The sequence below is a fragment of the Arachis hypogaea genome, chromosome 13 (genome assembly GCF_003086295.3).
Source record: "Arachis hypogaea cultivar Tifrunner chromosome 13, arahy.Tifrunner.gnm2.J5K5, whole genome shotgun sequence".
Classification (NCBI taxonomy): Eukaryota; Viridiplantae; Streptophyta; class Magnoliopsida; order Fabales; family Fabaceae; genus Arachis; species Arachis hypogaea.
The window spans coordinates 115,778,278-115,850,366 of record NC_092048.1 but is presented as its reverse complement, the minus strand read 5'-3'; the positions used below and the strand labels follow the sequence as shown (position 1 = coordinate 115,850,366).

Below are 72,089 nucleotides of genomic sequence, written 5' to 3'. Positions count from 1 at the left end.
GTGTTTAACCTCGGTCTCCGAGAATCGCCTAAGATGTTCCAAGGTTTTGTCCAAATACCTCTTCATATTGGGGTCTTTAGCCTGATACTCCCCATTGATTTGATAGGTCACCACCTGAGAGTCGCTGAACACGACTACTTTGGTCCCACCGACTTCCTCTGCTAACTTCGGTCCGGTGATCAAGGCTTCATACTCTGCCTAATTATTTGGAGGCCGGGAATTCAAATTTGAGGGAGACCTCTATTTGGGTTCCCTTTCAATTTACCAGTATTATGCCTGCACCGCTTTCGATCTTGTTGGAAGAGCCATCCACATATAGTTTCCAAGCTGTGGAGGCCTCCTCTTGATCTCCTGCATATTCTGCCATGAAGTCGGTGAGGCATTGAGCTTTAATTGCCGTCCGAGTTTCATACCTGAGGTCGAAATCGGACAGCTCTATGGCCCATTGAACCATTCTACCCGCAATGTCTGTTTTTTGAAGTATTTGCTTCATGGCTGATTCGTTTGAACTCTTATTGTGTGAGCTAGAAAATAAGGCCGTAGCCTTCGAGAAGCCATGATTAAGGCATACACAAACTTCTCAAGTTTTTAATACCTTAACTCGGGGCCTTGTAGAACCTTGCTGGTGAAATATACTAGATGCTGCCTGACCTGGTCTTCCCGTATTAGAGCTGATGCTACAGCTTTGTCAGCTACGGATAAATACAGGATAAGTTCTTCCCCGACTTTGGGTCGAGTCAGAATGGGAGGTTGGCTTAAAAACCTTTTAAACTCCTGGAAAGCTTCTTTGCATTCTGGAGTCCATTCGAACTGGCATCCTTTTCTTAGTAGAGAGAAAAGTGGTAGGGATCTTAATGCTGATCCTGCCAAGAACCTGGAGAGAGCTGCAAGTCGGCCATTTAGCTGTTGGACCTCCCTTAAACAAGTCGGACTTTCCATTTTTAGGATAGCTCTACACTTATCGGGGTTGGCTTCAATCCCGCTTTGTGTTAAAACCCCAAAAAATTTCCAGCCTCCACCGCGAAGGTGCACTTTGCAGGATTCAATCTCATCCCGTGCGTCCTTATGGTGTTGAAGACTTGCGAGAGGTCGGTCAAGAGGTCGGCCTTATCCTTGGTTTTTACTAACATGTCATCTACATATACTTCCATTAGATTCCCAAGGTGAGGTGCAAACACCTTGTTCATCAACCTTTGATATGTGGCTCCTGCATTTTTTATCCCAAATAGCAATAATTTGCTCTAGACGTGATAAAAGATGTTTTTTCTTGATCCGGCTTGTACATCGGAATTTGGTTATATCCCGAGTATGCATCTATGAACGACAAATATTGATATCCCGAGCTGGAGTCTACTAGGGTATTGTTCCGAGGGTTACATGAAACTGTAGGTCAATCTCGGACGAGATCGTCTGTGTTGGTTGGTGCTGACGTGTTCGGCTGGTGAGTAGTGGCTGCACTGCTGATCCTTCGTCACCGGAGGGTGGGGGGTACCTGCAAGGGACTCTGATGCTTAAATTAGCAAGGGTATTAAGCAAGTTTTTAGTAGAATCAGAGTATGAGTTATACATGGGTGCCCCAGTGTATTTATAATAGCGGGGGCTGACCTTTTTAGATAAGATAAGTTAGTTATCTTTATCTTATCTTATCTTATCTTTGGGTGAGGTTAGCTTCTCTTCAAGGGAACCGCCTTTATCTCTATAGGCTTGGACTGGCTTTGGATTTGGGTCGTGTTCCTCTATTTGGGCCCTTTACTGGCTTTCTTGGCAGTTTGGTCGAGTTCTTTGAGAAGAGGTCGGATAGTCGGATCGGTCGAGGTCAGTTGCCTTGTCGCTAAACATCCCGGGTCGGGTAGCTCGACCCAGGATATGAATAGTGCCCCTGCTCGAGCTCGGTCTTTCTTTTTTGAGGTGCAGTCTCAGTCTTTAGAACTTCGATCCTTTCTATGGTGAAGCCGAACTCGAGCATTTGTCGACTTCTTTCTTTGTAGAGTCTTCCTTTTTTGAATGTAGAACGTTTTCTTCTAAAAGCGCGCGCTTTTGTATTAGCGCTCTGTTCTTGGGAACGTGCGAGGGTTTAATACCTTCATTAATTGTTTTTAATGCTCCGTTTCCCTTGGCCCATTTATTTTGAATTTCACACACACAAACGGTTTTTCTTCTTCGTTTTTCTTTGTAACTTCCCCTTTACTCTCTCGCTTTCTGTTTTTGCCTAAATTTTGCATTTCTTGCGTTGCGGCGTCATTCAGCGATTTTTTGGGTGATTCCGTCTTTCCATATTCAATCTCTTTCGAAGCTTCTTCCTTCGTTCAGGTTGGTTTTTCTTTCTTTGTGCTTCTTTCGTCGTTTTGCTTTCGGCTTTTGATAGGGTTTCGATTTTTCTCTTGAAGTCCGAGTCTTTTTGTATCACTGTGCGCCTACTTGTTTACTGTTTGAGGGTTTTCTCTTGCTTTTGAAATGGTCCCTTTGCTCACATTGCTTGTTTTCTCGAAAGATTGTTCCTTCTTGTCATGTTGATAGCTTTTGCTGATGAATTCTGTGAAAGATAACGATTATTTCTTCGTGTTATTTTGCTTATTCTGGGGGTTTTTTATTTCTCTGAAAAAGGTGGCGTCTTTGATGACTTCTTCTTGATATGTTTTGCTATTTTGCTTACTGATAAGCTAAGACTGCGAATTTGGAAGGTAGCTATTTCAGTTTTGTCTGATTTATAGCTTTCTGGGATGCTGCTTTCTTTTTCACTTTAGAAAGGGTTTCACTCTGCGTTAGTTTTGTAGGTTTTCCTGAATCCTTGTTCCCTGACTGCCTCCAAAGGATGCCCCTGGACCTTCTGTGTGGGTCCTGGGGTTTTCCTTTTGTTGTTTGTGCCGTCTGAATCATACTAGCCGAGTTGTTTTGTCCTTCGTTCGAGATGTTTTTTAGTAATCCGATCTTCTTTTCTTGTTGTAGGATTAGTTGGCCTCATGTCTTCTCGCAAAAATATTGTTGAGACGTCTTCCCAAGTCCCTGAGGACATGGCTGATTGGGTGGATTCTATGGTTCTTCTGTGTGTTTCGTTGGTTGACTCTAAGTTCTGTCAGCAACTTAGGCAATTTCATAAGATATGTGGTAATGTTGGTGATGAAAAGAACTATGAGCTTGTATTTCCGAGTTCTGAGGAGAGGGTCTGTTTCTCTACCCGAATTGTTGGAGAGCGCCCTTTTTTCTATGCCTACGACTTCTTTTTTAGTCAAATGAATATCACTCTTTCTTTTACCGATTTTGAGACCAACCTGTTATGGTCCTGTAATGTTTCTCCGTCCTAACTTCACCCAAATTCCTGGGGTTTCATAAAAATCTTTCAATTGTTGTGTCATGGATTTGGTATTCCTGCTTCACAATCCTTTTTCTTTTATCTCTTTGTTTTGACAAAGCCTGGGGTAGTTAAGAAGAAAGCCGCTTGGGTTTCTTTCGGAGCTTCCCAGGGAAAAAAGGTTTTCTCCAAGTTTGATGAATCTTTCCGTGACTTTAAAAATTACTTTTTTAAGGTCCGAGCTGTTGAAGGAGCTCGACCCTTTTTTCTGGATGAAAATGACGAGCCCACCTTTCCCTTGGAATGGCAAAAGGATGTAAGGGTATCTGGGAATACATGGGAAATTTTGGATGAGGCTGAGCAAGCTTTCCTGACTGTTCTGGAAGAAAACTGGGGGCAGCCTCCCCATCTCGACACAAAGAAATTTTTAACCAACCCCTCTCTCCTCCGAACTGAGCTGGGTAGTGGTCAATTTTTTTATTCTCCTCTTTTGTCTGCTCCCATATTTTTCTTTTTTGCAAGCTCTTTTCTGATTTGTGACTTGGTTCCTTACTGTTGTGTTTTGCTTACAGAGATGATTAAAAATAATAAATCTATGAAGGCCTTCAAAAGGGCAAGGAAGGCTTCTGCAGCCCAAAATGTCTCGGCCAAGGCGGCCGGGGAGGGGTCGTCCCAGGTTCAGTCGAAACCGGCCGTACCGAGCTCACCAGGGGCGAGAAAGGTAATCCCTACTCCCCGGGTTCGTTTGGTCGATCCTCTACAAGCTTCTGTGGCTACTTCTGGTGCTCCTCCAAACAAAAAACAGAAGACAACTGAGCCTTTTAACCTCGACGCCCCTGATTTTGATGCGGTTGAGTTTGTTGATCAGCAGATTGGTCCTTATGGTACCATCCCTACTGACGACGTCTCTCTTCTTCGCCATTTAGACTTCATAACTCGGAGCAGCATAAAAATGGCACATATGGGAGCTGCTATGTACCGTACTATCCAAGATCTTCCCCTTCATGCTACTAAGGCCTTTATGGAAGAGACTAAGCAGGAGTTCGATAGAATGACAGGTTTGAAGGAGGAGCTTCAAGTGAAGGTGGCCAAGCTGGAGAAGGAGTTGGAGGGCGAGAAGGCAAGTTCTGTTGCTTTGGCGGCTTCTGTGAGGTTGGCTGAAGACACAGCATTGAGGCACAAGGACAGCTATGTCACATCCTACCGTGAGGTAATGCGTCTCAGGGAAGAGTTGGAGTCTGCCCGGGTTGACTATGCCGAGCTCCAGGGTCACCTTGTGGGCAGCGTAAATGCTGCTTATGAGAACCTGAAGGAGCAAGTTCGAGTTCTTGCTCCCGAGGTCGACCTTACTCTCTTTAGTCTGGATAATGTCGTAAAGGAGGGCAAGATTGTCCCTGACGACCTTGATGACGATGATGTTGAACCTTTGCCTGTGCCGGTTGCCAAAGCCACTGTTGTGCCGACTTCTTCAGCTCCTCTTGTTGGGGTTAGTCATCCCGAGCCTGAGCCTGATTGTCAGATATTAAATCAAGACGACGGGACGGTGGATGCTGTGCCCCTCCAGACTCGTCCTCTTTCACCTCATGTTGATGCAGCTTCTGGGAAACCTCTGGATCCTCTTTAGTTATTCTTGGTATATTTGTTTATGGCCCTGTCTGTGGGCTTTTGAACTGTTTATTTTTTATAAATAGTATTTTGCTGACTGTTGACACTCCTTGGTTGCTTGTTTAGCAACTTTATTTTGAAAAACAAAGCAGTTTCCAAGCTTTTGGGGCGGATTTTGGTGGCCTATGAAACTTGCCATTTATTATAGCTAGATGTTTTTATATCATGTCCGTCTGCACTCGTCTTGGCACATTTCTAGTTTTTTAGGAGTGTTGGAACTTTTCGTTGTCTGACCTCTTTGGGTTGGCTTGGTTCTTTTGCCTAATGTCATTTCCATCAATTCGTTTTGTTTGGACTTTGTTCAGGTCTTTGTTAGGAATTTTCGCTGAGGTCAACGATTTCATTATGTCGGTTTTGTCCGAGCTGTTGTTGATAATCCTCTTTTTTGGACCCCTTTTTAGGTCTCTTTCAGGGATTATTTTTGTAGCTTTATGTTTTGGACCGACTTCTTCGCGTTGGGTCCTTCTAAGTTATTTTGTAATCCTCTTTCTTGGACCTTATTCAGGTCTCTTTCAGGGATTACTTTTATAACTTTTATGTTTTGGGCCGACTTCGTCATGTCGAGCCCTTCTAAGTTAAAGTAATCCTCTTTTATAGGATTGGCCAGATCTCTTTCCAGGGTTTACTTATAACTTTGTTTGACTTGGTCCGACTTCTCAACGTCGGCCAGTCTTTAAGTTATTATTTAGCAATCCATTAAGACCTCGTCAGGTCTTTTCTCCAGATCACTTTCGATAACTTCTTGCATTATTCTGTTTTCATCTTTGCCGATTTGTAGAAGGTGAGTTCAATCTTTGTTTAGTCGACCTTGAGATGAATTTGGTTTTCATCTCTGCTGGTCTTTATCGTGATCGTGCAGTGAATTTTATTTTCACTTTCTACCGATCTGTTGCTTTATAATCGTGCGATGAATGTTTCAGATTTAATGCGTCTTGAAAACTTGTAGAACATCTAACATATTTTATTTAAAAGAAAATGCAAATATGTACATGTGGAGTTTTTATCCTTTTAAGTCGGATAATTTGTGGATCTCAACTTGGTGCCTCGTTAAAAAATGTGTTCAGGAAAAAGAGTACACCTTATGCTGAGATCCCTTACCATTCCTAGCTATAGTACTTTCTTAGGTTGCAGGCGTGCCATGACCTGGGAAGCTCTCGCCCCTCGAGTTCGGACAGTCTGTAGTAGCCCTTCCCAAGTACTTCTATGACTCGGTAGGGTCCTTTCCAGTTTGCTGCCAGCTTTTCTTCTCCGGGTCAAGTTGTTCCGATATCATTTCATATTAGGATAAGATCATTCTCAGCGAAACCTCTTGGCACTACCTTTTAATTATATCTGGAAGCCATTTGACGTTTTAGTGCTTCTTCCCTGATCCGAGCTCTTTCTTGGATTTCAGGAAGTAGGTCGAGCTCTTCCATTTGAACTTGGGAGTTGGCTTCTTCACTGTAATGGACCACTCTAGGCGATCCTTCCTCGATTTCTACTGGGATCATTGCCTCCGTTCCGTATGCTAATTGGAAGGGTGATTCCTTTGTGGTGGAATGTGGCGTTGTTCGATATGCCCATAGGACTTGTGGGAGTTCTTCGGCCCAAGCTCCCTTTGTGTCTTGCAATCTCCGTTTTAGCCCAGCCAATATGACTTTGTTGGCAGCTTCGGCTTGTCCATTGGCTTGGGGATGTTCGACGGAAGTGAACTGGTGCTTTATGTTCAAGTCGGCTACTAATTTTCTGAAGTCTGCATCTGTGAATTGGGTGCCATTGTCTGTAGTGATGGAGTATGGAACTCCGAACCTTGTGACAATATTCCTATATAGGAATTTTCAACTTCTTTGAGCGGTGGTGTTAGCTAGGGGTTCTGCCTCGATCCACTTTGTGAAATAGTCTACCCCTACTATGAGGAATTTAACTTGTCCCGATCCCTGAGGAAAGGGTCCGAGAAGGTCGAGTCCCCATTTTGTAAATGGCCAATGTGAGGTTACGCTGATGAGCTCCTTGGGCGGGGTGATGTAAAAGTTGGCATGTTTTTGACATGGTGGATATGTCTTTACGAACTCTGTGGCCTCCTTTTGTAGAGTTGGCCAATAAAATTCTGCCCGAAGTACTTTTTAGTGAGCGCTTGTGCTCTGAGATGATTGCCACAGATGCCACTGTGTATTTCTTCTAGAACTTCCCTCGTGTTGGAAGTCGGTACACATTTTAACAATGGTATTGAAATTCCTCTTTTGTATAGAGCATTATTTATAATAGTGTAGTATTGTGCCTCCCGTTTTAACCTTTTTGCCTCCTTCTCGTCTGTAGGAAGTGTTTCTGTTTTGAGGTAGTTAATTATAGGAGTCATCCATCCTTGATCTAAACCTGTTATGGCTAGGACTTTTTCCTCTTTCGAGATTGATGGGTTCTGTAATATTTCCTGGATGAGGCTTCTATTGTTGCCTCCTGGTTTGGTGCTGGCTAGTTTTGAGAGTGCGTCAGCTCGGGCATTCTGTTCACGGGGTATGTGGTGGATCTCATATTCCCGGAGTTTTCCGAGCTGTTCCCTGGTTTTACCCAGGTACTTTTTCATAGTGGGGTCCCTGGCTTGGTAGCTCCCCGTTATTTGTGAAGTGATCACCTGTGAGTCGCTGAAGATAATGAGTCTTTGAGCTTCGACCTCTTTAGCCAGCTTTAAACCAGCTAGTAGTGCCTCATATTCCGCCTGGTTGTTTGAGGCAGGGAACCCGAATTTGAGAGAGAGTTCGATTTGGGTTCCTTGATTACTTTTAATTATCACACCTACGCCACTTCCAGTCTTATTCGAGAAACCGTCCACGTAGAGATTCCATTCCGTGGGGGTTTCCGGGGTGTTTGTAAATTCTGCAATGAAGTTGGCTAAGTATTGTGATTTGATGGCTGTCCGAGCTTCGTATTGAAGGTCGAACTCGGACAACTCGACTGCCCATTGTAAGATTCTACCCGCTAGATCTGTTTTCTGCAATATCCCTTTTATGGGCTGGTTGGTCCGAACCTTAATGGTGTGAGCTTGGAAGTACGGGTGAAGTCGTCGAGATGTTAGTATGAGAGCATAGGCAAATTTTTCTATTTTTTGGTAGTTTAGCTCGGATCCTTGTAATGCTTTACTGATGAAATATACGGGTTGTTGCCCACTATCGTCTTCTCGAACTAGTGCTCAGGCTACTGCCCGACTCCCTACCGCGAGGTATAATATGAGTGGTTCTCCTTCTCGTGGCCGAGATAGGATAGGTGGCTATCCTAGGAATCTTTTGAAATCTTGGAAGGCTTGTTCGCACTCCGTTGTCCATTCGAACCTCTTTCCTTTCCTTAGAGTAGCATAGAAGGGAAGAGATCTTATCGCTGATCCCGCTAGGAATCTGGACAGGACTGCCAATCTCCCGTTGAGTTGTTGTACCTCTTTGACACAAGTTGGGCTCTTCATGTTGAGTATGGCCTGGCATTTATCCGGATTTGCCTCAATTCCTCTTTGTATGAGCATAAAACCTAAGAACTTGCCGTCTTCTACTGCAAAGGTGCATTTTGCAGGGTTGAGTCGCATGTCATGCTTCCTTGTAGTGTCGAACACTTGGACCAGGTCAGACAATAATGTCTCTTCACTTTGTGTCTTTATCAACATGTCGTCCACATAGACTTCCATGACTTTTCCGATATAATCTGAGAAGACTTTATTCATTAGCCTTTGATAAGTAGCTCCTGCATTTTTGAGACCAAAAGGCATCACAATGTAGCAGTAGTTTGCTTTTGGTGTTAAAAACGAGGTTTTTTTTATCGGGTGGGTACATTGGGATTTGATTGTATCCGGAATATGCATCCATAAACGAGAGGTATTTATATCCGGAGGAGGCATCTACCAGAGCGTCGATACTTGGGAGTGGATAAGGGTCTTTTGGGCAGGCTTTGTTGAGATCAGTATAGTCGGTGCACATTCGTCATTTCCCATTTGATTTTTTTACCAAGACGACGTTAGCTAGCCATAGTGGGTACTTGACTTCTCTTATGAATCCTGCCTCCAGTAGAGCTTGTACCTGCTCTTCCACAGCTTGGGATCATTCGGGTCCGAGTTTTCTATGCCTCTGTTGTACTGGTCGATATCCAGGGTAGACTGCTAGCTTATGACACATTAACTCAGGGTCTATGCCTGGCATGTCTGCAGCCCTCCATGCAAAGAGGTCGGTGTTTTCTCGTAAGAACTGTACGAGTGATTCTTTTATGTCTCCTTTTAGAATCGTGCCAATATTGGTTGTTTTGTGTGGGACGTCTCTGATCTGGACTTTCTCTACATCGCCTTCAGGTTGTGGACGGAGTTCTTCTCGCCTCTGAACTCCACCAAGTTCAATTGTGTGGAGTTCTTCTCCTCTGCCTCTGAGGTTTATACTTTCGTTATAACATCGGCGCGCCATCTTCTGATCTGCTTTTATCGTAGCTATCCATTCTACAGTTGGAAATTTCATGCATAGATGTGGAGTTGAGACTATTGCGCCGAGTTAATTTAATGTTGTCCGACCTATTAGGGCATTGTAGGCTGAACCCACGTCGACCACGATGTAGTCTATTTTGAGTGTTCTGGATTGGTTTCCTTTTCCGAAGGTTGTGTGTAGTGGGACGTATCCCAGTGGTTGCACTGGAGTGTCTCCCAGTCCGAACAGGCTGTTTGGATATGCTCTAAGTTCTTTATCTTCTAGGCCGAGCTTGTCGAAGGCAGTTTTGAATAAGATGTCAGCGGAGCTCCCTTGGTCTATCAGTGTGCGGTGGAGATTTGTATTTGCTAGTGTAATGGTGATGACCATGGGATCGTCGTGTCCTGAGATGATACCGGATGCATCTTCTTTAGTAAACGTAATTGCAGGGATGTCGGGTGCTTCCTCCTTTCCTTTGACGTGATATACTTCTTTGAGATATCTTTTACGAGATGATTTGGAGATTTCTCCTCCTGCAAACCCTCCGTGTATCATATGAACATGTCTTTCTGGTGTACAAGGTGATCGCTCGGTTCGTCCAACCTCCTCGTCCCTTCTCCATTTTCTTTGCTCATCGTCCTGGGTGGCCAGATACCGATCTAGTTTTCCTTCTCTCACTAATTTTTTTATGAAATTTTTTAAGTCAAAGCATTCGTTGGTGGAGTACCCACGGACTCGATGGTATTCACAATATTCATTCCGGTTTCCTCCTCCCCTTTTGCCTTTGAGTGGTCGAGCTGGGGGTATTTTTTCTGTGTGGCAGACTTCTTTGTAAACATCCACAAGGGATACCCGAAGAAGGGTGTAATTATGATATTTTTAATTTTTTCCCCTTGTCGATCTTCCTTCTTTTTGGACTCTTTATCTTTGTCTCGGTAGATGAATCCGGATTTTGAGGTTTCTCCTAGTCGAGAATTTTCTTCCATGTTGATGTATTTCTCCGCTCGTTCTTGCACTTCGTCCAGAGATGTGGGATACTTCTTTGATATAGATTGGCTAAAAGGTCCCTCTCGTAGGCCATTGATGAGGCCCATGATGGCGGCCTCTGTCGGTAGGCTTTGTATGTCTAGACATGTTTTATTGAATCTTTCCATGTAGTTGTGAAGACTTTTCCGATCTCCTTGCTTGATTCCTAATAGACTGGGGCGTGCTTAGCCTTATCTTTTTGGATGGAGAATCTGGCCAGAAACTTTTTGGCTAAGTCGTCAAAGCTTGAGATGGACTTCGGAGGTAGGTTGTCGAACCATCTAATTCCTGTCTTGGTGAAAGTTGTTGGGAAAGCTTTGCAGCGAACTGCATCTGAGGCGTCAGTGAGGTATATTCTACTTCTGAAATTGCTGAGGTGATGGTTGGGATCTGTAGTGCCATCGTACAAAGCCATATCCGGATGTTTGAAGTCTTTAGGGATTTTGGTCCTCATGATCTCCCTAGTGAATGGATCTTGATCCTTGCAAGAGTTGTCCTCAGGAGTGGATCGAGTAGCTTTGGCTTTGAGATCGGTTTCGAGTTTTAGAAGTTTGTCTTCTAATTCTCGGCGTCGCCTTACCTCCTTTTGTATATCTTTCCCAACTTCTCGTTGATGCTGGCTTTCTTTTTCAAGTTGCTTTAAACAATCTTGAAGCGCTTCTATCACTCTCGGATTTGATGAGTTTTTGTCCCCGTTAGATTTTGGGGTATCTTTCAGTGTATTGCCCGCGTTTTTGTGCGGTTTTCTATCCTCTAGATCTGAATTGTGGTCGTTGTCATCGTCGTCCGCCATGGTGATGGGATGACTTCCAAGTTCCCTGGCAACGGTGCCAATGTTCCGAAGGTTACCTGAAACTGTAGGTCGATCTCAGAAGAGATCGTCTGTGTTGGTCGGTGCTGACGTGTTCGGCTGGTGAGTAGTGGCTGCACTACTGATCTTTCGTCACCGGAGAGTGAGGGGTACCTGCAAGGGACTCCGATGCTTAAGTTAGCAAGGGTATTAAGCATGTTTTTAGTAGAATCAGAGTATGAGTTATACCTGGGTGCTCCAGTGTATTTATAATAGCGTGGGCTGACCTTTTTAGATAAGATAAGTTAGTTATCTTTATCTTATCTTATCTTATCTTTGGGTGAGGTCAGCTTATCTTCAAAGGAACTGCCTTTATCTCTATAGGCTTGGACTGCCTTTGGATTTGGGTCGTGTTCCTCTATTTGGGTCCTTTACTGGGCTTTCCTGGCAGTTTGGCCGAGTTCTTTGAGAAGAGGTCGGATAGTCGGATCTGTCGAGGTCGGTCGCCTTGTCGCTAAACATCCCAGGTCGGGTAGCTCGACCCAGGATATGAACAGGTATCAATAATTGGGAGTGGATATGGGTCTTTTAGACACGCCTTGTTCAGGTCAGTGTAGTCGACGCACATCCTCCACTTGTCGTTCTGTTTCTTGACTAGCACCACATTTACCAGCCAAGCCGGATATTTGACCTCTCTGATGAAGCCAGCTTCTAGGAGGGCTTGTATTTGTTTTTCCACCACTTGAGCCCGTTCAGGTCCGAGCTTTCGTCTTCTCTGCTAGACAGGTTGTGATCCAGGGTATACCGACAATTTGTGCGACATGAGCTCGGGATCTATCCCGGGCATGTCAGAGGCTTTCCAGGCGAAGTGGTCGGAATTCTCTTGTAGGAGTCTTATAAGCTTCTGCTTCAAGTCTTCTTTCAAGTTGGCTCCTATGTTGTTATTCTTTCCTTCCTCCTTCCCGACCTGTACCTCTTCAGTCTTTCTCCCGGGCTGTGGTCGTAACTCTTCTTTAGCTCAAATTCCTCCGAGCTCAATGGTGTGAACCTCCTTGCATTTTTCTCTCAGGTTTAGGCTTTCATTGTAGCACTTTTCCGCCAGTTTTTTTATCTCCACTGATGGTTGCAATTCCCTCAGGTGTTGGAAACTTCATGCAAAGATGGGGGGTAGATACCAGTGCCCCAAGCCAATTTAGGGTTGTTCTGCCTATTAAAGCGTTATAGGCTGAGCCCATATCAATGACTATAAAGTCGATGCTTAGAGTCTTGGATTTCATCCCCTTTCCAAAAGTTGTATGTAGGGGTATGAATCCCAATGGTTTTATGGGTGTATCTCCCAGCCCATATAGGGTATCAGGGTATGCTCTTAACTCCTTTTCATTCAATCCCATTTTGTCGAATGCTGGTTTGAATAGGATGTCAGCCGAGCTCCCCTGATCCTCCAGGGTTCTGTGTAGATGGGCATTGGCGAGAATCATAGTAATCACTACCGGATCATCATGTCCGGGAACAATGCCCTGCCCATCTTCTTTGGTGAAAGAGATGGTTGGGAGGTCAGGCAATTCGCCCCCGACCTGGTAGACTTCCTTCAGGTGCCTCTTACGAGATGACTTTGTGAGACCTCCTCCAGCAAACCCCCCTGAGATCATATGTATGTGCCTTTTCGGGGTCTGTGGTGGTGGATCTCTTCGATCCTCCTTATCTCGCTTCCTTTTGCCATGATGGTCCGACCTTTCTGTGAGATATCTGTCAAGCAGACCTTCCCTGGCCAGCTTTTCTATCACATTCTTTAGGTCGTAACAATCATTTGTTGAGTGACCATATAGCTTATGGTACCCACAATACTCGGCACGACTTCCCCCCTTCTTGTTCTTGATGGGCCGAGGGGGAGGTAGCCTTTCAGTATGACAAATTTTTCTATAGATGTCGACTAGAAAAACTCGTAAAGGAGTATAAGTGTCATATCTCCTGGGCCTTTCAGACCCGACTTCTTCTTTTTTCTTGGACTCCCTCTCTTTCTCCCTTGTTGGGTGAGGTTGCCCAGGTCGCCAGCTTGGTTCTCGTAGCCGGACATTCTCTTCCATATTGATGTACTTTTCAGCTTTTTCCTGTACATCACTCAAAGAAGTCGGGTGCCGTTTCGAGATGGACTGTGAGAAGGGGCCTTCTCGGAGCCCATTTACTAAGCTCATAATCACTGCCTCTTGGCAGGTCTTGAATTTCTAGGCACGCCATGTTGAACCTTTCCATGTAGTCCCTCAAAGGTTCTCCGACCTCCTGTTTTACTCTCAAGAGACTCGGCGCGTGCTTCACTTTATCTTTTTGGATTGAAAATCACATAAGGAACTTACGCGAGAGGTCATCGAAACTGGTGACCGACCTTGGGGGAAGGCTATCGAACCACTTCATCGCTGCTTTTGTCAGAGTTGTTGGAAAGGCTTTACACCGAGTAGCATCAGAGGCGTCGGCTAGGTACATTCGGCTTTTAAAATTGCTCAGGTGATGCTTTGGATCGGTGGTCCTGTCATATAGGTCCATGTTTGGGCTTTTGAAGTTCCTTGGAACTTTTGCCCTCATTATGTCTTCACTGAACAGGTCTTCTCCCCCCAAGGGAGAATCTTGTCGGTCACTGCGAGAGCTCTTACCTGGGAGATTGGACTATAATCTTAAGAGCTTTTCTTCGAGCTCTCTTCGTCGCTCGACTTATCTCCTCAGGTTTCTCTCTACTTCTCGTTGTCGCTCTAGTTCTTGTTCTAGCTACTCCAGCCGTCCTTGGCGGCCGTGGAGCAATCCCATGAGGTCGGCTGCATGGGGCTGCCCTTCTTTTCCTAGTTCATGCACCTCAGAGGGGATTTCCTTTGGATCTTTCACCCCTGAGGGGCCTTCTTTGTGCTGGTTAGTTGCTCCTTGCAGAGTGACTATGGCTCTGTCATTGTTACCAGTGTCTTGGTTTTCTTGTTCAAATTCGGACGCAGTGTTTCCGTCCTTGTTTAGGTCGTCCACCATCATGGGTTGATCTCCCAGGTCCCCAGAAACGGTACCAATGTTATATAGGAAACCTGAGATAGGCGGATTGGGCTTTAAGGATTGGTCCAAGCATCAATGGAAGGTGGTCTCTGACTTGTTCACGTTCGGGAGCAGCCGCCGTCCGAGTTAGTTGTTTAGAGAATGGGGGTGGTACCTGCAAAGACACTCTAATGCCTAAGTTAGCAAAGGGTTCAGCAGGTTTAGAGAGTATTAGAACTTAGAGATACCTGAGGGTGTCAGGGTATATATATAGTGGTGATCCAATAACCACCATTGGAGTAGTTCCACTTCTGAAGGTGGATAACTATCCTTTTATCTTAAGGTTATTGGGATATGACTCTTGGAAGTGGGTTGAGAGATTTTAGGGGCAGTTACTTATTTGAATAAGTGTTATCTGCCAGCTCATATCGAACCTGACTTCTTTGAGGTGGAACTTATGTCGAGCGCGACTTCTTTAGATGAGGTCGGATGGGTAGTGAAGGCCTATCTTTGTACTGGGCCTTTTTGGCTTATTTGAGCCTGGACCATAGTGTTGGGTTAAGGTATCAACAGTTTGTATATGTAAAAATTTAAAATCTTTTATCAAAATTTTGTATGTACTCTTATGAATACTAATTTTTAAATTTAAATTGAAAATATTAGAAAAAATAAAAGATTTGTAATTTGTGGGAGAGATCAGTCACTTATTTAATTTTGTTAAAAAAAAGTTAACTATTTAAATATAAAAAATATGTTATAACGTGGGATAAAAACTATTTGTGAGTGGGGAAGTAGTTATTATTGACTTCTCTCAAGAAACTACTTGGAGTTATATTTTCTAGAAATTAGATCGTCAACGCAACGGTACCAATTTATTTCTAAATTTTATTTTGTTTAATTTAAATTATATTATGTCTAAAAGTTACTTATAAATTGATCTAATTTGATCTAAATAGTAATAAATTGTATTTTTTTTATATAGATTTTTTTATCAAATTAAATTTTACTTGTAAATTTATCTAATTTTATCTAAATATTAATAAATTATATCATTTTTTATTTTATAAATCGATCTAAATTATACCATATATATTATTTTAATCGTAATTTTTTTAATTATACATATATCACGTTATGTACTTTTTAAATTTTTATATATCTTAGTGTAAACGAAATATAAGTAATTTTAATTTGTTTACAATGCAAACAAAATATATAAAAAAGTAAAAAATAATAAATATACTATAAATTATTTATATTCATAAATAAAATATTTAAATTATTTATAAAAAAATCCAATAAATTTCAATGGAACTAAAACATCCTCTTGCTCCTCTATTGTCTTAATGTCTTCCAAGTAAGCTAAAGGAAATGCACCCTTTCTTTAGCAACCTTGGCATTAACGACATTTTCACAATATTCAAACTCAACACCTTGTAATCCCGTTACAGATTCATTGTACACCCAATTAGCTCTGAATTTATAGCAATATTCTATCCTTTAATTTAAGCTCTTGGACTATTTTATATTAAATTTTAATAGTATCGATCAATGGTATACTGATCTGCCAATAAAAGACACTGACTCACCTAAAATGCTTCTTATAGTATAACGTATAAAAATTCTAAGGACGTCGGCGCCCAAACTACGAATAATATAAGGAGGCCACTCAGATAAACACGCCTAAAACGTCTTTTTTTAAAGATGTCTTTATGTTGTATTTTAATTGGTTTTGGTATAATTTATTCGGTGTTCCTCATCACATATTATTAAATTCCTCAAAAGATTTTCTTTCCAAAAACAATAAAAAACATTTAATTTGGACTAAAACAAAAAAGGTAATAGATTAACTATTAGATTTTTTTTAAAGATTATTTACATAAAAAAATATATCACATTCATCAAAATATATATATATATATATATATATATATATAAAAGCTCTTAAAAATTTTTATAAATAAAAAAATAATTAATTTTTATTCGTATAATATATAAAATAATTACTATATTATTATTATATTATAGATTAAAATTTACTAATTTAAATTTTATTTTTATTTTTAATATAACCATTAGAAATAAATAATTTTTTTTATAACAAGATATATTGTAATAAAATATATATAATATTAATTAGTTTTTAAAAAATTCTGAAAAGATGGTTTTTTCTAATAAAGTGTTATTAAAAAATTAACATTATAAAAACTAATTTCAACCAATATGATATAATATGATATAATAGGTTATTAAATATATTTAATACAAAACACATTGAATATAAATTTTTATTGAGTTTAAATTTTAAATAATTTTTAATTAAATTTCGAATATTTTTATTTTAAAGAGTTAGAATATTTTAACATCATTTTTTTCGTATATTTTTAATTGAGTCTTTGATTTTTTAAATTATAAACCTTATTTATAATTAAGAGTAATATTTTAACACCACCAATTAGTCACACATATAAAAATACAAGAACAATTCTATTGTCATAATTATAATCTAACTTTATAAGCAATACAATACAATGAAACTATATATAAGTAATATAACTAAATTTTATCTACATCTATAGTCACATTTCATAAATAATATAATTAAATTATATTTATGTTTATAATTAAAATATGAATAAAAATACAAAAAAGTATCAGGATAGTTAATTTTTTTCATTCATAATTTTTTATTATTTTTGTTGTGAAAAATTTAATTATTTTAATAATTAAATATTTTTTAAAAAAAGATAATTGAATAACACAAAAAAATCTTATTAAGAGTAATTTATTTATATATGATTAAAAAATAATTGAATAATTATATACGGTAAAAAATTAATATTATTAAAAAATAAAAATAAAATTTATTTTAAAATTAAAAATAAAGTTTATTTAAAAATAAAATTAAAAATCATGGTTTTTTTTCTTTTTTCCAAAATTTATCTACGAGTAATTCTATAAATATTTTATGATGAATAAAAATATTAAACTCATACTAAAATTTATTCTAATAAAATTTATTTTTATTCTACTAAACGTTAAATAAATTATTGAAAAGAATTTTGTTTCCTCCATTAGAGAAGAATGATAAACTTCCATACTTCTATTATGTTATGGCAATAATTTGGCCTGTTATTTTTTAATGTACATAATAATAATAATAATAATAATAATAATAATAATAATAATAATAATAAACAAGTATATCACAGTAAAAAAGAAAGCACGTCACCAAATAATTTATCATCCGAATTATATATGAATCAAATTGATAATATGAGAGCTAACACTACAAAAATCGACAACAAAGTTAGAGACTTACAAAACCTTTCTTAAGATCATAGAAAAAAAACGTTTATATTTGTGTGATATACAAAGCAATTATCATATTATTATTATTATTATTATTATTATTATTATTATTATTATTATTATTATTATTATTATTATTATTATTATTATTATTATGTATATGAGCAAAAAAAGTCCAACTGTATGTTTTAAAGTAAAATTTTTTTTAATATTTGATTAAATGTTCTTGTATTTAATACTTTTTTTTGCACTTCCTCTTAGTTAAAAATATAATCATTATAATTTTTTAGTTATTATTGCTAGGGGTGTTTACAGATGGGATATGGCTGAAATTTCGATCCAATCCACACTAAACTCATTAGATCAAATTCGATATTCGCACTTTTTATATTTGGATCAGATATCAAATATATCCATAAAATAAAAAAATATAAAGAAAATTATTTTTATAAAAAAAAGTCAATAATTTTTTTGTTTACTTTTTTAAACATATTTGCTTCTATCTTATTAGAGTGTGGATCTGATTCGATCCAATCCGATCATCTTACAGATCAGATCATATTCTCAAATTACAGATCAGATACGGATAAATACTGTGGATTTATATGGATATGATCTAATCTATGAACACCCCTAACTATTACTATAGGTTCATTGTTGCAAAAGAATGTTTCTTTTATTATAAACTATTATTAGATTTTAATTACCATTAAAACAACTGAATGGTCAACTTAATTACCATTATTATATCCATAGTTGTAAAAATCGAACTGGATCGGTTGGTTCGACTAGAAAACTAGTGAACCGGACTAGAACTGGATTATAGTCCAGTTTGGTTTACTCTTTGCACCGTTTAAGGAATAAAATCGGTGTGAACTGGTAAGAACCGGTGCAAACCGGTCTAACCAAACTGGTCTGCTTGAAAAATTTTTTAAAATGTCTCCACAAGGTCTCGAACCAAGAACCTTGGAGCAAAAGTAACCTCTACTTGCCACTTAGCCATTGCACTTCTAAATACTATATTTGACAAATACTAATTATATAGTATACATAAATATCTAATTTAATTTAATTTTTGTTTTTTCTATTTTTAAAATTAATTATATTTTAATTATATACCATTATTAATATAAATATAAATTTCACTAAAAATTTATTAATTTACTTGATCTATTTTATTGCTAGTATTGTGATTAAGGTTATTTGTTTTGATGTTAGTGTTAAAATCTACTGATATTATAGTTAGATGATAGGCTTTGTGAATTAATTATTTTTTTATTGTGTCAAAATAACATACTATTGTAGTATTAAAATTTTATGGTTTTTTATATTAGTTATTTTTAGAAGTTGAGACTTGATTCTTCATAAAATGTTAGTGAAGATATGCATTTCAAATTTTAATTTTAAGTTTTTAACTATTTTATATTTTATATTTACATGAGACCAGTTTTATCGGTTCAACCAGTGATTTATCAGTTGAACCAATAAACCAGTGAACCAGTAGTTTGATCGGTTCGATCACTGGTTCAGTTCTAACAATTATATTTCAATCTAATTTCAAAAATTTCGATTTACTCAATTTAATAGTTATGACTCACAATTGGTTCCTAATCAAGCAACAACAAATTATGTCTCCCAATTGGTTCCTAATCAGTTCTAACAATTATGCCTCCCAACTTAATAGTTATGACTCACATTGGTTCATAATCTTATTTTTGTCACTGTCTCACAAAATCGTTAACGACATGCTGAAATGGACTAACGACTGCTACATTATACATTCTAGCGACTATTTGATGTGACAATTGAAATTTTTTTACCTTATTTTTTATTTTCAACTAAACACTTAAAACCCTAATATGAGTCACGGATATCTAAGTTAAAAAATCAAACTAAGTAAATTGAAACTTTAAAAATCATATTAAAGCTCGAATATAACTTCAAAACAGAACTTTAACTTATGTAGTGATTAATTTAAACGAAAATCAAATAAATCAAAATTCAACATAATTTTTATCAATGTTTTTAAATTTGAAATTTCTATACCAAAATTAACTAGGATTTTTCTTTAAATTAAAAATTTAATGAAATAGTGACTTTAATTATCTTAACCAATGTCCTAATTAATTACTTTTATGTCTTAAAAAAACCGTATATGAGAAAAAAATAATTAATTTGTCTACTTTAATAAATAGTTATTTTACTAAAATGAGAAACTATTTTTTTAAAATTTTTAAGAACTAATTAATATTATATATATTTTGTTACACTACATTTAATTATAAAAATTTTATTTATTTCTAATACTTATATTAAAAATAAAAAAAATTAAATTAGTGAATCTTAATCTATAATATAATAATAATATAGTAATTATTTTATATATTGTACGAATATAAATTAATTATTTTTTTTATTTATAAAAATTTTTAAACGCTTGAGCTTGTTTTATATATATATATATATATATATATATATATATATATATATATATATATATATATATATATATATATATATGAATGTGATATATTTTTTATGTAAATAATCTTTTAAAAAAATCTAATAGTTAATCTATTACTTTTTTTGTTTTAGTCCAAATTAAATATTTTTTAGTATTTTTGGAAAGAAAATCTTTTGAGGAATTTAATAATATGTGATGAGGAACACCGAATAAATTATACAGAAACCAATTAAAACACAATATGAAAACATCTTTAAAAAAAGACGTTTTAAGCGTGTTTATGTGAGTGGCCTCCATAATATAAAAGTATATATATAAAATATAACATATAGCATATATTGTACATAATAATTATTAACATATGTATTGTATATACCATATAATTATTAATATATATTATAGAAGTGAATAATAATAATAATAATAATAATAATAATAATAATAATAATAATAATAATAATAATAATAATAATAATATATTTTATTAAAATTATAGAATGAAAACGCAACTAATTTTAAATGCGGAAGAGTTAGTGTAATTAATAAAAAGTTAGATAGTTAAAGTATAGTTAATTAAAACTTATAAACCAAATTATAATTAATTAAAATTTTGAGATTAAACATAAGTTATAAAGTGTAATATTTAGAAATAAAAGATGTAAAGAATTTAAGCAAAGATGGAGGTAAGTGGCATAAATTTGTAAAATTTAATAATATAATAGTAATTATAATAAAAGACGTAACAAGATAATTTATTGGCCTAAACTGTAGAGACTTTTTCATAAAATACTTAGAAAAAGATTTGAGAAGAGGTTTATAATTGATTATAATACTAAAGAAAGATTAAGAATATCAATAGAAGATATTAATATAATAAAAAAAAGAAATAAAATTACGAGAGCAGACTATGTCCTAAAAGATCTAAATGAGGCAAGTGAAAGAAACTAAGATTGATTAAGATTATAAAAGAAATAGAGAAAGAATAATGACACATGAGAATAAAGGACAGAAAAATGGATATCAAAGAATATAATTGAGAAAAAGGAATAAAAGAAAAAGAAATACTAAAAGGAGTTATAGCGATTGAAAACTGATAATTAAAAGGAACAGTTAAGGAAAAAGGAATAGAAAAGGAATTATAAAAAAGAAAAGTTGATAGGTAAATGTTGATTGGGTCTTGGTGCCGATTGTATAGTGGGGACGCCCACAAATTGAGAACTGCTTTTTAGGGATATGCATATCTGTAAAAAACGGGTTAAAAGTCAATTGATGTGGCTTCAACCAAACGACTTCAACTCAACTAATGTGGCTTCGGCCATACGACTTGTATGCAACAGATGCAACTGAAAAGTCATATTTGAAACTTGTGCCCAGATAATGTCGGGTTGCAGGGTGTAAACTGACATGTGAGATCATGGCCTGCATAAGACAGACATACATCATATTTGTTTGTCGCATATACTCTCTGATATATATTCTGTATGTGTGTGTGCTTTTCTTGTTGTATTCTTTTTCTGTATTTTCTATTTTTTTTACTATTGTCTTGTATTTTTTGTTTGGCCATTGCTATCATGCTGAAGTCTTTTAATTTCAGCAGGTGATGAAATGTGTTGGGCACATTTTTGATAGACACGTGTTGACGTTGGAAGTATACGCACAGACCAAAAGCTGCTCATGGCAGTGTTTGCAAAGAAAGATTCAACTAAGGAGTTGGGAATTGGGATAATTAAGCATATCTAATGCGATATTAACAATGCTTATGTCTTTGGATTGTTTTTTTTTTTTTTTGTTAATGATGGTCATTATTTGTGACTTTGTGTTGCTCAAATATTCTATTTTTTATGTGATATTAACGATGCGTATGTCTAATGTAATACTAAAATATGTTTAATGTGTTTAGATTTTTTTTATGAAATTTAATTTTGGTGTTTAATATTATTTAGTTCACGTTAGTAAAAAGATTATATTTTTATATTTTTTGTTGAGTATTTAATTTGTGACGTTAATAATAATAATTAAAGCTTGATATATTTAATTTTGAATATTATATTGTTATTGTCCATGCTAATAATGATATTTTTATTTTTAGATTTTAATTTTTCATGTTAATAAAAAATTAAATTATATTCAGGAATTAAAATATTATTATCTGGTATGCTTTATTTTTTTTTTTATTAAATATGCTATTGTAAGTAAAGTAAAATTATATTCAGGAATTAAAAAGAAAAAATAATTTTTGTTAGTATTTTGTAATTTCATGATTTTAATCTTTTATTTTTTATAAAAAATTTGAAAACCTCGATAAATATAAAGTAATTAATGAATCATTAAAAATTTAAAAAAATAGTGAATTTATAAGAAAATAAAACTAAAAATATATATATTAGATTTAAAAATAAAAATAATTTATGTTAATAAATTGATTGGAGACTAAAATTATACAAATGTCTTAAATAGAAATTGGTTTCATACATGTCCTAAACAGATCTATATAAAACGACTCAGACAAACTCAATTTTTAGGTATTTACATATAAATCGAATTTCGATTTATTATGTACAAAATATACATAATAAATTGAATACATACATAATAAATAAGTATAAATTAAAATAAAAAATTTAGTATTAAATTTTTCTTTTAATTCATACATTAAAATTTTTTTAATATATTTATTAAAATAAAATTTGTATTTAGGCTTTATAAATAAAATCATAGTTGTCTTTTATTTATATATATATATATATAAAAGATTATTATTATTATTATTATTACTATTTTTTTTATTATTATTATTATTACTATTATTATCGTTACTTATTCTCCTAAACTTTATACATATTGTTATTGTTTATTATTACTATAATAGCATTTCATGGCCCAATTTAATTTTTATGTTCAAAAGAGTATTTCTTGGTTAAGACACTATGGCCATACCCAAAAAAAGAAAAAAAAGAGATTATCTTCCTTAACCATCAATTAATTTTTTAATTATACATTAATTAATCCTGCAAATATCACTAACTATTTTTTTTTTCAACTGGCGGATGATTGTCACCCATCTATTGTGCATCAGCCGTTGTCCCCAATTGTGGCTACAGGTGAACCATGCGTCGACAGTTCCTTCATGCCACTTTATTTCAGCATGTACTGAAAAAAATTACTTTCAGTACCATAGCATTACCCTTTTTTGTTTATCTACTATTTCCTATATTTCATGTTTAAGTACGGTTATTTGGTAATAATAAAGAATTAATGAACTTAACTAATAACTTCGACTTTATTAAGAAGCCCCAAGTTCTTATCCCTTTTCTTCCCTCTTCAGATAGAGTTCCAGTGGCCCAGTAATGACGTATGAATCATGCGGAGGGGTGATGGATGATATCATGCATTTTGGTGACGTTCAACTTGATCCGAGTTTTAAAGATCTATAAAATAAAGGATAAATTACTCCCTGTGATATATATAGTGTTTATAATTATAATTAAGTTGAATGTTAACCATAATAATTAGGTATATGTTCTCTACTTTTTTTCTCTCTTGTGATTATTTAATTTTAGTTTAGCACCATCAGTCTATGGTGGTGGTGGTGGCTGTCACCGCTGGAGAAATCTCTTTGCAGTGAACTCACAAACCCATCAACAAGGTGTAAGTATGTATTCAACTAGTTACACCGTGGCAACATTTGTGCTATCGAGGTACAGAGAATCCCTGCTACATAGGCGCAACTCCTTCCCAACTAACTCAGCGTACACCCACTACACCTCCTCCACCCCTCTTCTGTATGGTGATAACATCTTCGGAGTTCACTATCCGCAAAACTTTTGTCCCATGAAAGTGATTAAATTCTTATGCATAATTGTCACCTCATCTCGCAAATTCTATTGTCTGCAATTGAATTCGACTTGATCTCCACCTCATCGACAATATGTCTTTAATCTCATGAGGATCCGAATCTACCATCCCTTGAAACTTGTATTTGACATCATCAACAACAATGTCTTTAACTGTGTTTATGACTTGAGGATCTGAAGAATCTTTCCAAATGTCTTTATGACTTCTATAATCACGGACTATAAGCTCTCCTCTACCTTTAAGTGCATCAATTGCATTCGTAAATATCTCTTCCCCTTCATAAAACTCATATGATAAATCACTTTTAATATATATATATATATATATATATATATATATATATATATATATCACAAGGAGTAATTTACCCTTTATTTTAGAGAAGGTATAATAAAATTATATAATTAATAGCTAGCTACTCCTAGTGATGTTAATCAACCTGCCTTATACATGAAGATCTGATTCTGCTTTATCTATTATCTATGATTTTATCTTTGAATATTTCTACTTATCGAACCAAACATTTTTAAGAAAAAAAATTTCAGCAAAATAACTGTACTTTAATAATTAAACAATCTAAACAATATAATAAATATTAGTTACTAAATAGGAAAGCAAGTTAGTAATGCCTAAGCTTAGTTCAGACAAGGGGGGCCATGGCCCCCCAAACTTTTTATAAAAAAATTAGTAGTACTTTTTCAAAAGATAAAAAATAGTTCAATTAACTTAAATACTTTACTATGACTTAAAGTATCTAATAAGTTCAATAAACAACACTCTCTCTATCCTTAAGTTCAAATATAAAAAATTAGATATTTTTATTTATTTAATTTAATATTATTTTATATTTTACTATTTATTTAATTTAATTTTTTATATGATAAAAAATAATAGAATATTCAATAAGTATTAATATTATTGTATTTATTTAAATTGATAAAAAAATTCAATAAATATTATAAATTTTAATATTTGTCCTTCTAACTTCTTCTTTACATATTTTACAAGATATATATTCAAATTTTTATATAAAATAATAAAAAAAAAATCAAAGAATTGATACATTTTTTTAAGAGGAAGGCTAATATTTAAGAAGGAGAACATATAACTTTTACAATATCAACACCTATAGATAATTCTTCTACTTTAATAAATCACAAAGAAAGTGAGATATAACCTTCAAAAGTTCAAAAAGTTACATCTGATGAATTTAACCTTAACTTTTTGGAACGAGGTCTTGAAAAACGGATGTTAAATGGGGTTCATATAAAAAATATTTTGACAATTATTTTCTATTTGGCCCCCCCAAAATTTTGTTTCAAGTTCCGCCACTATATATATATATATATATAATATCACAAGGAGTAATTTACCCTTTATTTTAGAGAAGGTATAATAGAATTATATAATTAATAGCTAGCTACTCCTAGTGATGTTAATCAACCTGCCTTATACATGAAGTTCTGATTCTGCTTTATTTATTATCTATGATTTTATCTTTGAATATTTCTACTTATCGAACCAAACGTTTTTAAGAAAAAAAATTTTCAGCAAAATAACTGTACTTTAATAATTAAACAATCTAAACAATATAATAAATATTAGTTACTAAATAGGAAAGCAAGTTAGTAACGCCTAATTTTTAGTGTGATCATGACATGTTAGAAATTGGGTTGTCACATGCAAAACTCTTGATAACTATAAGTGCAAATTATATATTTATTGTGTGTAAAACGTCTGTAAATATTAGTATTGCTCTATTCTCCAATAGATACTTTTTAGATTTTATTTTTGACATCTATATTTTTGTATTGCATACAATATTTAAAATAAAACTGATATCAGTTAAAAAAAATAGGATATTACTTTAAAAAAAGATAAATTAAATACTATTACTTGTATAACTAATTAAATAAAATAATTAAAAATAATGTAAAGTTTAAATTAAGTGAAAGTTAGAGTGACAAATCTTATATTAAATTTTAATTCAAATTTTATTATATATGACCCCATAAATTTTTAAAATTGTTATAATATTATTCTATTGTCAACTATATGTTAACAATATATACATCTGGATATTATAATTTACTGTGACAAACTGATTTTATATTATTGTTAGTAAAAATTAGAAAATTAAATAAATAAATAACACTAATAATACAAAATCAAGAAATGTCAAATTATATTTTTTGAAAAATTTTGTGTCCAAACATAATTAGACTAAGAATTAGCTATGATTGTTACAGTATGAGTCACTAAATTTTCACCCCTTTTAATATGAGAGATTTCCTTGGCAAAAATTCGAGAGATTTGATACTTGTTGAACCTATTCAAAATATTTTTACAATTTGCAACTATAAAGTTAACATAATTTGTATGTTTATGAGCAAGCCTTAGTGCTTGTAAGACTATATCATGTAATATTTTTCAACGCATTCTCAACTACTCTGATCATGTATGAGAAAACTAATAAAAAAAAGGAGAGTGCTACGTAGCCAAAAAAAAGAGTATATTATAGATATAGCATAAACTAAATGTCACTCGCATGATAAGAGAGTGTACTCCACTTGGTTATTAATAACATATTTATCACTGTTCCTTCTTCTTCATTCATATAGTAATTAATTTCATTCTCAAAATTAATTTCTATTTCATCTCAATCAAATCCCTAAAAATTTCTCATCTACATTTAATTCTAATAAAATGCAATTTCAGTCTAGTAAATTAACATCCCAATACACGAAGAAATTACATAGAATGAAAGATCAAAATTTTTATCTCCCATTTCATTCCTTCCATAACCGCAGGAACCAGAAAAAAAAAAGATGCAGAGAGGAGAAAACCAGCAGTTTCGTCATCTGAGCATTCCATAGCACTGTATTCGATTCATATAGGTATGTTATTTAGTTTCATTTTTTCGTTAATTGGCATGTTGAGAGTACATTATCTGTTGTTGCATGTGGTTGGAGTTGATGTTAAGGATGAAAGTTTTGATTTTTATCTCGTGTTGATGGGTTTGGAAAAAGAGAAAAGGGAATAGCTGGAGAAAGATCACGTTTTGGGAGTAGAGATGAAGGGAAGGTAGCAGAAAAGGGGTGTTTTTTGTTGTTTTCCGGCGCCTCTGTTCTGCAATAACACGCCGTTACGCGTTTCGTCCTCTGATCCATTTTTCTTCTGCACGATTCTCGCACAACACAAATCCCAGTTTTCACTTTCACACTCTCATCTTCACCATATTCGCATTCACTGGCGTTTTTCTACGGTAAGTAAAATCCTTTTCTCTCTTGCTCGGTTTCTCTTCTTGGGCTTTGGACTTTGATTATCTGAAAGCTTTTTCTGTATATTGAAACTCATTGAATCATTTTTTCAAACTATTGCGGCCCTTTGAAATGTTACATGATCATGCTTTTGAACACTGTCTTCGTTGTGTTTGTCTTAGTGTGACTTCTCTCTTTGCTCATTATTAATACTTTCATATGATAATCATTCTTATTTCCCTCTCATTATTCAATGGAATTTGGTGTGTCCTTCATGGATGTTATCTAATATGACAATCTATTTATTAAAAGACTTTATATCAATATTTCAATTCCCCATTTTCTATGAATATATATTTTTTTAAACAATTGAAAAAAAAATGCTATGAACTTGTTTGGGTGAATTGTGATTAAGCATCAAAATCAGCCGATAAGACCCAGGCTAAGTCAAACCGTGATAAGTAGACATTAATTTTCTGTTGTGTTATGGTTCCCTGATTTTTTATATGTTATGTGGTTTGAGTTGCTATTTTTCATACTTGGTGTTGTGCTTTCTTTCAAGTAATTAATAATGTGACAAATATGAAGAAGCCATTTCGTTCAAGTTGCCTCCATATTTTAAAAGTCTCCACTAGAAAAGCCGAGCATCTCATAGCCTTGTCTCCAACTCTTATAGGTATGTTATATAGTTTTATCTTTCTATTAATTGTGTTTCGATTAATTGGCATATTGGGGCTCCATTATCAATTGTTGCATGTGATTGGAGTCGATGTTAACGATGAAATTTTTGTTCTTTATCTCACTTTGATGGATTTGGGAAAAGGAAAAAACTTGCAAAGATAGCATTTTAGGCTGGAGATGAAGGAAAGGCATCAAAAAAGGATTTTTTTTTTATCATGTGTATCACTTAGATTATGTATTTTTTAGTAGTTGACTAATTATGGTAGTTAACTATGGTGGAAGTACATTAGGAGTACTTAAAGTTATTGGCAAATTATTTTTTTTATTCATGTGAAGGAAAAAAATCCTTCTAGATACGGTTCAATAGAGATGTTTTTAACTTTATAAAATGTTGAGTTGGAATTTTGTATGAAATTTTTTAGTGTGAAATGCTTTATCTTTATTAGTGATTGTTAAAAAACTGAACATACATACATATATGACTATTTAAGTAATGGTATGTAGTTAAATAAATTAATTCACTGAATTTTGATTAGTTAGTTTCATTTTGATTTGGTTGATCTTGTGACGGTTAAGGATCTTGATAGCAACTTTATGACCGGTTGGTAAATGTTGAAAAATTCTAACCTTACCAAAACTCTCCAAGTTCAATCACTTTTCCTAACTTATAATTCTCAACAAACATTTCTGCACCTCAATCCATTCTTTACCCAAAAATTACAAAAAATTAATATAAAAAGAAATATACAAAAAAAAATACAGTACTTATAAATGGAACGTATAACATTGTTCATTTTCCTATATGAAAGTATGAGTTGTGAAATTTGGGACCATTCAAATTAAATAACACAAATTACTTTTAGTTTTATATATATAGTCAAAATATATAATTACACGCTCTGAAATAAAATAAAGTTTATTTACTCTCTATAATAATTTACATGATGTCAATTACTCTACTTTTGTTCCTACTTTTTATTATTTTTTATTCATTTTTTATTTTTTATTAACTTTAACCCTTGTATTATTATACCTTACTTAGCTTTAATTTTAAAACATTTAAACTTGAATTTGAGATTTATTTTAAGTACTAGCTAGGACAGATGACTTAGATTTTGTCAAGGAAATTTAAAACTCCCTATCATAAGTTTAATAATTAATGATTTGTGCCTTATATATTCATCATACACCTAGATTGTGTTCTTCTCAATTCTATACATTAGATTTTGAAAAAAAATACAGCTATTTAAATTTGTTTGTATGCAAAAGAGCAGGTTTGAAGTGTCATTATATCTAATAAATTATAAATAAAAATAATGTTATGGAGTCAATTTTTTTTTCAGTTAATATTAATTAATTTTTTATAGTGAAGTAATAATGACAATCATGGACACATAGTAAATAGTCATGATTTTTATATTGAACTAAGCAAAGTTGTTAGCGTATCTATGCTATTGATAAACATATTGGTATGTTAATGATTAATTTAAGTGGGTTATTTGAGTATATATAACAGTTGCTTGTGAACAGGTGTTTAAAAAATAAGAAGTAGCTATGGCTCGTATCAGGAGCAAAAGAGAGACACAAAAGAATAACAATTCCGAAAGAGGATTGCAAAAAAATACTGGTGGACCAAAAAAGGTACTGGTGCACGAAATTGTGATGTCCAGGCTCAAACAATTCCTGGCAACGTGAGCAACTTGGTGCGCTGATCTCAATACATAATTGTCACAACTTTGATACAACTAACCAGCAAGTGCACTGGGTCGTCCAAGTAATACCTTACGTGAGTAAGGGTCGAATCCCACGGAGATTGTTGGTATGAAGCAAGCTATGGTCACCTTGTAAATCTCAGTCAGGCAGATATAAAGTGATAATGATGTTTTCGAATATTATATAATAAAATAGGGATAGAGATACTTATGTAAATCATTGGTAGGAATTTCAGATAAGCGAATGGAGATGCTTTTCGTTCCTCTGAACCTCTGCTTTCCTGCTATCTTCATCCAATCAGTCTTACTCCTTTCCATGGCTGGCTTTATGTGATACATCACCACTGTCAATGGCTACTTTCGGTCATCTCTCGGGAAAATGATCCAATGCCCTGTCACGGCACGGCTAATCGTCTGGAGGCATCACCCTTGCCAATGGCTTCATCTTATCCTCTCAGTGAATAATATGCTCACGCACCCTATCACGGCACGGCTATTCATCTGTCGGTTCTCGATCATGCTGGAATAGGATTTACTATCCTTTTGCGTCTGTCACTAACGCCCTGCAATCGCGAGTTAGGAGCTCGTCACAGTCATTCAATCATTGAATCCTACTCGGAATACCACAGACAAGGTTTAGACTTTCCGGATTCTCTTGAATGCCGCCATCATTCTAGCTTACGCCACGAAGATTCTGGTTAGGAGATCTAAGAGATATTCATTCTAGCTTAATTCATGTAGAACAGAAGTGTTTGTCAGGCACGCGTTCATAAGGGAGAAGGATGATGAGCGTCACACATAATCATCACCTTCATCACGTTCTTGGGTGCGAATGGATATCTTAGAAGCGAAATAAGAAGAATTGAATAGAAAACAGTAGTACTTTGCATTAATCTTTGAGGAACAGCAGAGCTCCACGCCTTAATCTATGGAGTGTAGAAACTCTACCGTTGAAAATACATAAGTGAAGGTCCAGGCATGGCCGAGATGGCCAGCCCCCTTGATCTTAGAACAATGCGTTCAAAGATGATCCTAAGATCCTAAGATGATCAAAAGATGCCTCATACAATAGTAAGAGGTCCTATTTATAATAAACTAGCTACTAGGGTTTACATGAGTAAGTAATTGATGCATAAATCCACTTCCGGGGCCCACTTGGTGTGTGTTTGGGCTAAGCCTGAGTGTTGCACGTGCAGAGGCCATTTGTGGAGTTGAACGCCAGTTTCTGTGCCAGTTTGGGCGTTCAACTCTGGTTTTGGATCCTTTTCTGGCGCTGGACGCCAGATTTGGGCAGAAGGCTGGCGTTGAACGCCAATTTACGTCGTCAATTCTTAGCCAAAGTATGAACTATTATATATTTCTGGAAAGCCCTGGATGTCTACTTTCCAACGCAATTGGAAGCGCGCCATTTCGAGTTCTGTAGCTCCAGAAAATCCACTTTGAGTGCAGGGAGGTCAGAATCCAACAGCATCAGCAGTCCTTCTTCAACCTCTGAATCTGATTTCTGCTCAAGTCCCTCAATTTCAGCCAGAAAATACCTGAAATCACAGAAAAACACACAAACTCATAGTAAAGTCCAGAAATGTGAATTTATCATAAAAACTAATGAAAACATCCCTAAAAGTAGCTAGATTCTACTAAAAACATACTAAAAGCAATGCCAAAAAGCGTATAAATCATCCGCTCATCACAACACCAAACTTAAATTGTTGCTTGTCTCCAAGCAACTGAAAATCAAATAGGATAAAAAGAAGAGAATATACTATAAATTCCAAACTATCAATGAAACATAGTTTCAATCATATGAGCGGGACTTATAGCTTTTTGCCTCTTGAATAGTTTTGGCATCTCACTTTATCCATTGAAGTTTAGAATGATTGGCATCTATAGGAACTTCAGATTTCGAATAGTGTTATTGACTCTCCTAGTTCAGTATGATGATTCTTGAACACAACTTCTTTATGAGTCTTGGCCGTGGCCCTAAGCACTTTGTTTTCCAGTATTACCACCGGATACATAAATGCCACAGACACATAATTGGGTGAACCTTTTCAGATTGTGACTCAGCTTTGCTAAAGTCCCCAATTAGAGGTGTCCAGGGTTCTTAAGCACACTCTTTGTTTTTGCTTTGGACCTTGACTTTAACCGCTCAGTCTCAAGTTTTCACTTGACACCTACACGCCACAAGCACATGGTTAGGGACAGCTTGGTTTAGCCGCTTAGACCAGGATTTTATTCCTTTAGGCCCTCCTATCCACTGATGCTCAAAACCTTGGGATCCTTTTTATTTGCCCTTGCCTTTTGGTTTTAAGGGTTATTGGCTTTTTCTGCTTGCTTTTTCTTTTTCTTTCTATTTTTTTTCTCTATTTTTTTTTTCGCCCTATTTTTTTTTTCTGCAAGCTTTGTTCTTTGCTGCTTTTTCTTGCTTCAAGAATCATTTTTATGATTTTTCAGATTATCAAATAACATGTCTCCTAGTCATCATTCTTTCAAGAGCCAACATATTTAACATTCTTAAACAACAACTTCAAAAGACATATGCACTGTTCAAGCATACATTCAGAAAACAAGAAGCATTGTCACCACATCAATATAATTAGGCTAAGTTCAAGGATAAATTCGAAACTCATGTACTTCTTGTTCTTTTGAATTAAAACATTTTTCATTTAAGAGAGGTGATGGATTCATAGGACATTCATATCTTTAAGACAAAGTTACTAACTACTAATGATCATGTAATGAAGGCACAAACATAGATAAGCACATAACATAGAAAAGAAAAACAGAGAAAGCAAGAACAAGGAATGAATCCACCTTAGTGATGGTGGCGTTTCCTTCTTGAGGAATCAATGATGTCCTTGAGCTCTTCTATGTCGCTTCCTTGTCTTTGTTGCTCCTCCCTCATTGCTTTTTGATCTTCTCTTATTTCATGAAGCATGATGGAGTGCTCTTGATGTTCCACCCTTAGTTGTCCCATATTGGAACTCAATTCTTCTAGGGAGGTGTTGATGTGCTCCCAATAGTTTTGTGGAGGAAAGTGCATTTGAGGCATTTCCGGAATCTCATGGTGATGAACTTCTTGCGCCTCTTGAGCTCCATGACTGGGCTCTCTTGCTTGCTCCATCTTTTTCTTAGTGATGGGCTTTTCCTCTTTAATGAGGATATCTCCCTCTATGTCAATCCCAGCTGAATTGCATAGGTGGCAAATGAGGTGAGGAAAGGCTAACCTTGCCATGGTGGAGGACTTGTCAGCCACCTTGTAGAGTTCTTGAGGTATAATCTCATGAACTTCCACCTCTTCTCCAATCATGATGCTATGGATCATGATGGCCCGGTCTATAGTAACTTCAGACCGGTTGCTAGTGGGAATGATTGAGCATTGAATAAACTCCAACCATCCTCTAGCAATAGGCTTGAGGTCCAATCTTCTTAGTTGAACCGGCTTACCTTTGGAGTCAATCTTCCATTGAGCTCCTTCTACACATATGTCCATAAGGACTTGGTCCAACCTTTGATCAAAGTTGACTCTCCTTGTGTAGGGGCGTGCGTTTTCTTCCATGTATGGCAAGTTGAACGCCAACCTCACATTCTCCGGACTAAAATCTAAGTATTTCCCCCGAACCATTGTAACATAGTTCTTTGGATCCGGATTCTTACTTTGATCATGGTTCTTGGTGATCCATGCATTGGCATAGAACTCTTGAACCATTAGGATGCCGACTTGTTGGATGGGATTTGTTAGAACTTCCCAACCTCTTCTTTGAATTTCATGTCGGATCTCCGGATACTCATTTCTTTTGAGTTTAAAAGGGACCTCAGGGATCACCTTCTTCTTGGCCACAACATCATAGAAGTGGTCTTGATGGGCTTTGGAGATGAACCTTTCCATCTCCCATGACTCGGATGTGGAAGCTTTTATCTTCCCTTTCCCTCTTCTAGAGGATTCTCCGGTCTTAGGTGCCATCAATGGTAATGGAAAAACAAAAAAGCTATGCTTTTACCACACCAAACTTAGAATATTGCTCGCCCTCGAGCAATAAACAAAAGAATAGAAGAAGAAGAAGAAGAAATATGGAGAGGGAGAGGGAGATGTGGTTTCGGCTAAGAGGAGTGTAGAGGGGTGTGTTGTGTGAATTTGATGAAGAATGGAGGGCTTTATATAGGGAAGGGAGGGGGTTATGGTTCGGCCATATGGGTGGGTTTGGGTGGGAAATTGGTTTTGAATTTTGAAGGTAGGTGGAGTTTATGAGGTAGGTTTATGGGGAAGAGTGGATGGATGTGAGTGGTGAAGGTTTTTAGTGGGGAAGAGAGATTGAGGTGATTGGTGAGGGATTTTTAGGGAAGAGTGTTTATGGGGTTGTGTGAAAGAGAGTGGTGAGAAGAAGTGAGTGGAGGTAGGTGGGGATCCTGTGGGGTCCACAGATCCTGAGTGGATCCTATGGGGTCCACAGATCCTGAGGTGTTCAAGGATTTACATCCCTGCACCCATTAGGCATGTAAAAATGCCTTTGTATCCAACTCTGGGCGTTCAGCGCCAGGTTGGTGGCCATTTTGGGCGTTCAACGCCCATTTGTGTGCCATTTCTGGCGTTGAACGCCAGAACCATGCCTGTTCTGGCGTTCAGCGCCCAGAAGCTGCCCATTTTAGGCGTTCAGCGCCAGAACCATGCTCTGTTCTGGCGCTGAACGCCAGACAGATGCTCCTCCAGGGTGTGATTTTTCTTCTACTGTTTTTGATTCTGTTTTCAATTTTTATATTTATTTTGTGACTCCACATGATCATGAACCTAAGAAAACATGAAAAACAATAATAATAAAGTTAGATAAACATTGGGTTGCCTCCCAACAAGCGCTTCTTTAATGTCAATAGCTTGACAGTGGGCTCTCATGGAGCCTCACAGATGTGCAGAGGTTTGTTGAGACTCTCCAACACCGAACTTAGAGTTTGGATATGGGAGTTCAACATCAAACTTAGAGTTTGGTTGTGGCCCCCCAACACCAAACTTAGAGTTTGACTGTGGGGGCTCTGGTTGACTCTGCTTTGAGAGAAGCTTTTCCTGCTTCCTCTCCATGGTTGCAGAGGGAGATCCTTGAGTTTTAAACACAAGGGAGTTCTCATTCCATTGAAGGACTATTTCACCTCTGTCAACATCAATCACAGCTCTTGCTGTGGCCAGGAAAGGTCTTCCTAGGATGATGGATTCATCCTCTTCCTTTCCAGTATCCAGGACTATGAAATCAGCAGGGATGTAAAGGCCCTCAACCTTTACTAACACGTCCTCTACTTGTCCATAAACCTGTTTTCTTGAGCTGTCTGCCATCTCTAATGAGATTTTAGCAGCTTGCACCCCATAGATTCCCAGTTTCTCTATTACAGAGAGGGGCATGAGGTTTATTCCTGAACCAAGGTCACACAGAGCTTTAAAGATCATAGTGCCTATGGTACAGGGTATTATGAACTTTCCAGGATCCTGTCTCTTCTGAGGTAATGTCAGTTGATCCAGATCACTCAGTTCATTGATGAACAAGGGAGGTTCAACTTCCCAAGTATCAATGCCAAATAATTTGGCATTCAGCTTCATGATTGCACCAAGAAACTTGGCAGTTTGCTCTTCAGTAACATCCTCATTCTCTTCAGAAGAGGAATACTCATCAGAGCTCATGAAGGGCATAAGGAGGTTCAATGGGATCTCTATGGTCTCTAGATGAGCCCCAGAGTCCTTTGGTTCCTCAGAGGGAAGCTCCTTATTGACCACTGGACGTCCCAGGAGGTCTTCCTCCTTGGGATTCACGTCCTCTCCTCTCCTCACAGGTTCGGCCATGGCGCTTATGTCAATGGCCTTGCACTCTCCTTTTGGATTCTCTTCTGTATTGCTTGGGAGAGTACTAGGAGGGATTTCAGTGATCCTTTTACTCAGCTGGCCCACTTGTGCTTCCAGATTTCTAATGGAAGACCTTGTTTCATTCATGAAACTTACAGTGGCCTTAGATAGATCAGAGACTAGATTTGCTAAATTAGAAGCATTTTGTTCAGAGTTCTCTGTCTGTTGCTGAATTGATGATGGAAAAGGCTTGCTATTGCTAAACCTGTTTCTTCCACCATTATTAAAGCCTTGTTGGGGCTTTTGATCCTTCCATGAGAAATTTGGATGATTTCTCCATGTTGAGTTATAGGTGTTTCCATAAGGTTCACCTAAGTAATTTACCTCTGCTATTGCAGGGTTCTCAGGATCATAGGCTTCTTCTTCAGAAGATGCCTCTTGAGTACTGTTGGATGCAGCTTGCATTCCATGCAGACTCTGAGAGATCATATTGACTTGCTGAGTCAATATTTTATTCTGAGCCAATATGGCATTCAGAGTATCAACTTCAAGAACTCCCTTCTTCATAGGCGTCCCATTATTCACAGGATTCCTTTCAGAAGTGTACATGAACTGGTTATTAGCAACCATGTCAATGAGTTCTTGAGCTTCTGCAGGCGTTTTCTTTAGGTGAATGGATCCACCTGCAGAAGTGTCCAGTGACATCTTTGATAGCTCAGATAAACCATCATAGAATATATCCAGGATGGTCCATTCTGAAAGCATGTCAGAAGGACACTTTTTGGTCAACTGTTTGTATCTTTCCCAAGCTTCATAGAGAGATTCACCTTCTTTCTGTCTGAAGGTTTGAACATCAGCTCTAAGCTTGCTCAGCTTTTGAGGAGGAAAGTACTTGGCTAAGAAAGCCGTGACCAGCTTATCCCAAGAGTTCAGGCTGTCTTTGGGTTGAGAATCCAACCATAATCTAGCTCTGTCTCTTACAGCAAAAGGGAAAAGCATGAGCCTGTAGACTTCAGGATCTACTCCATTAGTCTTAACAGTATCACATATCTGCAAGAATTCAGTTAAGAACTGAAAAGGATCTTCAGATGGAAGTCCATGAAACTTGCAGTTCTGCTGCATCAGAGAAACTAACTGAGGTTTCAGCTCAAAGTTGTTTGCTCCAATGGCAGGAATGGAGATGCTTCTTCCATGTAAATTGGAATTAGGTGCAGTAAAGTCACCAAGCATTCTCCTTGCATTGTTGTTGGGTTCGGCTGCCATTTCCTTTACTTGTTCAAAATTTTCAATCAAGTTGTCTCTGGATTGTTGTAATTTAGCTTCTCTTAGTTTCCTTTTCAGAGTCCTTTCAGGTTCTGGATCAGCTTCAACAAGAATGCCTTTTTCTCTGTCCCTGCTCATAAGAAAGAGAAGAGAACAAGAAAAGAAGAGGAATCCTCTATGTCACAGTAAAGAGGTTCCTTATTGTTAGTAGAAGAAAAGAAGAAGAAATTCGAACACAGATAGAGGAGGGGGTTCGAATTTGGTGATGATGTGAGGAAGAGATGTTAGTAGATGAATAAATAAATAGAATAACATGGGGGAGGGAAAATTTTCGAAAATTATTTTGAAAAAGAGTTAGTGATTTTTGAAAATAGTTTTTGAAAAATGTTTAGTATTTTTTTTTCGAAAATTTTTGAAATCAAAAATAAAAATAAAAATAATTAGTTAATTAAAAAGAAATTTTTGAAAAAAGGGAAGATATTTTCGAAAATTAGAGAGAGAGAGTTAGTTAGGTAGTTTTGAAAAAGTTAAGAAACAAACAAAAAGTTAGTTAGTTAGTTGAAACAAATTTTGAAAAGATAAGAAGTTAGGAAGTTAGAAAAGATATTTTGAAAATCAAATTTTTGAAAAAGATAAGATGAGAAGATATTTTTGAAAAGATATGATAGAAATTAGTTTTGAAAAAGATTTGATTTTTAAATTCTCAATTAATGACTTGATTCACAAGAAATCACAAGATATGATTCTAGAACTTAAAGTTTGAATCTTTCTTAACAAGCAAGTAACAAACTTGAAATTTTTGAATCAAAACATTAATTGTTTATGTTATTTTCGAAAATTTGATATAAAAATAAGAAAAAGATTTTTGAAAAATATTTTTGGAATTTTCGAAAATAACTAAGGATTTTGAAAAAGATTTGATTTTTGAAAAAGATTTTGAAAAAGATAAGATTTTCAAATTGAAAATTTGATTTGACTCATAAGAAACAATTTGATTTTAAAAATTTTTGAAAAAGTCAATCCAAATTTTCGAATTTGAGGAGAGAAAAAGGGAAAGATATTTTTTTTATTTTTGAATTTTTATGATGCAAGAGAAAAACACTAAAAGGATGCAATGCATGAAATTTTTAGATCAAAACAATGAATACATGCAAGAATGCTATGAATGTCAAGATGAACACCAAGAACATTATGAATGTCATGATGAACATCAAGAACATATTTTTGAAAAATTTTTTAATGCAAAGAAAACATGCAAGACACCAAACTTAGAATTCTTTAATGCCTAGGCACTAAGAATTCAAAAATGCATATGATAAACATGAAAAGACACAAAACAAAAAATCATCAAGATCAAACAAGAAGACTTACCAAGAACAACTTGAAGATCATGAAGAACACTATGAATGCATGAATTTTCGAAAAAAATGCAAGATGCACATGCAATTGACACCAAACTTATAACATGACTCAAGACTCAAACAAGAAACAGAAAATATTTTTGATTTTTATGATTTTCTGATTTTTTTTTTTGGATTTTTTTTTTCGAAAATTTATTGAAAAAGAAAAAATAAGGATTCCAAAATTTTTAATATGAATTCCAGGAATCTTGCATTCTTAGTCTAAAGCTTCAGTCCAGGAATTAGACATGGCTCACTAGCCAGCCAAGCTTTCAAAGAAAGCTCCAGTCCAAAACACTAGACATGGCCAATGGCCAGCCAAGCTTCAGCAGGTGATCATGGATCAGCAGCAGGTGGATGAGCAATAACTAAATTTCTCTTGATAACAAATTGCAAGCCTCAGTCCAAATGAATTTAGACATGGCTTTACAGCCAGCCAGGCTTCAACATGCTTCATGAAACACTAGAATTCATTCTTAAAAATTCTGAAGCCATAGAATAATTTATTTTTGAAAATATTTTTATTTTTTTCGAAAACAGATGAGAGATTTTTGAAATTATTTTTGAAAAAGAAAAGAAACAAAAAGAAAATTACCTAATCTGAGCAACAAGATGAACCGTCAGTTGTCCAAACTCGAACAATCCCCGGCAACGGCGCCAAAAACTTGGTGCACGAAATTGTGATGTCCAGGCTCAAACAATCCCTGGCAACGTGAGCAACTTGGTGCGCTGATCTCAATACATAATTGTCACAACTTCGATACAACTAACCAGCAAGTGCACTGGGTCGTCCAAGTAATACCTTACGTGAGTAAGGGTCGAATCCCACGGAGTTTGTTGGTATGAAGCAAGCTATGGTCACCTTGTAAATCTCAGTCAGGCAGATATAAAGTGATAATGATGTTTTCGAATATTATATAATAAAATAGGGATAGAGATACTTATGTAAATCATTGGTAGGAATTTCAGATAAGCGAATGGAGATGCTTTTCGTTCCTCTGAACCTCTGCTTTCCTGCTATCTCCATCCAATCAGTCTTACTCCTTTCCATGGCTGGCTTTATGTGATACATCACCACTGTCAATGGCTACTTTCGGTCATCTCTCGGGAAAATGATCCAATGCCCTGTCACGGCACGGCTAATCGTCTGGAGGCATCACCCTTGCCAATGGCTTCATCTTATCCTCTCAGTGAATAATATGCTCACGCACCCTGTCACGGCACGGCTATTCATCTGTCGGTTCTCGATCATGCTGGAATAGGATTTACTATCCTTTTGCGTCTGTCACTAACGCCCTGCAATCGCGAGTTAGGAGCTCGTCACAGTCATTCAATCATTGAATCCTACTCGGAATACCACAGACAAGGTTTAGACTTTCCGGATTCTCTTGAATGCCGCCATCATTCTAGCTTACGCCACGAAGATTCTGGTTAGGAGATCTAAGAGATATTCATTCTAGCTTAATTCATGTAGAACAGAAGTGTTTGTCAGGCACGCGTTCATAAGGGAGAAGGATGATGAGCGTCACACATAATCATCACCTTCATCACGTTCTTGGGTGCGAATGGATATCTTAGAAGCGAAATAAGAAGAATTGAATAGAAAACAGTAGTACTTTGCATTAATCTTTGAGGAACAGCAGAGCTCCACACCTTAATCTATGGAGTGTAGAAACTCTACCGTTGAAAATACATAAGTGAAGGTCCAGGCATGACCGAGATAGCCAGCCCCCTTGATCTTAGAACAATGCGTTCAAAGATGATCCTAAGATCCTAAGATGATCAAAAGATGCCTCATACAATAGTAAGAGGTCCTATTTATAATAAACTAGCTACTAGGGTTTACATGAGTAAGTAATTGATGCATAAATCCACTTCCGGGGCCCACTTGGTGTGTGTTTGGGCTGAGCCTGAGTGTTGCACATGCAGAGGCCATTTGTGGAGTTGAACGCCAGTTTCTGTGCCAGTTTGGGCGTTCAACTCTGGTTTTGGATCCTTTTCTGGCGCTGGACGCCAGATTTGGGCAGAAGGCTGGCGTTAAACGCCAGTTTACGTCGTCAATTCTTGGCCAAAGTATGAACTATTATATATTTCTGGAAAGCCCTGGATGTCTACTTTCCAACGCAATCGGAAGCGTGCCATTTCGAGTTCTGTAGCTCCAGAAAATTCACTTTGAGTGCAGGGAGGTCAGAATCCAACAACATCAGCAGTCCTTCTTCAACCTCTGAATCTGATTTCTGCTCAAGTCCCTCAATTTCAGCCAGAAAATACCTGAAATCACAGAAAAATACACAAACTCATAGTAAAGTCCAGAAATGTGAATTTATCATAAAAACTAATGAAAACATCCCTAAAAGTAGCTAGATTCTACTAAAAACATACTAAAAGCAATGCCAAAAAGCGTATAAATCATCCGCTCATCAGGTACCTTGGATAGTTAGCGGTGAATTAACTGTAAACTTGGGATATTGTATTTTGATAGTAAATGTTAAAACCGACAATCTCCTTCGTTGTCACTTTGTGCTGATTATGAATTTTTGTGTAGAGAACACTGGTATCTAGGTGCTCGCCATGTTGCGTGGCTTCAGTTATGAAGCAATTAGACTCAGGCGCGGGCAGAGAGAAACTAATGGAGGTACAGAACATGGGACTTGGCTGGCTGCAATATGTGCCTGAATGGGCTGTCAACCAAGATATGATGATTGCATTAGCATCATCATATAGTCGAGATGAGAAGTCTTTGGTCATCGGAACAAGAAAAATTCTCATATCAGTTGAATCAATTGCGCGGTGTTTTGGACTACCGAACCATGGTACGCAATCCACAAATAAAATAGGGAAAAAAGAAAAAAATTTATCCACAGTACTTTCGTTGAGTATATGGTTTCGGTTAAATTAGCCATTAAAGATTTGGACTGCTTGTGCTTGATAGGGAATAGTTTCAAAAGTCCAGAAATAGCAGCAGAGCACCGACTTGTTAACAGCTTCACAGGAAAGACACAAGCAGATTTGAAAAGGGATATTATCACATGCTCGATGCAGTCCGATGTCGATAGAATCAACTTTCGAAGACAGTTCATCATGTTGATAGCGAAGTGTTTCTTCTTTCCCTCGCCAAAGGCCACTATTTCAGACATATATATACGGGCTGCCATTGATGTATCGAACCCAAGGAAGATGTATTGGGCGAGGTACATTTATGATTTTTTAATTGAGGAAGTTCTGAGGTTTCAGGATGTAGGGAAGAAGACAGTGGATGGATGTATGTTCGCATTACTGGTGAGCCGTATATCCCTAACCTTTAATTTGTTGTTTGTTATTTTATAGTATACATTGTTTATAGAAATTACTATAACTTTCAGATTATATATCTCCATGCTAATAAGCATGGAGATTTAGGAAGATATAATGGGAGAGACCGTGGATCAGAGACTGGTCGCTTGTTGATCTGAAGAAGATGGATGAAGAGGAAAGCACATCTCACTCGGTGAGGCATATGATATATATATATATAATATTTTAATAGTGATAAGTGTGAAAGATATGTTAATCGGATCACTACTTTTAAGCTCTAAGGTAAATAAAACTTATACGTTGTCCACTGTAGGGGCTTCTAAATTTAATTAAAAAGATGTCTGGATCACCGAAAAAGTACAACCGCGTATCAAAGAGAGGATGCATTAAGAAAAAAATAAAGTCTAATAGAAGGACTCGTAAAGAAGCTCCCACGGTAGATGAAAACGAGACCGACATACCGGCTGGTCATGCATCACTTGCTGAATTTGATCAACAACCTTCCAAAAAAAGGCAATTCAATGATTTATTAGTTTTGTTATAAACTTTTATTGCTCTAACCTGCGTCTTTTTAATATTATTATAGTATAGATATCTTTTAGATTTTGCGTCTTTTTAATCGTATATAAAGTTTTACCATGTATAGAGTAATTAATTATTTATCTAATTTTAGAAGTGTGATATTGATGCTGTAGCTGGTAAATCTATATTTTAAAAACTGTTAGAGATACTTATTTTGAGCATGGCAATATACCTTACACATGTAAATACCTCTTTTTGTGTTTTAGCATTCATTCCATAACATAATAAATTTGATGACTATGTGTCCTCTCCCGTTAAGTAATGCCAATACTAGTGACTTTAAATAGTATTTCGAATAGCTAAATCTTGTCTTATTAATTTGGATGTTATGTATATAAGACACATGATGTTATCCGTGTGGCCTTATGGATGTTAACTGATTGGAATTACGGATGTTATTGTCCATTTTGTACTATACTTGGATGTACTATATTTACTTGGTCGGATTATATTTGTGTTAGGTGACCTTTTTAATTATCACTTATAGTTGTTCATCTTCCAATTTATTTAAACAGAAAATGTAGCCAAGGTTCACAAAACGGCTGCATTGGGGGGATAAAGTGTCTACGAACAAGACATGTATGGAAACGCCTACAGGGAGGAGACATTGGCCGACACGCCAGTGGTAAATGTAATAGATGATAATGTTAAGGACGAGCCTTCAAAGGAAAAGCAAGTTACTGAATTTTCAGTTATCGTATGAAGTTATAATGCTTTAACTTGCCTCATTGTAATAATATATTAGTATATTTTTTTGGGCAACTGCGTTGACATAATTTATCATTACATTTGTTTGCATATAAAATTTTACCATATATAAAGTAATTTTAATATACGTTACCTATGTATAATATTGTGCTTATTTGAGAAGAATGGCAACATTAGGGGTTGTAACTTGTATATTTATCTTAAATAGGAGTTTGAATAACTAATATTTTATCATTTAAATTCGGATGTTATGCTTGCCTCATACCCGATGTTATCTGTCTGGCATTATGGTTGCTAACTGGTTGGCACTGTGGATGTTACTATCCATTCTTTACTTTATTCTGCATGAAGAAGCTTTGGGTAAACTTTAGAATTAACATCATTTACGAATTTAATCGTACTAGATTTACTTGATTAGATCAGATTTGTATCAGGTGTCTTTTGTTATTATCACTTATAGGTGCTCAACTTCTAATTTATTTAAGAGTCCAAAACAGGTCCATTAGGGGGAATACTGTGAGTATGAGGTGGACATGTGCTGAAATGCCCAAAGGGGATGAGACAATGCCTGAAACACCTGTTGGAAACGGAACAGATGATAACGTTGATGAAGGACCTTCAAATCAAAGGCAAGTTAGATGAATTTAACAATAATACGAATTATTGAAAATTATAGTAGTTGCATGACTCTTTTACCTCTGACTCTTTCCTTCTTTTGAGGTAGAATGTTTAATCAATAATAGATGTTATCCATATAATCTTATGCTGGTTACACAACTTTCTTTATTTTAGTTTTGGCTCAGATAAGAGCACTTAATTGTTAAGAGCACTCAGCTAAGAGCACTTAATTGTTAATGACTGTGCAAGGAACCTGGAAAACTTGCAATGGTAGTGTATGTTGCACCAGAGGACCCAGCTCAAGTTGACTTTCCAATCTCGTCATTCTCGCTTGGCATCACTCAGATGCACATACCGGACTCACCGCCCGGATCTCTAGTAATAAATGATCGAAATGCGACTCCAGAACCTGAAGCACCAGAAAACATAAGAACAACAGAAGCTGTGGTGGACACACTAATGCCATCTGGGGGTGCTGCAAGGCCTACAGGTGATGACATGAACAGGATATACAAGTGGGTGACAGATCGGAAGGGTGCCAAGAATACCACGCTCGCGTGGATTCGCAATGGTGATGATGTTCAGCTGTAGCGAGCAGATCTTCAATCACTGGGATGGCGTAGAAGAGTAAGCGATACGGTAAGAGCAAACAAAAAAACTGTAATCAATTGCTGTGTATGTGTTCTGCATTAAAGTGCCATGAAATGTAATACGTTTACTCTATTCAGGTGGTTGATTACTGTTGTGCCATGTTCAATGCTTCGAGCAACGCAAGGTTTTGCACGGATTTTTACTGTATTCTACCGAGACTAATGGTTAGTGCAATCTGTCCTTACCCACTTAATATTAAGTAATACCATAATTGCCTCCGTGAAGGATTCTCTAAATTATTACTTTAGGTGTTTAACTAATTCAAAATGAGTTTACAGGCCATAATGTTGACTGATGATAACATTGAACGATGTGCCGGAACGAACACTATTTTTGTCCCTGTTCTTAGCAACTTCATGGGCCGCGGGCAGCACTGGTTCGATGCGGGGAAGGCAAAAAAAGTTAATTATGTGAGTAATTTACATACTTACTTGTCCACACACAAAATCTATTTTTTCATTACAAGAATATGAAAAAAATAACTATATGCTAACATGTTTTATTCAACGATGAAGTGGTTTGTTCTAGTGTGTCGAGATGATCACTGGTGGCTATATATACTCCACCGGAAGACTGATAACCTATGGGTGTTAAACTCCATGCACAATGGCCCACACTCGGAGCGCCGAGAGAAAATAGATAAATATGTAGTAAGTGAGAATAGATTTGATGATGCATATTTTTTTGGGTGTTAGGTGTTGCCTTCCATGTTTTTTTTTTTATATTTTCCTCCCTAATTTTTTCTATCTGGCTTGTCGAAGGGCTTTCTTCTCCAAAAGTTAGCAGCAACTGTAGACCCGAATGTAGTATTCACAGCTAAGGGCTATGAGTGTTGCTATGAAACAAGGCTCCAAAAACAGCCAAATGGGTAAGTCTAGAGATGAAAACGAATAAGGGTTTAAAAAATCAACCCACACAAATTTTAATATGTTGGCACGAATTTTTGTCATTTGTGTTACATAGGTGGGACTGTGGCGTATGCGTCATTAAATGGATGGAAATGTGGGATCCAAAGAGCTTGGCAGAGGATAAATTGAACATGCATATTTGGACGATGGTTAGTGAAATCCAAAACATATGCTGATGCTTATTTGCGTATTTAATAATTGATAAATAACTCTTCTTGGATGAATTCTACTTATGCTGGCTGGATTTATATTTGCTTCTTTAGAGTATTCTATACCAAACACAAATACATCTGTTTGTGACCACAGGCCCAGCTGCAACAAATTTGGAAAGAAATTCTGACATTCTAATTTGCAAAGACAACATCTCTAAGAGTGAGGTAGATGGTGTACTCAATGTACCATGTCGTCATGTAGAGGATAGGGGAAAGAAGAAAACTCTTGAAGATCCTTGGACGAACCCACGGACAATATCACTGGTTCGAAGGGCAGAACGGGCCAAGAAAGCTAAACGGAACTATAAGCCATAAATTGAGATTAGAGTTGGTCGGTGTGTGTTTTTTGTTAATTAGATTTCAGAATTTAGTGGATGTTATCATGGAATACAGATGGATGTTATCAGATATAAACCAAAACCGGGTGCATCCTTTTTAAACGGTTACCTATATTGGGCAGCAGGGTAAATATATACACAAACAATTGATTAGGACTAGAGTTGCTGTGTGTATTTACGGTTGATATGGTTGCAGGATTTACGTGATTTTATCATGAAATATTTGCGAATGGTTTTGGATTTGGACTGAAAAAAAAACACAATAATTCAATATCCCAGTTAATATTTATGTATAAAAAAATTGTTTTTAAATTGTTAGTTTATTTTTTTATACGTGTTTGGCTTGTTTTTGCTCAAATCAAGAACACGTTGATTGAATTTTGAATTTTCTTTCGAATATACAATTATTCATGCTTAACAGTCAGCTAATGCCCAAGCAGTAAATGCTCGATCGTGGTTGTTATTCTTATAAATTAAAGGATGTTATTGGATGTAAATAAAATACATGTCTGGATATGACTTTTTGATGTCTAATTTTTTAAATAATAAAAAAAAGACCGTATTGTGTATGGATACTTTTGGATATTCAATTTTAAACTTTATGTATTGCACCACATTAGCATAATGATCAAATTATCAACTAAACTTTTATTATTTTAAATATTAGTAACAAATAATAACGGTAAAAAAGAGTAAAATAATGAAAAAACTTGTATATTTGTTGCCCAAGTCTGTTGTTGTATTTTGTTTAATAATGGTGGATGAAGCAGTAGCAAGGTAAAATAAAGTTGAGTATATTAATTTACATAAAATAAACCCAATAAACCACCAAAATTATGATAACTTGAAATAACGTTGAAGCATGGGCAAAGTACAAAGTAGTTGCTAAACTCTAATGCTTATGATATGTAGTGCTATTAAACTTCGAATCCTCCAAGAATGCTTCCTGTGGAAAAAAATTTAAAAACAAAACAAAAGAGAAAACAATAAGTAAATGGACATGACATTAATGCTATGAAAAATATACTAGGTACACATACACAATTGTTCGGCGTTATGGAATGAATTCAATAGTGATATGAAGGAGCCAGAGTGCGTAGCCAAATTATCTGTCATTTCTGAACAAGCCCGTTGTGTATCTTTGTAGGAAGATGCCACATTTGGAGGAAATGGTTGTGCATTACCATTAGGCTCTTAACACACAAATCATATTGAAAGATAACATCACCACTTATCATCCATTCAACCCACTTAAAATAAACAAATGACGTGAAAAAGGGGGTAGATCTCATATTTACCTTGTTGTGATTGTGAGTGTTCTTGTTTTTGCGTGCCCTCTTTTTAATAGATTTTTCTAGATCTGCCCCAAGTCTGGTGGACGTTGGACGACCTCGGGTAGGAACACGACATGGACCATGTAGCTCATCCATGCTAACGGGACACTCATCACGTGTATATGAGTAAATCACACTTGGTACATGTGCAGCTTGATCCTCGGATTCCTTGTGTTCTTTAAGCTTCTGCCGAGCACTGTCCATGGCATCACGCAATATAGCAGCAACATCTGGAGTAGCCACAAAATCCTGAGCGACGTTGTAAAAATCAGAACACAATTGCCTAAAAATGGTCATGCTTTCATCAGAACGGTCCATGTCAATGCTACTCCTGATGTATGTGTGTCTCTGACTAACATTCTTACTCCATCGGGATAGAATGTATTGTGAGGACACTGCTGTCACACGAAAATGTAGAAGAACAGCAAGACTATGACAACATAGAATACCATTCGATTGGAACATAAAGCAATCACATTAAACGTCTGATGACTGCGAGCAATACACGACTTGGTATCTGCTATACACTGACATGTCAAACACCATCTTTTGTTGGTCAACTTCACAAACTATACTTGTGCCATGATGGTTGACTGAGGATATGTCACAATCGGCCTTTTTTATAAATTGATCCTGAACGTCTCGAAACATGGAGTTTGTATATTCTCTCTGGAACTACTTCTCTATTGGTGAGCTGGAAACACAAGGGATAATACATCTTAAATCAGCAGCGTCACACTCAAGCTCCTTTTGCTCCTTGTCTATAACACAGTTTTGGTATTGGCGAACAAATTGCAACAAAGAACTCTTACTGTTTAAGTACTTATCGAAAACTGAATGCATGCTCTCACTACGCTGTGTGCTCCTCATGCCAGCCCAGAATTCGTCCTTGAAAAATACTGGCACCCACATGTGTCGGTCAGCAAACATATCTGCAAATGAACAGAAAAAACCAAAAATGCAAAAAAACAAAAATAGCGTCAGTTAACCCATAAGTGCAACATCTATATTGACTATAAAATAACATCTATAAAGAAGCCACACAGAGGCAGCAATGAACTGGAAGATTATACTACCATTTAGCCACCTAGAATTGTGGAGGTCATACTCTTCAATAAAATTGTGCCAATCTCTCTCAAATGAGTCCTTAGATCTGGATTCATACACAATCCTCTTCATGCATGTGATGAGCTGATCAAAACGACGGTAACCTACCAGCTTGTTTGGTATCTTGTTTAGGATATGTCATATGTACCATCTATGGCGTGTGTGTGGTAATGTGGTCTCTAATGCAGATCGCATCTGCAGCGACTGATCTGTTATAACACATATGGGGGCCTTACCCATGCACTTCAACCAAGTACGAAAAAGTCATTCGAATGTACGAGTGTCCTCATTCCACAATAAAACGCACCCAAGAAGCGTAGACATCCCATGGTGGTTGACACCTACGAAAGACCCAAACGGCATATCGTACCTAAACAATGGAAATATAAAAACATGATATGTAGGTGGAAACTCCAAATGCCTTGGATGGAAAAAAGTCTAATTACGTACAACAGAAAAAGAATAATTTCGTACCTATTAGTCTTGTAAGTAGTGTCAAACGTCACGACATCACCAAAATATTTCCATGCAGCTCTACACCGAGCATCGGCCCAAAACACATTTCTAATGCTATGGTCTTCGTCCACATCTATTTCAAAGAAAAAGTTCGGATTGAGCTCCTTCATCCGTGAGAAGTGCTTAAGTAACTCTTTTGGATCCGTCTCATCCCCAGAAATGCGTAAGTGACGACTAATGTAATTTCTAACATCCTTCTCTGTAAAGGTGAGGTTGGCAGGGCCACCGACTGCATTGGCTAGTGCCTGGTACGTCTTACTCGGTCTAATGCTAGCTTGGTCATTTTACTGTATCAGGTCCTTCACATGCATACTTAGCTGACGGTTTGCTGAGAACATTCCAGATAGCTTCGGATTAAGTGGGTGTGAGTGGGATACCTCTACTCGAGAAATCCTCCACTGCCCTGTCATTTTATCTAATGCCAAATAGCAATGGGCTTTGCAGTTTGTTGAGGCCACCGTTTTCCTTCTCTTGGGTGCCTTTACACGGAATGTGTGGTATCCATCTCTATTACAATGCAAAGTCTGATTAACAACCACCCTCTGATCATTTATGGTCTCCCAGCCGGTGGTTCTTATTTTGACGACAAATCCAGTCCTAGACGTATATTGGTAATAATATGCACGCGCATCTTCTAATGTGCTGAAGCACATTCCCTCCTCGGGATCTACCTCCTCGTCACCACTGGCTTGGTTTATGACCTGGAAAAAAACAAAGAAAGAAAAAAAAACAAATGAAACTCTACCTAATAGTTAACTATATAAAAATGGCTAATTTCACTATCGAGTATAACAAATAAAACACAATATTGTAATTTTAGGTGCTAATTTCATTTTATTATGTATGTTAACGTGGATGTTAACTTCATGTAATTATTTTTTTATTTACATATACTTTTTATTTTTTTATTTACATTCTCTATTATATTTTAAGTAATTTAGAATTAAATATTATAAAAAAGTTATTGATCATCAAAATACTTATTTTTATGATTTATCTCTCATTTAAATTAAAATACGGATAAGAGGATGAAAACATTCATGTCCTAACGTTTCTTTTCGAAAACAGGAGCAATGGTTACTTATGTGTTCCAATAATAATAATAATAATAATAATAATAATAATAATAATAATAATAATAATAATAATAATAATAATAATAATATATCAATTACCAAAGGCATAAACCACAAAAAAAGGGCATATTTATGGAAATAAGAGAGGAATAAGACGGAAGATATAGTAGGGATCATAGCTTCTATTTCTCCAGATTTTGTTTTAAAATCTTTCAAATAAATTTTCTCTGAAAAACATTTTATTTTAAACTGTTAGATTATAGAATAACTCCAAAGTTGTTTATTAATATTTTTATTAACTTGAATTTTGATTTAAAAAATTATTTTGTAATTCTTTAGCAAAACTAAACGTAAAATTTAAAATATGAGAATTGAATGAAATTCTATATTAATTAGAATATCAATGAATGCTATGTGTACGAAAGCGTGATGATATATGATAGTTTTGGTTATATTATTTGTGATGATGTTAAAACTTATTTTCCGGTGCAAAATTTATTTTTTTTGAGATAAATAGCAAACAAATAATGATAAAAAAATGTTACGCATATAACTAAAGTGCTAAAAAATACATAAAAAATAATCCGAGTTATTACCATATCTCATCAGAGCTAGTGTAGTTTTTCATATTCTCAGAAATTGATTGACTGGCAACAATTACATTGGGTGAGTCCGTTTGTTGTTCAAATTCTTCAGCACCTTCTGTCATAAGTACTGTATTAAGGTCGATATCAATTGCCATACAAATTACAGTGATAAAAATAATTTCTTGTAAAATTTCTTGGTTTATACACTATTGTGCTTGCAATGGTGTTATTCTTGTGATTTTTTAATGAATATGATTGAATTAACATAAAGTATATATTAGGATATGTTTCATGTTTCATATCTCCAATAATTGATGATAAATACCATAATGAACAAAGAATCAATTGCAATTATTTAATTACCGTTCTTAAATATAATTATTATTAATCTTTATTGTATTTTTATATATAAAAATCAAATTATAAAAAGAATATTAAGTATTGATTACAATAGTGCCTAATAAAAAGGAATATGCTTTTTTAATTAATATCATTAATAAGCAGATATGATAAGTACGGTGATAAATAGAATGATAAGAGAGTGAAGTAAAAAATAAAATTATTATTAAGTGATATAAATGAAGTAAAATATAAAAAATTTTAGCTGATTATGGCTGAAAAATTTTGGTTATCAATCTTTTTCCTAAAAAAAAATCCAACACTCTCCCTCATGCAAAATTACTCATAGTTGACAATAAAAGGATTAGGGCAAAGTAGTTTGAACGTTAGATATATTCAATTTAAATTAGAGTTGAGTTAATATGTATTTTTAAAACATATTAAAGTTATTAAAGATAAACTATTAAAATAGTTTTTAATTTTTAAAGATGCTGACAAAAATACTCTTCTAATAATATTAAATATATATTATTAACAAGTATCTCAGAAACTAAATTTTGATATGCTTTTTATAAATACTAGCGGCTCAACAGGTACTATTGTGCCTGTTCAGCCGCTTTTCTATTATTTTTAAGAAATTAATTTTTATGTTTTTATTTTAAAATTATAAATTTAATAAAATAAAATATTAAAAAATTTCATTATGTTGTTATTATGTGAAAACAAAAATAAAATAAATATTTAAAAATATTATTTATAAAATAAATATTTATAAATGTTATTATGTTTATTTATTTATTTTTAATAGTATTTAATTTGAATTAGAGACAAAAAATTATATTTAAAGTATTCTTTATTTTTATGCATAATTATAATTGATAAAAAATATTTTTTAAAATTTATTATTCATTTTTTAAAATTATCTTTAATTTTATTTTTTTAAATTATTAATTTATATTTTTATTATTGTCTCAACGCCACTATGATATTGCATTGTTTTCCTTTCTCGTCTTTTTTTTCTTCCACCTTCTCTTCACTCGATAGTTATTAATTATCACCAAATATTATTATCACAACTTTTAATTTTGTCTATCACTTTTATTTATAACCAACTATTTTGTTAAATTTTATAAGTTGTTTAAGTTTTGCTAAAAGAATTTTTTGTAATATAATTTATTTATTTTAGTTTAATTTAAAAATATTTATATACTCAAATTTTAAATACAATATTCTAAGTAATCAAGTATTTTAGAAAATAAAAAAATTATCCCATTAAAAGTAATTTAAAAAGAAAAATATTAAAAAATATTTATAAAATATTTCCATCCATCATTAACAGACAGTTAAATACAGACATGTCAAAAAAATAAATAAAATGTACATATAAAATGTAAAGAAACTGTTTTTTTTTTTTTTGTCAAATCAAATTAATGAGAGAAAAAGACATAACGCTATTTGTCTATGTGAAAAATTGGTAACAAATTAAAAAAATTAAAAATAGATTAAAAATATAGATTGAGTAAGTAAATTGAAAAAGAAAAATTTATAACCACAGTGGAGGAAGGCAAAGGAGTAGGATGGAGGCAATTCAACTGAGAATGTTAAAGAAAGGAGAAGAAAAAATAAAAAAATACAAAAATGATAAAATTTTTTAAGAAACTACAACAAAAACTCTAATAAAATAATTAGAGTGAAGTTACAGAGTACATCAGAACAAAATGGTACAAACTAAAACTAAGATAAAACTAAATAAAATATAATTTAAATGAATATCACAAAATATAATAAAATTTACCAAAAATTACTTATCACTACTATTGATGATAATTGAATACTTCCTTCATCATAAATTATTCTTTTGTTCTTTTCGTACATGCTTCTAAAACCAACATTTATCATAGTCATAGTCTATTTTAGAAAGTTGTCTAAAGAGTTATTCAAAAGGTGAAAATATTAGAGTTGAGGAAGAGAAGTAAAGAAATTAAAGAAATGATAAAAAAAATAGATTATTTAAGTGGAGGATTGAGAAAGAAGTTACGTGTGAATTTTTTTGTAACTGGTAGTGAAATAAATAATTGTAAAGTTAGTTTTGGATTATGTTGGCACTTAGCAGGGTTAAAATAGGAAAGAAAATTAGACACCAAACTTGAGATTTTCTCATTATATATTTTTACAAATATAATTCAAAAAATGACATGTTTTTGTGTTTAAAATTTAGTGATTTTATATTAAATATAGTCGAATCCCCATGACATGAATTAAAGACATTATTGCGCTAAAGCTAGGTCGTTGTTTGGAAGCAACGCGCTGTATGGCTCGAGTACGGTGTCAAATGAGCAAGAGCCGTTGCATCGGTACCTGGACGTAGTGTTAAATGAGCAAGGGTTCTCGCGTTTTCGTGAACGGACGAGGGTAAATAAGCTAGTTCACAAAGTAAAAGGTAAAGGTCGAAGCGACAGAAGGTTGAGATTCGGGACATGGAACATAGGTACTCTAACAGGAAAGTCCATGGAGGTGGTGGACACCATGACAAGAAGGAAGATTAACATTATGTTCCTACAAGAAACAAAGTGGGTTAGTGCGAAGGCTAGGGAGTTGGATACTTCTGGTTTCAAACTTTGGTATACAGGAAAGGTGAAGAATAGGAATGGGGTTGGAATAATTGTGGATAAGCAGTGGAAGAAGGACGTAGTGGATGTCAAGAGGGTGGGAGATCAGATCATCTCTATCAAACTTGTGGTGGAGGGAGGTGCTTTCCATGTGATTAGTGCCTATGCACCGCAAGTGGGTTCGGACGAACAACACAAGATAAGGTTTTGGGAGGATCTAGAGAGTTTGGTTCAAGACATACCTTTGGGAGATAAAATTTTCTTATGAGGAGATTTAAATGGCCATGTTGGGAGAGAAGTGACTGGATATGGGAGTATTCACGGAGACCATGGTTTCGGGGTGATCAATGCCGAGGGTAAAACTATTTTGGACTTTTCCTCAACTTTTGATCTTCTCATCGCAAATGCATGTTTTAAAAAGAGAGACGAACAACTTATAACCTATAAGAGTGGCATGCCAAGCTCTCAAATCGACTTCTTCTTGTTAAGGAGAGTCGATCAGAAATTTTGTATTAATTGTAAAATTATCCCGAGAGAGAGTTTGACAACACAACATAGGGTGCTCGTCATGGATTTTTGCGTTGAGCAAAAGTTAAGGAAAAGACAGCATACGAAGAACCCAAGGACGAGGTGGTGGCAGATGAAAGGTGAGGAACAAAGAAGCTTCCTAAGACAGGTAGGAGAAGAGACAAAGTGGGATGGGAATGGAAGCGCGGAAGAGATGTGGAGGGAGATGGCAGAAGTTATTAGAAGAACAACAAAAGAAAGCTTTGGTGAATCTAAAGGAATAGGGCCAAGAGACAAGGAGTCACTGGTGGTGGAATGCGAGTGTACAAGAAAAGATAAAGATAAAAAGTGAGTGCTTTAAAGAGTGATCTTTATGCCGCAACGCAGATAACTGGGAAAAATATAAGGCGGCTAAGAAAGAGACAAAAGTGGCTGTAAGCGAAGCAAGAACAAGAGCATATGAGGGTCTCTACCAGTCTTTGGGCACGAAAGAAGGAGAAAAAGGTATATATAGAATCGCAAAGAGCCGTGAAAGAAGAATGAGAGATTTGGATCAGGTTAAGTGCATAAAGGATAAGGATGGAGAGGTGTTGTTTCAAGAGGAGAAGATTAATGAAAGGTGGAAGAGCTACTTCTACGAGTTATTCAATGAGGGACAAAAGACTCTTCCGAGCCTTGGTCGGTTATGCACAAGGGAAGAAGATCAAAACTTTGACTACTATCAAAGGATTCGAGACTTCGAGGTAAAAGAGGCTCTAAAGCAGATGAAAAACGGCAGGGAAGTAGGACCTGATAATATCCCAATTGAGGTTTGGAAGGATCTTGGAGAAAAAGGCATCAACTGGTTAACCAAGTTTTTTAATGAGATTTTAAGGTCAAAGAAGATGCCTGATGAATGGAGAAAGAGCACCTTGGTACCTATCTACAAGAATAAGGGAGATATACAAAGTTGTGGAAACTATAGAGGGATCAAACTTATGAGTCATACCATGAAGTTATGGGAAAGGGTGATAGAACAGAGGTTGAGAAAAGAGACACAAGTAACAATGAACCAATTTGGATTTATGACAGGCATGTCTACCACTGAAGCGATATACCTATTAAGAAGGATGATAGAGAGGTATCGTAGTAATAAAAGGGATCTACATATGGTGTTTGTTGATTTGGAAAAAGCGTATGATGGAGTACCAAGGGAGGTCTTGTGGAAGGTTTTAGAAAAGAGGAGAGTAAGGATCGCATATATTCGTGCAATTAAAGACATGTATGATGGGGCCACAACTAGTGTGAAGACTCAAGGTGGTGTGACAGAGGAATTTTCTATTAGTATAGGATTACACCAGGGATCATCCTTAAGTCCATACCTATTCACATTAGTCTTGGAAGTACTCACAGAGCACATCCAAGAGCCTGTGCCATGGTGCATGCTTTTTGCCAATGATATCGTCCTTATGGGAGAGTCAAGAGAAGACCTAAATAAGAAGTTGGAGTTATGGAGAGAAGCTCTAGAAGTGTATGGTCTACGCATAAGCCGTAGCAAGACGGAATATATGGAATGTAAGTTCAGTCTGAGAAGGGAAAACCCTAATATAGAGGTGAAGATTGGAGAAAACATCCTACGAAAAGTTAAAAGTTTTAAGTATCTTGGATGCATCATACAGGATAATTGAGAGATTGAACATGATATAAATCATAGGATCCAAGCAGGTTGGTCAAAATGGCGGAGTGCATATGGTTTTATATGCGACAAAAAAGTGCCTTTAAAACTTAAAGGTAAATTCTATCGCATCGCTATAAGATCGGCTATGCTTTATGGTACGGAGTGTTGGACGGCTAAAGGAGAGCATGAACATAAGCTGAGTATGACAGAGATGAAGATGTTGAGATGGATGAGCGGTCATACGCGATTGGATAAAATAAGAAACAAAGATATAAGGGAGAGAGTTGGAGTAGCACCCATTGTGAAAAAGATGGTTGAATCGCGTCTCAGGTGGTTTGGACATGTGAGAAGAAGACCGATAGAACATCCAGTCAGGAGGGTGGATGAGATGGAAGATGAACAAGGGATGAAAGGCAGAGGAAGACCTAAGAAGACCATCCATGAGGTGGTCAAACGAGATCTATATGTAAACGGTCTCTCTGTAGACATGATATATGACAGAGTACAATGGCGTCGTTTGATTCATGTAGCCGACCTCACTTAATGGGACAAGACTTTGTTGTTGTATATTAAATAGACTTTTTTTTTATAATTTTTTTTGTCAATAAAAAATTATTGAGATCGAATTTTGCTTCAATTTTTAATGTACTTTTTAAATAGTTATTTAATTATTTTTATTGGGATCTTTAAAAATTAAGGATAATTTTGATAGTTTACTTTAATATTTTTAATAGAAAAATAAAAATAAAAAAACTATATATATACTAAAAATTATTTATTAAATAAATTAACTACTATATATTTGTGTAACTTATTTTCAATTTATATCTTATATAATTTAATATATTATACATATTTTATATCGATAAGTAATTTTGATAGTTGATCTTTTATATACATGATTAATATATATAATTTTAAATTATAATATATTTATTATATACTTATTAAAATAAAAATTTAGAAACCTTTTATTTTTGTGGAATAAAAACGGAGGTATGATGGTGGCAACTTCGTCCGAATTTTCGTGGATATAATACTGTAACGGAAGATCTAGTTCACCATGGCGGATGGAAATCCTGTCCTTGTTACTTCTGTGTCCGATAAAAAACTTGAAAGAAGAACTAGAGAAAAAATTTGTCATGTTGATTAGAATTAAAATTCAGAGTTTTATGAAAAATTGATTTTAAATTTAATTTTGTAAACTATCAATCCTTTTGATACTAATATTCAATTAATTTTGGTCTAAAGTACTCAGCTCACTTATTTAGTTATTTGTTTAAACAAGTGTCGCGAGAATTTTATCTTGTACAGCTCTCTAATTTGTTGGCTAATGGAGTTTAAATTGATAGATTAGGACAACAAAAAAATCTAATTTAATACATTTTCTATTAACAAAACTCACATCCACGGTGAATTAGAGCAACAAAAAAAACTAGTTTAATACATTTTTATTAACAAAAATCAAATCAGACCGACCATTTCGATAAAAAAATTCGATAAATCAATTAAGGTAAAATAGAATTTATATTTGGATCCTCTTTGTTATGGCATACTTTTCTTGTCAATAAACTATGTTATTCTTTATTATTTTATATGTTAATTATTAATTATATAGTAAATACAATAATTTTGTTAATATTATTTTAATTTTATATTTATTTATATTTAAATTAATTATATTTTTTATTATTCATAATTATTAATATAAATATTATTAAACATGTATATAAAAATATCAAATATTTTTATTAATTACAATATCATTATTCTTTTTATGATTATATGATATTTATTAAATATTATTTTTTTAATAAATACATATAGTATATAATAATATAATAAATATAAATTAGTTAGTTAGTTATTAAAATAAAAAAAATAGTTATTTTAGTATAAAATAAAAAAATAGTTATTTAAAAAATCTTTATTATGAAAAATACTAGAATTTTTTATATATTAATTTAATGATAACTGGATTATAACTTGTTGATTATAATTTGTTGAAATTTGATTGTTTTTAAAATATTAGTGAAGATATGCATTTTAAATTTTAATTTTAGGTTTTTAACTATTTTATATTTTTTATTTATATAGGACCGGTTCTACCGATTCAACTAGTAATTTATCGATTAAACCAATAAATCAGTGAACCAATAGTCTGATCGGTTTGATTCTGACAACTATGGACCTAATCCTAACTTTACCCGCAGGTTGAATTTGTTACTAAAACTCAACCATACTCTACATGCGGATTAAATTTGTTACTAAAACTCAACTCTACTCTATCTGCGAGTTGAGAACAACCCAACTCTAATCCTACTCGCGGTCAACCCGCGGATATCCGACCCTGCTCGTGAATTTTCACAAATATGCAATATTATTATATAATCTAATAATGCAAATTAAAAATTCAATACAAACAACACAATCATCTCACAAATAACACAATCGTCCCACAAACAACATAACTATCAAATATTCAATTCTACATAAAAGTCTTTGCTTAAATTAACAACACAAACACAAATAAAATATTGTAATATAATATTGTATTTATATATCACTAAAATATAATTGGTTTTTATATAAGTAAAAAATATTAAATTATTAATTGATAATCTTGACTCAATGATAAAGACCTTGTACACTAAACGAGAAGTTTTTGGTTCAATATCCACCTATAACATATTTTTATAAACATATACATATATAGGGTGCGAGCCCGCACCCCCAACTTGCGCTCAAATTCGCTTCGCACTAGATCGGTTGGCAACCCTACACAACTGGGTTGGGTAGGATACATACTCTGGGATGAATCTATGTTCTTTGTTGTGGGTTTGCCCCGTTACAATTTGAATTGTTTTTATTAGTATATGGTATTAATATTTATTTATCCTCTTTAAATTATGAATTTGACCTCATAATAAATTTTTGGGTAAAGTATATTTTTTGTTCCTAAAGTTTGACAAAAGTTTTAAAAATATCCCTAAGTTTTATTTTGTTTCAATTTTGTTCCAAAAGTTTTCGATTTGCATCAAAGATACTCCCGACGACTAATTTTTCAAAAAATTTAAAACCGATTTAATAACAATTTCATAAGAACAACCCCTCAATACAAACAAATCAAGCATAATTTTCATGCATTATTGTTAGATCGGTTCCGCTACGTTACCAACAACATATCTGCCAACTTCTACCAACTCTTATTTATAATTGTGTTTCATGGAAGTGTATTCGTAGATGTGTTTAATAAAAATGTCTTTTTTATAGCTGTGTTTAATAAAAGTGTCTTTATAAATATATTTCCTGGATGTGTCTCTTTATATATGTATTTAAAATATATTAATTATTAGACACATCCACGAACATACTTCCATAAAACACAATTATAAATAAGAGTTGGCAGAAGTTGGCAGATAATATATTGGTACCCTATACTTTTCCTTGTTAGATTGGTCTTAAATTTTTTGAAAATTTAGCCGGGACAAAATTGAAACAAAATAAAACTTAAGGATATTTTTAAAACTTTTGACAAATTTTAGTGATAAAAATATACTTTACCCTAAATTTTTATTCAAGTTTTAGTACTTAATAGTGAATTTAAGAATTTCATATTAGATGTCTATTAAAATGATCACTTCTCAATTTAAATGTGATTGATATTTTTCTTAAAAATTAACTTAAAAGTGTATTATTTATTTTTTTCGAAATTAGCTCTAATGTTTTTTTTTTTTCTGTAACAGATTTCTAATTGCATGAGAAATAAATTTTTAAATAATTTTTTAGTTATATATATATATATATATATATATATATATATATATATATATATATATATATATATATATATATAAAAAGGTGAGTTCTACCCAACCCTGTCTAACTCGAACCCGCAACCTCTTAATTGAGTATGGGGAGACTATGCCATTTGAGTTATTACTCATTGGCAATCAACATGTAAATTACCATCTATGACATGGCACACATTAATTAGATGTTTAGTTTTAGTTTAAGTTAATTTAATCCAATAAGAGTTAACATCTTAACTGAAGTAGGACCATTTTATAATTAAATATTTTTTTAAGATGAATGATTAGATAATTTTATAAATATTAAAAAATAAATTTATATGTTTTCACATTTTATAAAAAAAAGAAATTCTAAATTTATATGTTTGCATCTTTAAGACGAGAGGCGGTCCAACCAGCCTTTCCTGAATTCCTGTAAAAAATGAGAAAATAAACTGAAAAATTTAATTGAAATTGTACTTATGTTTCTTATGAATGATCAATATTGGGGGCAATTACAATCAATTCCAACTTCTATATATGTGACAAAAATTAGTGAACATCTGCCTCGCTTTCTTTTCTTCCTTTCCTCTCTTTTCTTATACCAGATAATGAACAGCGAATGGATGAAAGCACTGTATTAAATATGTGCACAGCGGCCGCGTTGCTTGTGACGATAGCAGCGGCAATGATTTAGAGATGAGCGACGACGACGGAATGGGAAATGAGCTATAAAGAAATTAGAGTTCAATATCTGAAAGTATGATTTGGGGAAAAAGCAAAGATTCAGATTTTAGTATTTTAGTAAATTATACAATTACCCATTTTGAGTTATAATTTAATTTTAAAATAATTTAATCATAGTTAACATAACAATCAATTAAAGAGTGACATGTCATAGAGGATAATTTACATGTTATTATAGAAAAAGTAGAGTAGAATTTACCATATAAAAAATGATTTTGATTATATTGTTAAAAAAATTATTATTCAATTTTTATAAAATATAAAACCTAAAAAATAGAATTCTAAATTATAAATTATTATTTAAATTATTATTTTAATATTTTAATTTGTAAATTAAATATTTTAAAAAATAATCATATTTTATAATAATAAAATATAATTATAATAATAATTATATTATATATACATAAAATAATTATTTATATAAAATATATATTAAAATATAAAATATATTTTAAAAATAAATTAAACAATATATTTATCTATATACAAATATATAATAATTAACAAATAATTTAATAACTAATTTTTATATACACATATTAATTTTATTATAAAAATAAAAAAATTTTGGATTCGCGAATGGACATACTGCCACCCACCCCTACCGATAAATGAGAGGAAAAAAAATATCCAAACCGGCTCAAAAGTCAAAACAAAATATTTCTTGACAAAAGAATTAACAGAGCCCAGGGCATGAAGAGTGGGAACGGTCTACTTGCATTAGTCGAAGGCTGTGCCGCGTCAATGGTGCGCACGCGGAGAGCCTGTAGGTGAAGGAAGAGGAATAAGGATGGGGACGAAGAAAGAGGAATAAGGACGGAGAATGATTGAGTGGAGTTGAAGGATTGTAATGGAGAGCATGGTTGTTTCAGCGGCTCCGACTCAAACAGTGACTGAGGTCTGAGGGAGTGGAGGAAAAAAAATATTTTTAGATAATAAATATAAAAATTAATTATTTTTATTTGTCCAATAAATTTAATATCTAATTACAAACGAAGGTTGGATCATAGCATGCAATGGTTTCAGTATTACCCTATTAGCCATCGAATCTTGGAAAAGAATATATTTTTCTAGAATGAAAAAGACGTTGAACTCCCATATGTTCATTGAAACGTCTTTCCCACGCATACATGAGCTGCCTAAAATGACATTTCACTGTTTGTGATCGCAAATAATTGTTCAGTTCAAATTAATATGATTCAAGATTTATATTTACAATGATTTGTACATGACATACATTTTCCCTTCTTTAATTGAACCTTTTATAATTATTATTAGTATTATTGTAAAGCACCAAAGCTGCTAAAAACCGTAATTCAGATGAGGCAACAATAATATTGAGAAAAGCTGGAAAAAGCAGAGCACATAATAAGGCCAAGATCGGAAATAATGTTGAACAAAACAAATCCACCGTCATACAGCAATAAATATGATGGATCATTACGTCACGGATAGATAGAGTATCATCCTTACCCCCTTTTTCTCTACTTTCTTTCTTTTTGGAAGATATGACAAGCGAAACTGACTGGGGGAAAAGTAGTATCAAGTAGCAGAAATAAAAGGAGGAACGTTGTTGTGCCCGGAATCCAGTTACACACACACAAAATACAAAATACAAAATACAAATACAAATACAGTACATATACGCATAGCCAAAGCGGAAATGTTAAAACTTAAAAGGCTGATAATACTACTACCTAGGAACTAGAGTACATAAAAATAAAAATACATTGAGATCTAGCAGAATAGATCCATGTCTGTATAAATGGAGGGTTACCCTTAGCCGGTGTAGATATGAACACCGATGGCAATGAGAAAGATGGTGATGAGACCGAAATAGATGATGGCATGAACCATAATGGAAGCCCCACTGGTTTGCATGTTCCCAAACTCAACCACTCTTCCCCTCCCGGGAATCTGAAAGAGGAGGCCCGGGCTCAGCAGCACGAAGAGCACCACAGCTATCACCACGGGCCCCCAATCCGCCATATATCTTCGAATTATCGAGAAGAGAAAAGAAGAGAAGAAACAGGGTTAGAAGTGTTTGGTTATGAAGTGAGAGGAAGAGTATTACTAGAAGACACGGAAGGTTGGAGTTTGAGTTGAAGTGGGGGTGGGTCACACTGAAGCGATTGGGACGGGAGCGGAAGCGCTTCCCTCGCATCGGAGTGCACCGTTAAACGTGTCCAACTCATTTATTTATTTGGAATTCAACGGCTGCGATGCATTGCCCACTCCTCTCTTGGGAATTGGGATCACCCGTTTTTTCCTTCATTTATTTTATGCTATGGAGCATCCAAATTTGATACTGAAGTCTGAAACAACACAAAAAATACTCCGTTTGGCATTTGTGGGCCCTGCCTTTCAGGAACACTATTGGGCCCTCATCAGCTGGATCACTGAATTGTTTTCCGAAAAAATGGCTAATTTGGCACAGTCCAAAAGAAAACGAAGAGAAATGGTAATTCTATTCTGGAATTAGTTAACACCAGTGTCTCTTGTTAACTAAAATGTGGGTAATGTTAATAATTAAAATAGGAAGTATTTTATGTTCAAATTAAAAAATTAATAATTTAAATATTAAATATTGCAAGCTGTATTTTTTATAAATTATATATGAAGGGTTTTTAAAAAAAGATATGATTTTTTCTTCTTTCTTCTAATCCCATGTTGGTATTGAATAGGGTTAGAACCTAGAAGACAAATTAGATTGTGACCTAACTAGAGTTCAATTTGTTAATAACTCAATTGATTGAGTTTATGAGTTGAGTTTGAATTTAAATTTGAGCTCATTTTTTTTATATTTACTGAATTTGAATTCGTATATTAAGTAATCTAAATTTAAATTTGGATAAACTCAACATATTAACTCGTGAACTAATTTGATTATATATATAAATTATAGATTATGTATTATAACTATTTATTTTAATTTATACATTATATATTTTATAATTTTAATTTATAATAATAATATAGAATAAAGTATTGTTTTTGTCCTCAACGTTTGGGGCAAGTCCCAAAGTTGTCCCTAACGTTTCAATCGTCCTATTTAAGTCCCTAACGTTTTAAAACTGACACAATGTTGTCCTGTCATTAGGGATCCGTTAACAGAATTGACGGCAGGACAAAATTGAGACGATTTTGAAACGTTAGAGACTTAAATAGAACAAAAACTTTGGGGACAAAAATGATACATAGAAATAAATTTTAATTTTATCCTTTAATAATATTCAATTAGTTTACATAATATTCAATTATTTTTTAATCACATCTAAATAAATTACACTTAATCATATTACTTTCATTTTAAATAAATTAATTTTTTATAATTTTACTCTTAAAGATTTTTAGTTATTTAAAATGAAAGTAATGTGATTAAGTGTAATTTATTTAGATGTAATTAAAAAATAATTGAATACTATGTATAGTAAAAAAATTAATATTATTGAAAGATAAAATTAAATTAAAATTTATTTTTATGTATCGTTTTTGTCCCTAACGTTTCCGTCCTATTTAAGTCCCTAACGTTTCAAAATCGTCTCAATTTTGTCCTGCCGTCAATTCTGTTAACGGATCCCTAACGGCAGGACAACGTTGAGTCAATTTTAAAACGTTAGGGACTTAAATAGGACGATTGAAACGTTAGGAACAACTTTAGAACTTACCCCAAATATTAGGGACAAAAATGATACTTTACTCTAATAATATATAATTTTACATACACACATAATTATAACATTCATGTGTTTTAAGGTGCATTGATTTGTATTGTTATAATATCTTAATTGTAATATCTTTGTAAGTTGAATAAATAATAAAATTAATTAAATTATTTATGATAAAAAAGCAATATATCTATATATTAATGTTTGATATCATATATATAATTTCGGTAAAAATCATAAATTATAATTTAATTTATTTATATAAAATTATAAATTTTTTTGAACGAATTTGTGAACTTTATAAATAAATTCAATTACTAATAAGTCCAGATATGAACCAAAGTTCTTAAAAAAATTATATCCATATACAAGTATATCCCCCAGTTCAAATATTGAATGACTTCACCACTATTAAAATAAGTCCAATCCCTCTTTGACTCTTTGTATTCTTATTGAAATCGTTTTTTTTTTTTGAAGAAAAGAAAAAATAAAATAGCAAGACACTAAATTTTTCATTATTTATTAGTCTCATATTTTTAGTTTTATTCTTTTATTTTTTGTTTAATATTCATCTAATTTTCATAAAAAAATAAATTTTAATTTTTTTAATTTTTTTATATAGTTCTTTATGTATCTTTTAATATTATTATTCTTTTTTTTGATATTTTTAATTATAAATTTTAATTCAATCAATTATTAATTCAAATATTAATCTAATTTTTTATTCTATAATAACTCCATATATTTTATTTCATTCTCAATTTATTAATTTTTATTATTAATTTTTTTTATCTTTCGTTCTATTATATGTAATTATGTTGCGTATAAACTTTTGAAGTGAATTGACTAATATACTAATTTAGAATATATTTTTTTATTTTTAAAAATAATAATAAAAAATATTTAAAAAGAAAGCTACCATTAGAATTTGAAGTTACTCCATTAGTCTCTTCTAATAAAAAAAATCTTAAAATTTTATGTGAAAAATCTAATAGCTGATTTGGACAACAACCCAAAATTTTAAATTATAATCCAAATGACAAAGATGAAGTTAGATGAGCTATTCAGTGAAGGGACTTTGTCAACCAAGAGAACATAATTTTTCACAAACATAATTTAGGATTTCTCTCGGTAGATTTAATGTTGATTGGTTTGATAAATTCGACAATTAGTTGAAATATAGTATATCAAAAGATGATATTTTTTTTGTCTTTGTTACTATCTTAAGAAACCTAATGGTGTAAGTGTTGATACTTTTGGAAAAGAGGTCTTTTTAAATTAGAAAAAAAAGGAGAAGTTGCAAGCACATGTTGAAAATAATGAGAATGTTCACAATCAAGCTTGAAAAAAATGTGAAGCATTCATAAAACAAAAGCAACATATTGAAGTTTTTCAATTGAACTCACTTAATAGCAACAATTGTGATAAGAAAATTAGGGACGAAGAATAGCAGGACAAAAGAAGGCATGGACAAAAAACAAAAGGGATAAAAAAAGACATAGTGAAAACACAAAAAGATAGATAAATGATTTTTTTACTAGACCTCTAAAAAACCTGTTCTTAGCAACTTAGGTCACCAGAAGGGATTCTCTACTAGATTTTTAAAAAATTTGTCATTGACAATCTAGATCAGATGGTAAAAACTGAAAGAAACAAACACACACAATTACCTTAGGTTGGATCCGTTAATCTTCTTCATGCAACAAGAGAAACAAGTCACTTATCTTGATCACACAATAAAAATGTGCTTAAAATAACTGAAAATTTTATTCATCAAAGTTATGTAAATTGTCTCACAAAAAGTGTTTAAATAGACCACCTAACAAGTTAGTCTAAAGATAAGATAAGATAACTTAATTTAAATCTCTAAAAGATAATATAACTAATTTAAATAAGATTTGATCTTATTGGATTATATCATATTTGATTTAAATTTAAAATTCTTAAAAATATTATTAAACAAATCAGAACTAAATCAAATCTTCTAACAAACCCTAACAACAAAACAAACTAAGACATAGGCCTAATAATTTCGAAAATTAAATAATACTTTATGGCTTCCATTGAATTTAAAAAGTATTATTTGGCTTCTTGTTGTCCGATGTTGGCGTGATTGCACCGTCGATCTAGGTTTTTACAAATTAGAATCCTATCATTGAAAGTATAGCCTAGACCAATGATCAATCCCCAAATCAAATTGTTCAATCCAAAGAATATGTCACAATTCAAAATCAATTCAATTCCGGGAGTTTCAATTTCCGGGTCATCTCCCAAGGACACTTGAGACCAATGAGTGTGCAATCTTGGTTGTGAGGATCATGGGGTTTGCAATAAAGAGATGAACATATAAAGCAATAAAAGAATATGCAAAATTATAATAAATAAACTAATAAAGAAATCAATAAAATAACTATGCAATATAGACAAGTAAAGTGTAAAAGGAACTAATGTAAATGTGTATGAAGAAATTGAAGCATAAAAGTCCTCTTGGCTTGGAGTGAGCTAAGGGTCCTTTCCTTATTGGAACCACAACTATGCCAACTAGAATGGATCAATCTCACTTGATTAACCCTCACATCAGAGAAAAAAAAGTTAAATGAGTATAAATATTCTTAACCCACAAATCCTAAATTGCTTGCTAATTGCCTTAGCAACAACATAGCGTTAGTGGAAACAAGAACAATTAACAATTCAAGATTAACACTAAATGTTGGACATTCCAACTCTAAGAACCCAATTGCTCACTTTCTCCAAGCCAAGAGATAGAAAACTAGTCCAAAATCATACTTGACATTTTGTCAAACACTTGGTGGACAAAAACCTTAAACATGGGAAAAATGAGAAAAAGCTTGAAACCAAAAGCAACAAATGATCTCAATCAACAATAACAACTCAAGAAAGTATAGAACAATCATCAATAATCAATTTCATCAACAAGAAACATAAATTGCAAAGGAGAATTGAAATTGAACTATAACTTGAATTATAAGAAAGTGTAAGAACAATGTAACTATAAAGAGTAGTAACAAAGAGATACTTACAATGAGAATTAGCAAAATCCAAGATCAAAAATGGAAATGGCACTTGAATGTAAAATTCTAGTATAAACCCTAGTAGAGAAGATGATGAAAAACTTAAAGAAAAACTATACTAAAGCTATCTACTACTACTCCTAAGCTACCCTAATGTTATGCTATGTTATGGTCTTCATTTCCCCTTCCTTATGAGCTAAATGGCTTCAGAAATGGGCCTCCAAACCTCTAAAATCGCTAGTCACATGAGATTTTAATGAAGGCATGTGCGTCCACCTGTGCGGACGCACAGACGTGTGCGTCCGCACACTCTGCAAAAAATCCTGACCTGTGCGTACGCACAGGAAGTCTTCCGCACGCACACTAGGCGATGCTTGAATGGAACGCGCGACGCGCACAGTGCGGCTCACGCGCACGCGTGGCTTTGATTCGATGGCTGTGTGTACGCACGCATGTCTGTGCGTCCGCACACTAGGCTAAGCTCTTCTTCTTTGATTCTTCATGCTTCCTCCACTTTAATGCTCTTCTTCCATTTTCTACAAGTCATTCCTACCTTATACCTCTGAAATCACTCACAAATAACATCAAGGCATCGAAAGGGAGGTAAATAGAATAAAATAAATCAAATTAGGCACAAAAGAGCATGTTTTCATAACCAAGCACAAACTAGGAGGAAAGTTCAAATGCATGCTATTAAGTGGAATAAGTGCAAGTTTATATGATGAAATCCATTCAATTTCAACCAAAAATCATCATCAAATATGGATTCATCAATTCCCCCACACTTAAACACTAGCATGTTCTCATGCTAAACACACTCAAAGGAGATAGATGAAAGGAAAACGATTTAATCTATGTACTACCTAAATGCATGAACTATCCTAAGGGTTACTACTACCATGTACTATGCAAAGAGTTGGTAAAGCAAACCATGAAATTTCAATCCATCACAAGAAGGTTTTGGGCCAATTGCAAAGAGTTTATGCATTAAAATAATTATCCAAAGAATTGAATTGAGCTTTTCAAAACTAATCAACAAACAACTTGCAAGAAGTACAACATGAGATGCAAGAACATAGAATTGTGCGATCGAACTCCTCACCGGATGTGTATTCACTCAATTCGCTTAGTGTTTAGGGCTTAATCACTCAATTCTCCTTTTATCATACTTTTCAAAGATTTTCACTTCATCTAACAATCAACTACTATTTGATGCATGAAAGACAAATATCATGAGGTCTTTTGAGGGTTGTAATGGAGCCAGGGTTTAGGTAGGATAAATATGGTTAAGTGGACTTAAAAAATTAGTTCTTTGATTAGCTTAAGTATCCACCTAATCCTATATCACCTATATACTCATTAACAATGCAACCTAGCTACCCAATTTTTCTCCTATCTCACCTTACTCATGCACTTTCTTTTCAAAACATGAACATATGCATCCTTTATTTCAATTATTTCACTTTCTATTATGCACAGTTTTTTTTTTTAACACAAGAGATGCATATGCCTAAAATAAAGAGCACATGAGCATTTTCCAATTACCAATTTTCACAATGAGTTCCATGCCTCTATCACCAATGCTTCCCAACAATTCTCCCCACACTTAGAATATACACACTAATCCACCCAAGCTAATCAAAGAGTAATTCAAGGACATCAATGGTTTTTCGCTTAAGGGAAAATAATGTGCTAAAATCAGAACAAAAGGGAATTACAGGCTCAACAGGGGTTCACAATGGTGAGTACAAGGGTTGGCCATATAGGTTGGTGAGTTCAACATCAAAGATAGCCTCAATCATGCTAAATGCATCCAAATAACAAATACAGGATATAAAGAATCATGCAAATCAATGATCACAATCAAAAGGAGTAACATCACACCAGAACAAACATTATGGTTGAAAAATGCAACCATCTATCAAAGCTCAAATCTTACAAGGTATGTTGTTCTAGCTCTTTTCTATGTTCCACAAACAGAATACTTCAAGCAAGTCGGAAAACACAAATTTTTTCTTCAATTCAACCAATGGTATGCCCTAGGAAAGATTTCATGGAAATTCCTTGGTGTTTCACCAAACTTATTCGTTCTATCATGCAATCATGAAAACATTAACTACCATATAACTATGAACACTAAAGGGATATATACAGACAAACCAACTAAGGTGCAATAAAGATAAAGCTACTAAAATTCAGTAAAAAGAACTAGAAGAGTATTGCAAAGTGATTTGAGAAAAGAAATTTTTACTCCCCATGAATTCGATCCTCCCCCACACTTAGTTCTTGCACGATCCTCCGTGCTTGCTTCGGATCCGGGAGAATGAGAACTTCGGGCCACCTTCAGCTGGTTGTATCGGGAATGGGTTGGTCACCTTCATCATTCTCCTCTCCAACTAGCTCAGATGAACCCTCAGGAGCTGGGCCGAGGTCTCTTTCTTCTAGCTTTGCCGTTATCCACTCAAAACGCTTATGCCCCAAATGCTCCATGCGGTGGATATCGCGCAAGATGTCTCGAAATAAATCCGGAAGAGACCGGAGAACCGGTAAAGGAGTCGATAAGGTTGGTAGACTTGATGATGTTGCTACGGGTGCCTTCCTCTTCGAGGGTGTCTTTTGGTGCACGAAATCACAATCACACTTTTGCAATTTCGCACAACTAACTAGCAAGTGCACTGGGTCGTCCAAGTAATACCTTACGTGAGTAAGGGTCGATCCCACGGAGATTGTCGGCTTGAAGCAAGCTATGGTTATCTTGTAACTCTTAGTCAGGATATCAATAATTCTCAAATTTAATTGTAAAAAAGTAAAAGAACATGAAATAAATACTTGTTATGCAGTAATGAAGAACAGGTTGAGGTTTTGGAGATGCTTTGTCTTCTGAATCTCTGCTTTCCTACTATCTTCTTCTTCATGCACGCAAGGCTCCTTCCATGGCAAGCTTTATGTTGGGCATCACCGTTGTCAATGGCTACTTCCCGTCCTCTCAGTGAAAATGTTCCAACTGCGCTGTCACCGCACGGCTAATATCTGTCGGTTCTCGATCATGTCGGAATAGGATCCATTGATCCTTTTGCGTCTGTCACTACACCCAACACTCGCGAGTTTGAAGCTCATCACAGTCATCCCTTTCCAGATCCTACTCAGAATACCACAGACAAGGTTTAGACGTTCCGGATCTCAGGAATGGCCGCCAATAATTCTAGCTTATACCACGAAGACTCTGATCTGAATCATGAGGCTAAGAGATATTCATTCAATCTAAGATAGAACGGAGGTGGTTGTCAGACATGCGTTCATAGGTGAGAATGATGATGAGTGTCACGGATCATCACATTCATCAGGTTGAAGTGCGAATGAATATCTTAGAATAGAAGCAAGCGTGATAGAATGGAAAACGGTAGTAATTGCATTAATTCATGAAGAACAGCAGAGCTCCTCACCCCCAACAATAGGGTTTAGAGACTCATGTCGTAGAAGATAAAATATAAAACATGTAGAATGTCATGAGGTACAAGATGAATTACTAAAAGTAGTTTTTATAGTAAACTAGTGACCTAGGGTTACAGAAAAATGAGCAAGCTAGGGTGTTTAGTGTAAAAATCTACTTATGGGGCCCACTTGGTGTGTGATTGGGCTGAACATTGAAGCTTTCATGTGTAGAGACTTTTCTTGGAGTTAAACGCCAGTTTTTGTGCCAGTTTGGGCGTTTAACTCCAGCTTTTATGCCAGTTCTGGCGTTAAACGCCAGAATTCTTAAGCTGACTTGGAATGCCAGTTTGGGCCATCAAATCTTGGGCAAAGTATGGACTATTATATATTGCTGGAAAGCCCAGGATGTCTACTTTCTAACACAATTGAGATCGCGCCAATTGGGCTTCTGTAGCTCCAGAAAATCCACTTCGAGTGCAGGAAGGTCAGAATCCAGTAGCATCTGCAGTCCTTTTTCAGCCTCTGAATCAGATTTTTGCTCAGGTCCCTCAATTTCAGCCAGAAAATACCTGAAATCACAGAAAAATACACAAACTCATAGTAAAGTCCAGAAAAGTGAATTTTAAATAAAAACTAATAAAAATATAATAAAAACTAACTAAAATCTATTGAAAACATACTAAAAATAATGCCAAAAGTGTATAAATTATCCGCTCATCACAACACCAAACTTAAATTGTTGCTTGTCCCCAAGCAACTGAAAATCAAATAGGATAAAAAGAAGAGAATATACAATGAATTTCCAAAAACATCTATGAAGATCAGTCTTAATTAGATGAGCGGGGCTATTAGCTTTTTGCTTCTAAAGAGTTTTGGCATCTCACTTTTTCCTTTGAAGTTCAGAATGATTGGCATCTATAGGAACTCAGAATTCAGATAGTGTTATTGATTCTCCTAGTTAAGTGTATTGATTCTTGAACACAGCTACATTATGAGTCTTGGCCGTGACCCAAAGCATTTTGTTTTCCAGTATTACTACCGGATACATAAATACCACAGACACATAACTGGGTGAACCTTTTCAGATTGTGACTTAGCTTTGCTAGAGACCCCAATTAGAGGTGTCCAGAGCTCTTAAGCACACTCTTTTTTGCTTTGGACCACGACTTTAATCGCTCAGTCTCAAGTTTTCACTTGACACCTTCACGCCACAAGCACATGGTTAGGGACAGCTTGGTTTAGCCGCTTAGGCCAGGATTTTATTCCTGAGGGCCCTCCTATCCACTGATGCTCAAAGTCTTGGATCCTTTTTATTACCCTTGCCTTTTGGTTTAAAGGGCTATTGGCTTCTTCTGCTTGTTTTTTTCTTTCTTTTTCTTCTTCTTTTTTTTTCGCATATCATCCTCTCTTTTTTTTTCTATTCACTGCTTTTTCTTGCTTCAAGAATCAATTTTTTTTTATTTTTCAGATTATCAATAACACTTCTCCTTTTCCATCATTCTTTCAAGAGCCAACAATTTTAACATTCATAAACAACAAATTCAAACATATGCACTGTTCAAGCATTCATTCAGAAAACAAGAGTATTGCCACCACATCAAAATAATTAAACTGTTTTAAAATTTGAAATTCATGTATTTCTTTTTTTTTTTCAATTAAAAACACTTTTTATTTAAGAAAGGTGATGGATTCATAGGACATTCATAGCTTTAAGACATAAACTTTAAATTTTATTAATCATAGAATGACAATAAGACTCAAAAATAAATATAAGAGCAAACTAATAATAATAGAAGACAGAAAAGTAAAAAAAAAAGAAAAATAAATGACTCTTAAAATAGACTCTTAATAATAAAGGTTATCACAGAGTTAGGACTCAACAACTTTGATTTTGAGAAGTGGATGCTCCCTCAATCTGTGGGGTGCTTGGTCCTTCAAGGGAGAGCTTCTGGCACTTCAGCTCCTGTAGCTCACGCCCCTGCTTCTCCTATTCCTTCAGCAATTTGCAGAGCATGCAGTTTTGATTCTGCTGTTCTTCCTTAAGTTGTTTCCATAGCTTCTTGCAGCTTGGTAACAGATGCTTCTAGGCGGGTCCAGTAGTCAATTTTAGGAATTTCTGGGAGGAACTCCTGCGCCCTCCTTTTTATGGAGTTGTCTTGCACTTGTCCTTCCATTGACTTCTTGGTGATTGGGTGTTCGATTGGGATGAATTCATCTACTCCCATCCTCACCCTAGCATCTTTACATAGCAGAAAAATTAAGCTTGGGTAGGCCAGTTTGGCTTCAGTGGAGTTCTTGTTTGTAATTGTGTAAATCTCACAAGAAATCAGATGATGAATCTCCACTTCTTTTCCAAGCATAATACAATGAATCATCACTGCTCTTTTGACAGTGACCTCAGAGCGGTTGCTAGTGGGCAATAT

General features: G+C 34.4%; 3 protein-coding genes and 1 non-coding gene across 4 annotated transcripts; 1 reads left to right on the top strand and 3 right to left on the bottom strand.

Annotated features, from left to right (window-relative positions):
• Positions 1–12,255: 12,255 nt before the first annotated feature.
• Positions 12,256–13,368, bottom strand: LOC112735277 (uncharacterized). Its single transcript, XM_025784835.1, has 2 exons — positions 13,013–13,368; positions 12,256–12,922 (listed from the first exon to the last, which is right to left on the bottom strand). The coding sequence occupies exons 1-2, from the start codon at positions 13,366–13,368 to the stop codon at positions 12,256–12,258; spliced, it is 1,023 nt and encodes a 340-aa protein (XP_025640620.1).
• Positions 13,369–36,046: 22,678 nt separating this feature from the next.
• LOC112739543 (small nucleolar RNA R71) lies at positions 36,047–36,154 on the top strand. The gene has a single exon (XR_003170476.1). It is a non-coding gene; the product is annotated as a small nucleolar RNA R71 (small nucleolar RNA).
• A 9,999-nt stretch (positions 36,155–46,153) lies between these two features.
• LOC140177686 (protein FAR1-RELATED SEQUENCE 5-like) lies at positions 46,154–50,036 on the bottom strand. Its single transcript, XM_072210833.1, has 7 exons — positions 49,956–50,036; positions 48,532–48,919; positions 48,177–48,447; positions 47,981–48,072; positions 47,312–47,527; positions 46,740–46,993; positions 46,154–46,207 (listed from the first exon to the last, which is right to left on the bottom strand). Exons 1-7 carry the CDS (start codon positions 50,034–50,036, stop codon positions 46,154–46,156), a joined length of 1,356 nt encoding a protein of 451 aa, XP_072066934.1.
• Positions 50,037–61,081: 11,045 nt separating this feature from the next.
• Positions 61,082–62,144, bottom strand: LOC112732826 (uncharacterized). The gene has a single exon (XM_025781632.3). It carries the CDS (start codon positions 61,521–61,523, stop codon positions 61,314–61,316), a length of 210 nt encoding a protein of 69 aa, XP_025637417.1. The 5' UTR covers positions 61,524–62,144; the 3' UTR covers positions 61,082–61,313.
• Positions 62,145–72,089: the final 9,945 nt, after the last annotated feature.

Excerpts from the sequence above, each read along its gene's own strand:
- LOC112732826 (XM_025781632.3), bottom strand. The coding sequence starts at position 61,523 with ATGGCGGATTGGGGGCCCGTGGTGATAGCTGTGGTGCTCTTCGTGCTG.
- LOC112735277 (XM_025784835.1), bottom strand. The coding sequence starts at position 13,368 with ATGAGCTTAGTAAATGGGCTCCGAGAAGGCCCCTTCTCACAGTCCATC. Across the intron at positions 12,923-13,012 it reads AGTCGTGCCGAGTATTGTGG|ATATCTCACAGAAAGGTCGG; the intron begins GTACCATAAGCT and ends TCTGCTTGACAG.
- LOC140177686 (XM_072210833.1), bottom strand. The coding sequence starts at position 50,036 with ATGGCAATTGATATCGACCTTAATACAGTACTTATGACAGAAGGTGCT. Across the intron at positions 48,073-48,176 it reads ACTACTTACAAGACTAATAG|GTACGATATGCCGTTTGGGT; the intron begins GTACGAAATTAT and ends TCCATTGTTTAG. Across the intron at positions 46,208-46,739 it reads CCGAGGATCAAGCTGCACAT|GAAGCATTCTTGGAGGATTC; the intron begins GTACCAAGTGTG and ends TTTTTTCCACAG.